Source organism: Nelumbo nucifera, chromosome 4 (genome assembly GCF_055504915.1).
Source record: "Nelumbo nucifera cultivar China Antique chromosome 4, China Antique-T2T, whole genome shotgun sequence".
NCBI lineage: Eukaryota > Viridiplantae > Streptophyta > Magnoliopsida > Proteales > Nelumbonaceae > Nelumbo > Nelumbo nucifera.
Window position 1 is genome coordinate 45,632,610 of NC_142652.1, and position 72,089 is coordinate 45,704,698.

The 72,089-nt window shown below is 39.8% G+C and overlaps 1 protein-coding gene across 1 annotated transcript; it reads left to right on the top strand.

Moving 5' to 3' along the window:
* The first annotated feature begins 10,775 nt into the window (after positions 1 to 10,775).
* LOC104607030 (glutamate receptor 2.8-like) lies at positions 10,776 to 34,832 on the top strand. The gene is made up of 5 exons (XM_010272519.2): positions 10,776 to 11,043; positions 22,515 to 23,845; positions 23,969 to 24,281; positions 33,831 to 34,234; positions 34,324 to 34,832. Exons 1-5 carry the CDS (start codon positions 10,776 to 10,778, stop codon positions 34,807 to 34,809), a joined length of 2,802 nt encoding a protein of 933 aa, XP_010270821.1. The 3' UTR covers positions 34,810 to 34,832.
* Positions 34,833 to 72,089: the final 37,257 nt, after the last annotated feature.

Sequence of the window (72,089 nt, forward strand, 5' to 3'; positions counted from 1 at the left end):
CTTATCTTCAAGAATGAATTTCTAATGATGATTTTTAGGGTGTAGTTTCTTCTAAAAAGTGAGAATTTTGAATAACAAAGACCTTTTGTTCTTTCAGTTCATAGAAGAGATACCCAATAGAGCCCTTAGGGTAGCCTAAAAATAGGTAATGATTGGTTTTGGATTCCAATTTGTCTACACTTATTGTTTTAACGTGTGTTGGACAACCCCATACCTTAAAGTGTCTGACACTTAGTTTCTTGCTAATTCATATCTCATATAGAATCTTAGGAATTGACTTTGTTGAAACCCAATTGAGCACATAGATCAAAAGGATATGGGTAATTTTGAGTGGACGAAGAGTGACGGGACCATATCTAATAAAGTCCAATTTCTTCTCTTTGATATGTTGTTTAATTGTGGTGTAGCAAGAGGAAATAGTTGTGATATAATCCCATTATCCTTTAAGTAATTCCTAAATTCATTAGAGAGATATCCACCTCAATCTGATTGAAGGGTTTTGATTTGTCTCTCTATTTGTTTCTTAACCTCTGAATTCTTTAAATTTTTCAAAGGAATTTTGACTTATATCTCGTTAGGTACACGTAGCCACACCGAGAATAATCATCAGTAAAATTTATAAAAATAAGAATATTGGTTATGTATCCTAACATTTAGAGGATTACACACATTGGTATGTATAAGGTCAAGTGTGCATGTACTTCTTTCAAGCTTAGATGTAAATGGCCTTCTTGTAATCTTATCTTGAAGGCAAAGTTTACAAGTTGATAGATCTTTTACCATGAGAAAATCTAGAGGACCTTCATTCACTAATCTTGTCATTCATTCTATATTTATGTGGCCAAGTTGGTAATGCCATATGCGTGTGGGATTAATAGTTTCTTGCAATGTTTTCAACTCGTCGTTGACCCAGTTGGTCAAATTGTTAAAACCATCACTTGTTCAGGATTCTGGGTCCGATTCAGTTAAGACCTGCTAGACGGTCAAGAATTGTTCAACTTGGTTGGTTAGACTGTTTACCCATTCAATCGAGTGATCAGGTCGTGAGTTGCACACTCAATGCATGCAAAATTTTGGAGGCCATAACTTTGCACTTTGGTGTCCTATTGGGGTGATATTTTTTATTTTGGGTAACTTTTCAAGGTCTATGGATCCAAGTTCCTTGTCTCGCTATTTTTATGAAAAAACCCCATTTTTGGCCTGAAATTGCAATTTTTAATATTTCAATAAATAAAAATATTAATAATTGAATAAAAAAATATAATATAAATATAAAACAATGCATATAACATATCTAAAACATATTTATACACCCCATATATATGTGTGTGTGTGTATGCGTGTGTGTGTACATACATACATATATGCATTGATGCAGCACACCTGAAGCGTTCCATTTGACCAGTCGAATCAGTGACTCGCGATCCAGAGGCAAAAATAGTTTAGCCTTCGAGTCTGTTTTTAAAGCATTGGTTTTCATGTTCTTTTCATAGGGATGTGTTCCGAGGTTGTTTTAGTCACATTTGTTTCTAAAGAAAGGTGGATTATATAAAGCAAGGAATTTGTTATTCAGCTTAATTATAATCATATTACTGAATGAAATAGAATAACTATCCTTGCATAACTTAAAAATTGAAACCAAATTTCTTCTGAGCTACAAAGCATAAAGACAATCTTTTAAGGTAATTATTCATTCTCTAAAATCTAAACATATTGATCCTATAGCGGTAGCTGCAACAGTTATAGATGTACTAATGTAGAGCATGATCCCATCATCACTCAGCCTTCTGCTTTCCTTAAACCAATGCAAAATATTACATGCATGAATAGAAGCCCCATAGTCAATACACTAGCAAATAGAAGTGACCAACATGTTGGATCCTTTTGACATGAGTTTCAAAATTACTTTCTTTCTTTTTAAGGGATTCCAAATATTGAGAAAATTCCTCTTCATGTGCCCAATCTGCTTGTAGAAATGATTTCTCTCTTCTACTTCTTTGATTTTCCACCATTCTTTTGAGGCCTCTTCTTGCCCTTATGTTTATTCTTGCCAAATTTTCCTCCTTCAACAAGCATGGCTATTGGCTTGTCCTTTTTTATTAGTTCATAGACCCTTTGCAACATATTGCCAAGTTCTTACAAGCTAGCTTTTAGCTTATTCATATTGTAGTTGAGGATAAATTGATTGAAGAATGTTGATAGAGAGCTCAATATGGCATCAATTTTTGTATCATCATCTAATTTAGAGTTAAGAGCCTCTACTTCATTTATGAGCCCTATCATCTTTATGACATAGTCATGAACCAGTTGGTTCTAAGATATCCTAGTGGTCATCAACAATTTGAGGACCTTCTATCTTGTAGAGTGATTATACTCCTCATACATGTCTTTCAGGTTATTTATAATTTCTTTATAAGATTTTATTTTATTAAACTGTCTCTAGATAGAATTGTCTGGTGAGGCAATGATGTAATAATGGGCAAGAAAATTCTTATCTTTCCATTCCTAATATTCATTCTTTCTTGCCTCCAAATGCTCTTTCACCAAGACATTATGGTGCCTTGTCATTGGCAATTTTGTGCAAATTTTCAGATGTGAGCACTAGGTTAAGGTTATAGATCTAGTTTGTGTAATTAGGTCATTTGAGTTTGTTATCATCTGATAGTTTAATGAATGGTTTGTATGGCATTTTTGACAAATGGAATGAGTAATTAATCCACAACCTAATTATTGTTTCATGTTATATACTATAGAATGAACTTTTATCTATATTCCATTCCATTTGTTCATCTTTAAGACTTCGCTCTATCTCAAGGATGGAGACTCTATTCATGTCTCTAGAAATGTGAAAAATCACATAGGTGCATGGGGCCAACTATTTCAGTTGTATAATCTCATTACTTTCTGTAGAGGATTATTAATTCACCCATGTCTCATGAGCTTTCCCTTTGGTCTCCATTAGACAAAGTTCATAGCCATTTTAGGTTAAACATTTCTAATCAGTAAGTGCTAACTTATCATATCAGAAATCCCAAGTTATACTAAAAGAGTCTTCCATTTTAGGATAAGTCCCTCCAACTAGTCTATGACACTCTTATCATCGAATGAAACAATTCAACTAACTGCCTTAGTGAAACTGATAACCTAATTTTTTGGTGCATCTCTTCTCACCAATTTAATCCATTTTCATGCTAATGATAGAAGGCCTTTAGAGATGTCATTTTATGATACTCCCTATCATATAGCACTTATATCATTGATGAGGGAACAATTATATGAGTCCCTACGTCAGTTTTAGGGCATTACCATAGTGGCTCCCACTGACTTTTATAAAGTCAGATTTAAGTGGGCCCTAAATGGGCTAGGGTTCTTGGTGGATTCCTTTTTTGGAAAGAAAACAATAGAAGGGTCTGCGGCTACCCAACCCAAAGGGGAATGGAATGAAGTATGGAGTCGTCACCTAAATTTTTTGGGAATTGGTAATTTAGAAAAATCTAGGATTTTTCAAGAAAAATAAATGTTTTCTTGGTGACACATTAGAACTAATGGGATAGAGATTCTTAGAATCCGGGGACTAAAGTATGGTATGGGAAGGTGTTAGGCACTTCACATGCGATTGGTTAAACCGACCTCTACTTTGCCAAAATTCCAAGGATAATTTTTCATAATTATTGGGCTTAAAAAAGTAACACAAACACAAAATAAATTCTATGAAGTAAAAATTTTAACTACTAAAAAGTAAATTAACCATAAGCAAAAAAAAAGCAATTAAGTGACTATAGAACTAACTAAGCTATCTAGTCTAACATGATGAAAGTTTAGTAGAAAACAAAAATTAATCTACAACAATGACAAATTATGATGAAAGAAACCAAGAGCTAAAAAAATTAATACATGTAAAACCTAAAAATAACAAGAAAACAATTTAACCCAATCTAATAAGTGTGATGTTAAATAATGATTATGCAACTTTTCAAGAGATCACCTAAATGAATATAATGCTTTATACAAAAATCACCCAACCCAAGATGGAGGACATAATGTTAAGTAGGTAGTTTGACCAAAAGGTTAATGGCTTGCTTGGAATGATGAGTCAGGTGTAGTGAAGGGTGAAAGGGACTATGAAACTTAACTAAAAAAAGAACTTAATAAGGCCAAAAAAAGGATAAAAATTACATAAAGAAGAAATGATGGGCTTGATCAATTTTGAAATTATAATCTCCTGGGCCCCACCGGGCCCCACTTGAAATCTTAACCACAAGGCTGAAATGCAATTTAGAATTCTAATAAATTAAAGGACTAATGTAGTGGATTAGACCTAATCTAGACAAGAGGAAAAATTTATTTTTGATGCAAAGCATCAAGTAATCAACGCAAAAGATTTTAACTAGCGTGAATGAAAAAAAAGAAAAGAAAAAAGAGGTAGAATAAGTGATGTCAAGAGACGTAGCAAGACTTTGTAAACCGATTGCTAAGTAAATAAATAAAACAATAATACTGATTATATCTCTAAGCAAGACAGCATTTCATCCGATGGCTGATGGTCCGATCTTACTAAAGTACTTAAAAGAAATCAGAAAATAAAAAAAAAAGGAAATGAAACTTAAATAAAAAGATGAACTAAATTGGATGAACGGTGAATAAAGAAAAGAACTATCATACCTCATGAATGATTTCAGCAACTTTCAAAATTTTGAATCAACGACTTTAACCGTGGTTGCTTCCCCAAATTCACACTATATATTGATCATCTCTTGCACCATGAAGAATATATTGAATTCAACATCATTTTATGAGGCTAAAGATATAAAGTATGTGGCCCAAATCATTTTCTTTTTAAATAAAGTTGTGACCCAAGAGTGTCCCTAGGCTTCAAACTGATATAGGGACTCTAGGGACGTTGGAAAGTGAATGGGGAGGCTTTTGGACATGAGTGGATGAAGGCAGGACCTGCTTGCGACATGAAGGGGGTATTGCCTAAGCTAATTGGAGTAAAATTTTCTCCCTCGACTTTAATGTGCCCTTGTGTGTGAAGAAGAGGGTATTTATAGATTTTTGGAGAGGATTTTAGAAGGAAATGGAGGGCTGAGATTTGAGAATAGGGAGATCAATGGTTGAAGTTTAAAGGGTTTTTAAAGGGAGATTGACTGAAGGAAGGAGTAATCAAGATAGTTTTGGGAGATATCCTCTCAGTAATCAAGGTAATAAATGGAAAATTTCACCAATTTACCAAAATTGAACATTCCAAATTTAGGTGATTGGCCTAATTGATTGGAGGTTCCTAAGCTGGTTAAATTTTAAATTTTAAGTTGGTTTTAGAGGCTCAGAGAAAGATCTAGTCATGTGGGTCCCAAGGTTCAAAGTTATTGATGTGGTGCGATCCGGACACTCCTAGCTGGCGGATGCCTGGCTCTTAGCTGGCGACGGACGGTACCTGAGAAGAGGAAGGTGAAGGATTCCCGGGGAGCTCGCTCGGTGGGAATACACCGATGCTTAAGTTAAAACACTTGAGAGAGCTATAAAGGGTGCAAAGAAAGCTAAGAGTGCAGATAGCGCTAGATCAGTTCAAGTTCAGTTACCCCTGCCCCTTCGACCCTGAGGCCTTTAAATACAGATGTTCTTGTCAAATCGGGCGTAACCGCCACTGGCTCTCTGCCACAGTCATTATTTGCTAGGGCTGTGTAGGTAACTATTGCAGAGTACTGCCCAATCAGATGAGAGACACGACCCAGAAAGGACAGACATGCCACCACTTGTCGAGAGACGTGGGTGCAATCTACTGGGTTGATAGGGACTGCGCCATCAGTCAGGAGATGTGGTGCAGTCTGATGGGTACGGTCTCGTCAGATAAGAAGCTTCCTAAAAACGCTGTGTCGCTCAATAGCGAGCTGCCTTGTAGTGAGCTATCCCATAGCGAGCTGCCTTGTAGCGAGCTCCTGAAGGTATCCCGAGGTGATTCCACCTTAGGTCGCCTTTGGGACAGTCTTCTTGCCTAAGTATTGGAGTGAGCTGATTCTCTCTGCTTGCGAGGTGAGATAGACTTGGCTTGGAGTATTCCCTTTCATCATACTAGGGTTCTTGAGCTTGCGTTGTAGCGAGCTCGTTCCGTGGCGAGCTGTAATGTACCGAGCTGACCTGCGAAGACCTTAACGAGCTCGTTACTTAGTTGTAGCCAGACTGTCATGCTGAGCTATTGCTTATGTTGAGTCACGTCCACGTGTCGCCTTCTTATGAGGTCGGGTCAAATCACCCTCTATCAATTGCCCCCCACTCCTTGGGCTAAGGATTCTACCCTAGCGCGAGAAGTTCATGGAGTGTGACGGGTGGATTTGACCTGAAATTCAAGCTTGATTGACCAATCACATTAAATACGCATGCGGATGTCAGGCAATTTCTTGACTTTTCAGGCGCCAAAAAGCACGCCAAAATGGCTCTCAGTTTCGGAAGACGTGGATCCGGCATTACCTTAATCATGGAAGACGTGCAGCCAGTCATATTTCAGTTTTAGAAGACGTGCGGTTAGCTTGATTACGAACCGTCAGATTTGCCTTAATTTGAGCCGTCGATTTGTGGGCATAGTGGCTATAAATAGGAGGGCCCCAGGCCTCATTTCCTTTATGCCAACTTGCCTTGCTTTCGGATTTGAGGGCGCGCCTTTACCTAGCTACTCGAGCTCTTCTCTTGTTCACACCGTCCTTTCGGTTAAGCTTTTTTCCTGGTGAGTCCTCTTGCTTTGTTAGCAATGTCTGGGTACTCGTACAATGTCTTTCCTCGGGGCGGTAACCAAGATGATGCCCCTTCGAGCTCAGGGGGAGCTTGGGGGTAGGCTCCGGAGGCTCGGGAGGCCTCCGGCGAAATGGCTTCCACTTCTCGGGGTAGGGAGCCGGACAACTTTGGTCCTTCCTCCATGTCGATGGAGAGACTTAGGACCTTGGTCCTCCAATTCAACCTTCCTAGAAACCTCATCTACAATCTCCCATCCGATAACTATCCTTGGGAACACGGTCATGATGAGATCGTGATCTTCAAGGAACAACTCATTGCTGGCCTTCATCTTCCTCTGCATCCTTTGATAGTGGAGGTTTTAAACCATTTTAACATTACCATAGACCAGCTTCACCCCAACTCAATCCAAAATGTAGTTAGGACAATTTCTTTGTTTTATGAATATTGTCTTCCACTTGACCTCGACATCTTCTCCACCATCCTTTCTATCAAGAATGCTTTTTGGTTTTCTTGCTGCAGAGATTTTGAATTCTGGGAAGATGGAGGTTGTCCCACAATTATGGCAGTTGGTGGACCATATATATTTTTATTAATTTTTTGGTGAACTTCAAATATATTTATAGGCTTAGGAACAGGTTGGCCCATAAAAGGGTGAAGAGGGCCCAAACTTTGAATAGAGAGGTTAATTTTTTGGTTCACCTCCATGAGCTTCACTCAAATATTTTGGAGTTTAAATCAGCCCCCCACAAGATTGCCTCCCACAATATCCCACAATACATCCCTAGGGTGTACTGGGAACATCTCCTGACCAGAAATGATAATGTTATCGGGAGATGTTTCTAATACATGGCAAGAACATCAGGAGATGTTCCCAATACATGGCAGAGATGTGTTAGGAGGCTGATTTGATCTCAATATTTTGGTTGAATGGTAATTTTAGGATTTATCCAGAAAATATATAAATAAATAAATAAAACTTATCCTAATCAAAATTTTCAAACCTGTCATTTCGAAATCAATTGCCTAACCCTTTTATTTTCAGGTGAGTGAAGAAAACGTTAAAAGCTTCAAACCCAAAATTCTAAGATGACTTTCAAATTGAACGAGACCGGAATTCGCAAGTCCTCACCAACATTAATTTATTACTTTTGATAGGGGATTGAACATTTCCCATCAGAAAGAGGTAGGAGTCTTGAATACAAATCACTATTCATTGATCTCATAAAAGATTTTTACACTTGTAAATCAAAATTCATCCTATTTGTTTTACATGAACTTGTAAAACAAATATCCATTTATTATAATTATTTACAAATTCCATTTATTATAATTACGATCAGTGTCTATATTAAAGAGGATATAGATGTGTGTTTCTGTCAATGAGTCGGGTAGATCTGATAAACCCGAATGGAAATAACGTCTTGCTTTACATTATATGTTTCGATTATAAATGGGTAGGGTAAATCGACTCCGGGACTCCTGCCCATGTTTATCAACATAACACTACTTTTGTGAATTGGGAACATTTCTCCATATATATAATAATATGTAAGAGGATGAAATGTTCTCCATATGTAATTGCGGTGTTATATGGGTAGACGTAGGCAGAGTTTGTGTAGAGGAGATCTGGACTCTTGTTCTAATAAAACATGGGTAAAAATATTAAGAAATGATTCAAGTGACAATAATTTAATCATAAATATGGCAATTTTTTTATTACTACAAAAAAAAAAAGAATTTAACAATAAATACAGCATTAAACAGATGGAAATAACAGATATATGGAATGATTATTATTAACAGTTCAACTGCCTCAGTCGAATGACAATTTTAAACCATGACAGGTCGAACCGTTCAATCACCTGGGTCAACAGTGGTTTTTGAACCATGCCACATAATAGATAGGTTTGCAAGTCGGGCCGGATTAGGCCGACTAGAGGCCAACCCTAACTTTTAAACCCCCAACCCTAACCCTAATCCTAATTAAATTTCTTCAATCCTAACCCAACCCAATCCAACTTGAAGTCAACTTTGGGTTAGGCTGGGCCCAACCCAACCTTCTTCCCATCCCTTAAAATCTCATAGAACTACTCAGTTTTACTATAGAGTCGGGTTCAAGTTGAGTTAGGCTGCACTATACATACTTAAAATCAATGCATGATGTATTATATATATGACATTTACTATAGAATCGGATTCGAGTTGGGTCGGGTTGCCTAATAGGAGTCAACACTAACCCAACCCGAAGTAAAGTCAAGTTCATAGATTTCAACCCTAACCCAAGCATCAACCCAAAGCAACACAATCCGACTTTTTTGAGTTGGGTTAGGGTTGGCTTTGGGCCAACTCGGCCCAAGTTGTAGCCTTAATAATAGACCCTATATTCGAGATTTTATCTACATATTTTCGGATCGAGTCCACACTTTCTCAAACCTAGGAATGGCAATAGATAGGGTACCCATGCAAATTGTCCTACCCATTCCCGATCTAGCCTAGGTGCCCTTGATCCTAAACCTATCCCAAACCCATTTAATTTTTCCTCCCAATTTTCCAAACCTGTCCCTTTTAAACCCATTAAAACCATCTCAACCTGTCTTACCTGATTACCAAATAATCAAGTTAAACTTTTTTCCAAATTCAATATCAACCAACAACATTCAACAAGAACCAACATTACATAGAATGTTTTCATATAAAAGAACAAAATAAAATAGTATAAATAAAAAATAAATAAAATTAAGTGACATGGGAGAATTGCTCTTTCAAGAAATCTTCTTGCCTTGTAATCCTCCACTAGAACATCATCCTCAACTGAACAAATGTACACTGAATTATCTATAAAAGAAGAGCCTATATATATAGATATTTTATTGAGTTTGAATTTGAATTTTGACAAATAGATACCATTTGCAATCTTAATTACAACAATAAATTTTAAAAATAACTACAAATATTTAAAATTCATTAACAAGTATGTCACCTAAAAATAATGCTTGGATTGGACTTGGATTTACTCAGACCAATTGAGTCTCAATCTAAATTCAGACAAATAGATAGCATTTGCAATCCCAAGACTTAATAACATTAATTTAAAGTCCAGTTAAATTTAGAAATACTTACATCAATAAATTTTTAAAATTAATTGGTAAAAAATTAAAATTCATAGACAAATATTTCACCTAGAAATATTGTTTGAATTGGACTTAAATTAACCTAAACCAATTGATTCTTAATTTGAATTTAGACAAAAAGATACCATTTGTATTTTACAATCTTAAATCTTAATTATATTAATTTAAAATTCATTTAAATTTAATAAAAATTGTGTTAATAGAATTTTAAAATTAACAAATAAAACTTTAAACTTTATAAACAAGCAATTCACCTAACCAAATACACCAAACTTGCAAATTAACCAATTAGGAACGTCAGGCCATAGATTTTCTCTTTCTCTTAAGATATTATATATTATAAATTATATTACATTATATTACACTCTATCACATATTTTGTTTCTTATAATTATAATCGGGTTTATTATTGGGTATTGGAATGGGTACGAGCATAAAATAAAACCGAATATCAAATATCAGATATCGTTAAAGTCAAAATCCAAATCCGTTCCTACCTGATCAAAACCCATTCGTCCCATGAGGGAGGTAGGGTAGAAATTGCCGATTAACATTCGTGTCCATTCTTGTAAATTGCATATAACATTCGTGTCCATTCTCATGTTGCCCCTAAAATACGTACGTCATGGAAGTTCAACTCGCCCCGAAGGTCCAACGCGTTGTACATGGTCAAATTAATAGACCCTGTCAAATACGTCTCATAACAAACTCAGGTCTACGACCAATACAACACTAATTCTGCACAATAACCATTCCATTGGAATGTTTCACCGAGACTGCTTAGTTGATTTATTATGTTCCTATTGGCTTGAAGAAAACTCCAGATTCCTGGAAAGTGCAACTGCATGCTAAGACATTGGACAGTTTATTAGATGTTAAATATCAGTGAACCTTTTGATGAGTCCGAGAGACACTGAAATGGTGAGCATGAGACATCTTCTTCTCTTTGGTTTCTTCTCTTTGTCACTCTGCTTTGCCACGGGTGCTCACAATAGAAGCTTCAGTGCAAATGTCTCGGTTCATGTTGGAGTGGTTCTTGATTTGAATTCACAAGTTGGAAAGATGGCGCAGAGCTGCATTTCCATGGCAGTCTCTGATTTTTATGCCAAGAATTCTCATTATAAAACAAGGATGGTCCTTCACACCAGAGATTCGAAGAACGACGTTATAACTGCCGCATCTTCTGGTATGTCTGCTTTTTTATTTCGTTCTTCATTCCTTCAATAACTTGTACATGGAAATATCATATTACAGTTGTCAGATGTTTTAATGCCGAGGAGCAACAGCTACATTTTAGATTGGTGCACACTCCATTAATTTCTCAGACCCTTGATAGGAGCTATTTACTACCTTGAATTGCAACTGGGTTTGTGAATTCTCCAACGTTTGTTGTTACTGATAATTGCTCTCAGTTCTTTAATTCTGGGGGATGAAAACAGAACTTTCCTTTCCTTCTCACATAACTCAGTCACTGTTAAGCAGGTCCTCTTTGCATTTGTTCACTGTTTCACAAAGTGGGATCTACTATCTGCCTTTTTTATGATCTTTTTACTCCATTGTTTTTGGCATTATCTAACAATCTTCTCTTTGGTTAAGGCTACCGATTGGGGGCATTGATTTTGAGAGGGGGAAAGTTGGTTAAGAAGCCCATGTTCTATTTCCATTGGGACCAGGGAAATTTATTTTCCTGGTACCATCAGGTGGGTAAATAAATTTCCCACATGAGAAATTTGCCAACACTTGGATGGGATGAAAATGCCTTTTTAGTAACGGATTTTTATGGTTAAAACCATCATTGTCTTATTCACCTGAGAAATAAAAGAACATGGGTAAATGTGATATGGGTAAATAACTCTGCCTTGATATATATCTCCTCTTGGAAGATATTTCCTTCTCTGTATTTTAAGATGTGCTATAGCTAACAGGGGTGCAAGTGAAAGATTTCGATTCTAAGGAAGTAGGGTGTGATCGCCAAGTGATCGTTACAAGAGCAAAGTAAATTTAAGAGTGGTGTTTGAAACCAAGAAGATGATGGTAGTGGGGACAATCTGAAATAAAGATGAAGGCTAGAAGAAGAATACAGTAAAGAACAGGTTAAAAGATCAATGGGGTTTAGGATTGAAGAGCTGTATGTTGGACAAAGTTCAACATATAGAAACATGGATTCCATTTTTCCCAATGCTGCAGGAAAACATTACCTTAGTTCTCATCTCACTCGACGTTGTAAGTTCACACAAAAGTTTCATTGCCTTAATGAAGATGATGATGATGATGATCACCAAATAAAAAAAAAAAGAAAAGTTTCAATGCCTTATGCCAATTTTCTTCCCAATAGGCAGACCTAACCTCCTGTATTTCGAGCACCAAGTGGCTTCTCAGAGAATTGAACCCACATTGTCATGCCTGCTAACTGAGACTTTTAAGTTTAATTATTCTCTTTGTTATTTATCTACTTTTCTACTTATTTTTCCATTTACTTGCATGGCACAAGCCTTCCATTACTATACATAAGAGTTGAATGACCGAACTAGAACTTAATAGTAGGAGTCTGCAATATAATTATGCCATACTGAGGTTAGAAATTATAAACATTAGAGAACTACATTTTTAGATTGTGGGCTCGCATACATTTCTATGTTATGTGGTTTTAAAATCAATGGACAGTTCATTCTGTCCCTAGGTCTTTTACATGGTTAGCCCATTCCGAGGAAAAGAAAAGAATTCCATGCTAAGGTAAAGGTGTTGCCCAAGGACTCTTCCTTTTGTCAGTTCTAGGTAGAGCTGCGAATGGACGGGATTTAATCCAATTTGAAATTGAAACTGATTCATCTAGTTCAGGTTTACTTATCTGTTTGTTCATAATTGGATTGAATCGGATTTCAAAATATGATCTGTTTATTAACCGGATTGAATTCACAAACATGCATACACATTTACAAATTTACTGATTCTAATCAGATATCCAGATATGTTAATGAAAAGGTCTCGTTACATTTCTGTCCAATACTTATTTAAATTTATGCATCTCAGATTCTTCTTGGATCAGCTTTGGATATACTCCAATTCAAATTGGATCCAGTCTACTTGCATCCCCAGTTCTAGGAGTTCAGTACTAGGGTTATTCTCAAGTGGTTATCAGCTTGCTTATAGATGGTTGTGACAGTCCATGGTGATTTGGACATTTTGTAGAAAAGGCTAGAATGTGGCTTCTAATATAAACATCCGGTTCACTGTTCAGGCTGATACAGAGAAAGGATAAATCCTTAGCAGATGGTCTAGCTAGCTTAAGGGTGGGGAGTACAGAGGGGAGAATCCTTTCTTGGATGAATGCTTGTTCTATCATATATAATCTCTACATATTGGTTTGGACTTTCCCTTAGGATAGGTCTCTTTATCTAGCTTTTGTGGGGCATCATAGGTAATTTTCTCTCATTCATCTTTTCATTAAATCTTTTGGCAAGATGAAAGTTTTCCCCCATTTCTTTCTTGCAAAGTGCACATTTGAAAGGGCTTCTCTTTTGGCACATTTCATGGGCCCGTTGACTCAATTTGCCAAACAGCATGGGAGATAGCAGGTTCTACTTTTTTCAATTGTCACCTAGGATGCCTTTGAAGGGATGAGAGATCCATCATATGGATGAACGAACTTTGTAGGAAGGTTGGGCGAAATTTCAAAAATTTCTCTCTCCTATGCGGGAATCACATTCCCTACTTTAGAAAACTGCATTTTCAAGGATCAATCTTGAAACCAAACTAGACTAGATATGAAACCAGAAGGTAGGAGAGGGATATACCTGATACAGAGTAACAATAACTCCCAACGAAGGTGTTCACGCCCAAAGAGAAAACCAAAGACTGCTCTCACTGAAGATGACACAGTGTAAGGTGGAGCAGAATCAACAAGATGGCTCTTCAACAAGAACCAAATTCTTCAACAAGAATGTGATGGAGGGTTGGTGAGTATGACTTCAAATTACCTTTTATGACAAAAGGTAATATCAAGAACCTTTCTTGATCACTCCCACAGGTGGAGATCAAATTGACAGGGGCGGCAAGAGCAAGAAAGACTAGAAGATAGGAGCAGTCAAACAGTAGATTCTTCTCTCTTTGTAATCTACGAACTGAGTATTGTATCTTGGAGGTTTGCCCTGTTCCTCTATTTATAGCCTTTAAAGAGAGCATTTCCTAATCCTATTAGGAGTTTCCTCATCCAAATCTTGTATTTGGATCTGAACTCTCTTTAAGAGATAAAAATAATCCCTTATCTTATCTGCAGATAAAGATCAGCCTTCTTAATCTAATTAGGAGTTTCCCGATCAAAATATTTATTTGGATTTGGACTCTTTGAGTGGATAGGGATAATCCCTTATCCTATATGCTTATCTAAATCCCAGAACACCCTCTTTTAATTAAGCTTATTAAACCAGTTCAAATCAGGCTTTAGGCCCATTAAGTCTTATGTGCTCACTTAACCTCTTAACTGCTGCCTAGTTGGCTATCCTTGTATGGCATGGGACCCAAACATTGATCTACACATCAGTCACATGGGTTCAGCCCAGCCTCTATTACAAGGCCTAGCCGAACTCACTATAGGAAATAGTGAACCCCTGAGTCCACCATGGGCTCTTAATGGGCCCAACATTTACACTAAATGGTCCTTGGGTCAAGCCACCTTATAAAAACCCAAGGATTGTGAGCAGATGCAAGATTAGCCCATCAGGTATTACCCTCAATGGTCTTACACTTAACCTCTCAGCCCATAATGATCAAACATTGCCCAACAAGAGAGGACCTCTCCCTCGGCTGCAAGGTACAGTGCTGCACTCTCTACTCACATGGATCCCGGGAATTAAAACCTTTTGCAAACATTTTGAAACCATAATATATATATCTATATAAATATATTTTGCAAAACAAATTTCCACGATTGAAATCAATTACCAGCCATTTAGGTTTCCACCAGAGAAAGTGCTTCCTTGATCATTCACTTTGTTTGACAAAGGGGCTGATCCTATCACTATGATCACCCACTCAGATGAATTCTCGGACTGTCCCAACATACCTAGTTCATAATCGAGTCTAGGGGTCAGGTGTAACATTCCAGTTTTGCCCATCTATCTCCAAGGTCTAGGGCAATACTGGAATTCTGGTTTGGTTCAGGGTTTCAAGAAAACCCACATTGCATGTACCTCAAGTCTCACCCTGGCAGCTGAGACAAGCCACCCAACCAACTTGGTAACACATTAGTTTCAGCCTTGGCAGGATAAATCTCCCCAGATCTATCTAACGATTGTGAAGATTCTAAACTAACACGAGTCTCATATGTGTCCAGTTTAAGGGTATTACACAGAAACACACTATAATAACATGAATCAAATATGTACTTTATTTATTTACATTAAATATCATAATGTACATCATTCTGATTGAAGCTAAGGGCATACACTGTCTTATAGCTCCCACTTGCACTTAGGTCAAATCGAGTACAAGTCGGAGTCCCATGCTTTTCACGTGTTTCTCAAACACTTTTTGTGTTAGTGGCTTAGTCAATGGGTCTGCTACATTTTCCTCTAATGCTACCTTCTGAATTAGGACGTCCCCTTTTCCAATTATCTCCCGCAATACAAGGTACTTCCTTTCGAGGTACTTCGACATCAAATAGGCTCGTGGCTCCTTAGCCTGAGCAATGGCTCCAGTATTGTCACACAACAATGGAATGGGTGATGTGCTGGATTGAACTACTCCCAATTCCTGAATGAACTCCTTCATCCATACGGCTTCTTTGGCGGCTCCACTTGTGATAATGTATTCGGCTTCAGTTGTGGAATCCATTGTGGACTCCTATTTGCTGCTTTTCCAATAAATAGCACACGATCCTATTGTGAAGATATAGACAGATGTAAACTTTCTATCATCTAGATCTGACTGGAAATCGGTATCAGTATACCCCTAGATCTTTAGTGAATTACCATTGAATACCAATAAAAACTCTTTTGTTCTTCGAAGGTACTTTAGTATGTTTTTCACAACAGTCCAATGTTCCTACCCTGGGTTAGATTGGTATCTGCTTACCATACTCACTGCCTGAGAAATGTTAGGACAAATGCACAGCAAGGCATACATGATGCTCCCTACGGCTGAGGCATAGGGAAATTCTTTCATGCCCTCAATCTCTTCGGGAGTCTTGGGAGACATGCCCCTGGAGAAAGTGACTCCATGCCTAAAAGGAACATTTCCTTTCTTGGAGTTCTCAATGTTGTATCTCTTGACTATTTTGCCAATGTAAGTAGAGTCGGATAATCCTATTATCCTCTTCGATTTATATCTATAGAGTCGAAGACCCAGTATGTAGGAGGCTTCTCAAGATATTTCATGGAGAAGTATTTTATGGAGAACTGCTGTGAAAGCCACACTTTCACCATAGTCAACATTCCTAAATCATTCCCAATGAGTAGAATGTCATCTACGTACAGAACCAATAACGTAACCTTATCACCACTGGTTTTCTTGTAGACACAGGGCTCATCCGGATTTTGCTCAAAGTCAAAATGTTTGATGGTAGAGTCAAACCGGATGTTCCAACTCCTAGAATCTTGCTTAAGTCCATATATGGATTGGTTTAGTTTACATACCATGTGTTCCTGACCCACAGTTATGAAACCTTGCAATTGCTGCATATATATATCTTCAGTAAAATTTTCATTCAAGAAGCAGTTTTGACATCCATTTGCCAAGTCTCATAATCATGGTACACTGCTACAGCTAGCAAGATCCTAATGGATTTAAGCATGGCCACGAGCGAAAATGTTTCCTCATAATCGATTCCTTCTTTCTGAGTGTATCCTCCTCACTGGTCGTAACTTCCACCAAGTAACTTTCTTGGTCATAGCCGAAACAAACTAGAGGCTTGGAAACCCGGATAGATCTCCTAGGTTGGTTATTTTCTGGAGATGGTGAGACATCTCTCACTACCCATGGGCTTTCCTTGTCAAGAACAACTTCCTGATGATGATTATCCATGATGTACTCTTCTTCTAAGAAGTGGGCATTTCGACTACAAAACACCTTTTTCTCTTCTGGATCATAGAATAAGTAACCCACATATCCTTTGAGGTAGTCTATGAATAGACAACGACTGGTCTTTGATTCCAATTTGTCAGCACCTGTTCTTTTAACATGTGCCGGATAACCTCAAATCTTCAAGTGTCTCACACTTGATTTCTTATCGGTCCCAAGCTCAAAGGGAGTCTTCAGAACGGATTTGGTTAGAACTCAGTTCAACACGTATATCACAGTCTCTAATGTGTAACCCCAAAAGGATGTGGGTAGCTCTGAGTGTACGAGAAGTGATAAGACCATATCCAATAAAGTCTGGTTCCTCCTTTCTGATACACCGTTTAACTGTGGTGTAACAGGAGGAGCTAGTTGTGATACTATTCCACTGTCCTTTAAGTAGTTCCTGAATTTGTCAAAGAGATACACGTCACCTCGATCTGATCGGAATGTCTTAATTTCTCTCCCTAACTGTTTCTTGACCTCTTATTTGAATTCTTTGAACTTTTAAAAGATTTAGACTTATGTTTCATTAGGAACACGTAACCATACCATGAGTAATCATTGGTAAAGGTTATGAAATAAACATGTTGTTTACGTGTCCTAACATTCAAGGGACCACATACATCAGTATGTATAAGGTCAAGTGTGTCTGTGCATCTTTTAGTCTTATCATTAAATGGTTGTTTCATCATCTTACTTTGAAGGCAAGGTTCGGAAGTTGGAAGATCTTCTATAGTTAGAAAATCCAAAGGACCATCATTTACCAACCTTGTGATACAATCTATATTAATGTGGCCAAGTTAGTAATGCCATAGGCACATGGGATTCACTATATCATAGGTCCTCTTCTTGGGGATTATTTCCAGCGCAGTTTCGGTAAGGTTCGTTTCCAGAGAAGGATGGAGAACATAGAGACCATTCTCAAGTTCTCCGTATTTGTTATTTTTTTAATAGTAATAACATTACTGAATAAGATAGAATAACCATCCATGCACAATTTTGAGACAGAAATCAAATTTCTTCTTAAATTTGGTACGAAAAGACAATCTTTTAGTACAATAATTCTTTCTCTGAAAACTAATTCTATAGTTCCTATGGTTGTAGCTACAACTGTTGCAGAAGTTCCCAAATAGAGCATCACTTTTCTGTCACTCAATCTTCTGCCTATCTTGAACCCCTACAATGAGTTACACGCATGAGTTGAAGCCCCGAAATCAATACACCAGGAAGCAGAAGTGACCAATAAATTGGTCTCTATGATAAAAGATTTGAAATTACCATTCTTTTTAGTCTCTAGAAATTGAGGACAGTTCCTCTTCCAATGGCCAGCCTATTTGTAGAAGTGATAGGCATCCGATGCCTTATCCTTCTTCTACTTCTTAACTTTGCTATTTTTCTTCTGAGCCTTCCCTTTAGCTTTCCGCTTTCTCTTGCCCGATTTGCCACCTTCAACAAGCAAGGCTATCGGCTTATCTTTCATAATCAGTTCTTCAGCCCTCTACAATATATTGTTGAGTTCCTAAAGGCTAACATTTAGCTTATTCATATTATAGTTCATGGTAAACTAATTGAAGAAGGGAGGCAGGGAATTGATGATAGCATCAATTTTAGTGTCATGGTCTAGCCCTGATCCGAGAGCCTCCACTTCATTAATATAACCCATCATCTTTAAACAATGGTCATGAACTTATTGGTTCTCAGTCATTTGTGCGGTCATAAGCAACTTTAAGACCTTCTGACGAGTAGAATGGTTCTTATCCTCATACATAGTCTTTAGACTATCCAATATGTCCTTGGACACTTCGATCTTATTGAATTGTCGCTATATCGAATTATCTAAAGAGGCTATTATATAACACCAGACAAGAGAATTTTTCTCTTTCCATTCTTGATACTCTCTTTGTTTAGCCTCAGAAGCGCTATCACCCGGTCGATCCGGAGCAGGGTTTTTAGCAATTTTGTCCAATTTCTCAGACATTAAGACTAACATAAGGTTGTTGTCATCCAACAGTTTAGCGAATTAACCGTTTGCCATTTCTGATAAAGGGCAAAGCAAATATTAGTCTACAACCTTATTTGATTCGTGTTATCAACATAGATTTGACTTTTAATTTATGTTTCACTTCCATTTATTCATCTCTAAGATTTCCCTCATATCTCAATGATGGAGACTACGAATTATGTCTCTAGAAATGTGGGAAATCACATAGGGTGCATGGATCCAACTGTTTCAGTTGCATAACCCCACCACCTTTTTGTGAAGGATTATATCCACTCATCTTATGAGCTTTCCCTTTGGCCTCTTTCAGACAATGTTCATTTCCATTTTAGGTAAACCTTTCTGTCTAGTGAGTGCTCACCCATCTTATTCGTGAACACCAAGGTACCGTGAGAGAGTCTTCTACTTTAGGATAGGCCCCTCCCACATCGGTCTATGACATCCCTGTCATCTTATGAAACAATCCAACAGATCCAGTAGCAAATGGATAGCCCAATTTTATGGTGCATTTCCTCATTACTGAAGGACCAATTTTCATGTTAATGATAGAAGGCCTTTAGAGAGTTCATCATATGAATCGCTCCATCACATGCGCTCATATTTTAGAGGAAGGAACGAAAAATTATGCCCTAGTTTTATTTAGGTCAAACCAAAGTGGTTCCAACTGTCTTTCATAAAGCCAAATTTAGATGGGCCCTAGACGGCTAGGGTTCTGCATGGTTCCTCTTGGGGAGGAAGCTAGAGTGGGGCCCACCATAAAGGGAGATCATCCAATGATCTTAAGGACACCATGGTAATGATGTGCATTCAGCCATGGTGTGCGCAAGAGCCATTATCAAATCAGCATGGGCCAAGTACTTATGGCCCATGAACGTTGCACATCACACATCCATACATCACATGCATGAAAAACATAATTGTTCCAATCAATTAGATAACTGTAAAACCCATAATTAAATCTCATAAATTTTCATAATACTACAGATTAATATTATCTAGGTATATGGGCTGAATTGCAAAGAGCAGTTCGGCCCATATAGCTTTTATGCTTAAATGGGCAAAAGCAGTTTTAACTTATTAAAACTGGGTTTTACAGATGTGGGATGAATTACATCTTGCAATTAACCATCAACTCCTGGACCCATGAGTGAAAAATTAGGGTTGAGAACAGCCCCCATTGAACCATAGATTCGGTCCAACCAATTTGGTCTAATCTAGTTCGAATGGGTCTAGGGTTTGATTCTTAATTCAAGATTTAATTCAAGAAAAAATGATTTGAAATTAAATAACTAAAACAAGACAATCAAAAATCAGTAGGAGGGCTATTTGTAGGACTACTACCCAGCAAAACAAAAGTTAGATCGTAGTATGTAGTTTCCAAACTACAAATCGCAGATGGCCGAACCCATATCTGCAAAAAACTCTCCTCTGCGCAATCTGCTTCAACTTCGAATGGAATAAAAAAAAAGGACCTGTTTTCTATTAATATTACATCAGAATTGAATTCCTATACATTCCGTCTAAAATTAAAAAAGATTAATTACAGACCAAGAATGAAAAGAGCAGCAGGTGCATAGATATCTTGCATTATTAAAGAATTCGATCTCTACCGTACGAACAACCAAAAATCAAGAAAAATATGTAGAAAAATTCTAAATATAAATCAGATTTATAAATATTTAATTTCATATCAATCTCCCAAAAACTGGGAACCAATTTCCCAGAAAATGCTAATCTGCGTAAATCGGGTAGAACGCCTTTTGCCCGTTTGCACAGATCTAGATCTAGTTAATTTTGGTTCAAGATTTGAACCTGGCTCTAATACCACTGAAGGGATGAGAGATCCATCATATGGATGGCCAAACCCTGTAGGAAGGTTGGGCAAATTTTCAAAAATTTCTCTCTTCCAAATCTTTATTTAGATCTGGACTCTTTGAGTGGATAGGGATAATCCCTTATCCTATCCGCTGATCTAAATCCCAAAACCACCCTCTTTTAATTAATCTTATTAAGCTAGTTCGAATTGGGCTTTAGGCCCATTAAGTCTTATGTGCTCACTTAACCTCCTCACTGCTGCCCAGTTGGCTATCCTTGTATGATGTGGGACCCAAAATTGATCTACATATCAACCACATGGGTTCAACCCAACCTCTGTTATAAGGCCTAGCCGAATTCACTATAAAAAACAATGAACCCCTGAGTCCATCACCATGGGCTCTTAATGGGCCCAACATTTACACTAAATGGTCATTGGGTCAAACCACCTTATAAAAACCCAAAGACTGTGGGCAGATGCAAGATTAACCCATCAGGTATTACCCTCAATGGTCTTACACTTAACCTCTCAGCCTATAATGATTAAACACTGCTCGACAAGAGAGGACCTCTCCCTCGGTTGCAAGGTACAGTGCTGCACTCTCTACTCACATGGATCCCAGGAATTAAAACCTTTTGCAAACATTTTGAAACCATAATATATATGTATATCTCTATATAAATATATTTTGCAAAACAAATTTCAACGGTTGAAATTAACTGCTGGTAGTTTAGGTTTCCATCAGAGAAAGTGCATCCCCGATCATTCACTTTGTCCGACAAAGGGGCTGATCCTGTCACTATGATCACCCACTCAAATGAATTCTCGGACTGTCCCAACATACCTAGGTTTTGACCCCCTCTAAGGATCTCACTGATTGGCATATCAAAGGCAGCCCAATCCGACACCTAGTGCAGTATCATAATCGAGTCTATGGGTCAGGTGTAACATTCTAGTTTTGCCCATCTATCTCCAAGGTCCATGGCAATACTGGAATTTTGGTCCAGTTCAGGGTTTCAAGAAAACCCACACTGCATGTACCTTAGGTCTCATCATGGCAGCTGAGACAAGCCACCCCAACCAACTTGGCAGCACATAAGTGTCTGCCTTTGCAGGATAAATTTCCCCAGATCTATCCAATGGCTGTGAAGATTCTAAACTAACACGAGTCTCAATTGTGTCCAGTTTAAGGGTATTACACAGAAACACACAATAATAACATGAATCAAATATGTAGTTTATTCATTTACATTAAATGTCATATTGTACATCATTCTAATTGGAGCTAAGGGCATACACTGTCTAACAGTTTTAGACTGCATTTGACATTGCTTATTTTAAAGACTTATCTCCTTTTTACATTTAAAAAATCAGTGTTCATAAAGGCATTTTAATTGCAAAAATGAGATAAGTCCTTAAAATAAGGAATGCCGAATGCAGCCTTAGACATTTATGCCTTAGAAAAGAGAAAAGGAATAGAAAAGAGTAGCTGGTGTTCATATTGGAGGCCTGGAAGATTACTATTCTCCTTCAACATATATGCCTTAGAAAAGAGAAAGGAAAGGAAAGAATATCTGGTGTCCAGTGTGTATATGTCCATTATGCCCTATTGTCTAGCTGAGCGCTAGGATTGAATCATGTAAGATGAATTAACTCTTTGATTCTTCAAATTTTTATGAGTTAGATCAGTATATATAAAATGATTTCATGCATTTTTATTCAATACCAGGAGTATAATTCCCATTATTGATATCCTCTATATTTTCTTCCTTGCTTTATGAAATAGTCCTGGACTTGAAGAAAGATGTAGAAGTACAAGCAATTATTGGACCTCAAACATCATCTCAAGCAAAGTTTGTTGCATACTTCGGTCAGAGATTTCAATTGCCCATTGTTTCTTTCTCCGCGACAAGCCCTTCTATCTCTCCAGAAAAAACTGCTTATTTTATACGTACAGCCCAAGATGACTCTGTCCAGGTTAAAGCCATATCAGCTATTATCCAAGCCTGTGGATGGAAGGCAGTGGTCCTCATTTATGAAGATACTGAATATGGGAGTGGGATCATCCCTTATTTTGTTGATGCCTTCCAGGAGATTGATACTAAAATTTCATATAGGAGTGTCATTTCTTCATGTGGCAATGACAGTCAAATTCTCATGGAGCTCAGTAAATTAATGAACATGCCAACTAGGGTATTTATAGTGCATATGAGAGCTTCATTAGGATCCCTCTTCTTTACCTGGGCCAAAGAAGTAGGAATGATAAATGAAGGTTATGCATGGATTGTCACAGATGGATTATCCAGCTTATTGGATCCAATAGATTCAGATGCCATTGATTCAATGGAAGGTGTGTTGGGTGTAAGACCTTATGTACCCATATCAAAAGAGCTCAAAGATTTCAAGTTTAGATGGAAAAGTAAATTGAATATAGAGAACCCAAGTAATCAAATAACAGAGCTTAGCCTTTTTGGGATATGGGCCTATGATACTGTTCAGGCACTAGCTATGGCAATAGAGAGAGTGGGGGCTATGCATCCTTGGTACTTCAAGCATTATGAAAACCTTACTGAACTTGCAAAATTTGATGCAACTGTAATGGGTCCAAAACTTCTCAAAATGATTCAAGCTACTGGATTTAGAGGTTTGAGTGGTGAATTCAATCTAGTGAATGGACAATTGCGGGCTTCAGTCTTTGAAATATTCAATGTGATAGGCAAAGGAGAGAGATTGGTTGGATACTGGAATCCAGCTAGTGGAATTTCACGTGAACTAAATGTAACTAGTAAAAGAATGTATTCAAATTCCATGGATGCTTTGCGAACAATCATTTGGCCAGGTGACTCCGCAACAATTCCAAGAGGTTGGGTAATTCCAACAAATGGAAACAAACTGAGGGTTGGAGTTCCAATGACAAGCGGTTTTACTGAATTTGTCAAAGTAGACCTTGACCCTTCTACCAATAGGACAACTGTCTCAGGGTTTTCCATAGATGTGTTTATTGCTGTTATGGAGGCATTACCATTTGCAGTCCCTTATGTTTTTATTCCATTCATGAAGACTAATGGAAAAAGTGCAGGGAGTTACGATGAACTCCTCTATCAAATCCGTCTGCAGGTTAGTTTTAAAAATTTCACGTCATTTGAGTCAATCTTTGCAACCATGCTGAGAGCCAGGAATGTTTTATCTTTTGTTGCATTTATTTCTTATGCGTTATTTTTTCAAGTTTGGAATGAACAGGAATTTGATGCTGTGGTGGGAGATGTAACAATCATAGCGAATCGATCATTGTATGTGGATTTTACATTGCCTTATACTGAATCAGGAGTAGCTGTGGTAGTACCAATCAAAGATGATCATAGGAAGAATGCTTGGATATTTTTCAAGCCTTTGACTTGGGATCTGTGGCTGACGATTTGGCTAGCCTTCATCTTTACTGGCATTGTAGTTTGGGTACTTGAACACCGAATAAACACAGAGTTCAGGGGCCCACCTGGACAGCAACTTGGAATGATATTCTGGTTCTCCTTCTCAACACTCGTCTTTGCTCATAGTAAGTTCTCTCTCTCGCTCTCTCTCTCTCTATCTATCTATCTATCTACATACACGAAATAAGATGTAAATTAACTATAAGGTCTCAAGATTCTGGGGGGGGGGGGTCTAATAGACTAAGAATTAAGATCTAAAAATAACCATGTATTGGAAATTTCCCATCAAAGATGCAAATTAATCATAAAATCTCATGATTCTTTGGGGGGTGGGGGAATACACTAAAGAAATAAGATCTAAAAGTACCAGGTAAATACTTGCCTTTGTTCTCTTCTTTATTCATTGTTTTCTCTATACTATGGAGGCTTACAAAAGTTTTAGGGAATTTGCATATGGTACCATTACTCCATGACTAGCAAGTAGGGAGGTGAACCTGTGAGCCAAGTTACCATGTCAAAGATTCTTTGGTGGATTGGATGCCTTTTTGAGAAAACTCATTATGTTGACTTGGTTTACTTGTTCTAAAAATGTTGCATGGTAATGTTCTTCTTTTTGAAGTTTAGTCATTTTCTTTTAGGATGCTTCTATGGATATGTTACAATTGTGAACAATGTTTTAAAACACGGAGGCGTGATGTGAGGCATTCCACTACCTAGAGGAATGAGGCGTAATTCTGAACGCAAGAGGAATAAGCCTCCTGAACACAAGGAGGCATAAGCCTCCTTGAGAGGAGGATGAAGAGTAAGGGGGATCTCATTTTTTCTTTATTTTTAATAAAAATCTTTTATATTAAGAAGAATAAAGATGCATAAGATTAGTTGAAAGGGGGGGTCTTGTCGAAGCGGAGGCGAGCATTCCCGGCCCACCAAGTGAAACCGGTGGTTTCTTGGTCACGACCTGTGTCGGTTTCGGGTACAGGTACCCTTTTGTTGAAGGTCATTCGAGCTTTTCCTGGGAGTATGGCATGGGTTACTTCAGCACCATAGCGCCCAGTACTCAGACATTGGCTCAAGGAACACTGGCTATGAAGTATGACAACCATGAAGTCAGGCCTAATAAATTATAAGGTTTGATGGTTCTATAGCCTCAATTTTCTTTTGGAATTAAAATTTAAGGGAAAATTCTTGATTAGTACCCTGTACTTTGGGGGTTGTGTCAAGTCAGTCCCCGAACTTCAAAACGTGTCTCTGTAGTACCTGAACTTTCAAATTATATCTAATAGGTCCTTGTCGTTAGTTGACCATCAGTCAACACCATCATGTGACATTAGGTGTGCATTAAATAATTTCAAAATGGCAAAATTACCCTTTATGGTATTTTTTTGACCATTTTACCCATTTTGTCTAAGTGTTAAAAGAAGGAAAGGGGATATGGAACAAGACACTAATCAATTGTTGAAGCTTCTGGTCTCATATGTGCAAAAGAAGACTACAGGAACTCAACATTAACGAATATTGCCAATAGACCCAGAGTAGAATACATAATTCTGGGGATGAAGAATGGATGATTCGACCCTACTCTAAGGGTCCTTTATATAGAAAATGAAAGTAAAAATATTATAGAGAGGCCCTTGTAGGGCGACAAAATTTAGAGAATTTACAGAGAGTCCCTTGCAAGGATGAAGTGAAAATAATAATAAATAAGAAAAACAATACAATAAGGATTACAATAAAATGGTACATTAGGGAGCCTCTTCACACTCCCCCTCAAACTGAAGCAGAGGCATGGGCATTAGTTTGCTTACTAGAAATAAGTGTCTGGACCTCGTCATGGCCTTTGTGAAGATGTTAGCAACTTGCATATTAGAGGCAACATGAGGGAGAGAAATAGTGTTTGCAAGAAATAGGTTGTGGATAAAGTGGTAGTCCACCTCAATATGCTTTTTCCTTTCATGAAAGACATGATTAGAGGCAACCTTAATAGCACTAGTGTTGTCTGCATACAGAGGAATGGGTGTAGGAGAGGAATGACCCAACTCCTGAAATAAAGATTGAAGCCAAACAACTTCACTACAAATAGATGACATTGCCATGCACTCTACTTCCATAGAGGACTTGGAAACAGTATGTTATTTCTTGCATTTCCATGATATTAGAGAGTCACCCATGAAGACACACACCCGGTAGTGGAGCGGCGTGTGTTGGGGCATCCAGCCCAATCTGCATTAGCATAGGCCTTCAATTGGAGAGAAGAAGATGAAGAGAAGAAAAGACCCTGTGTTAAAGAGCCTCGAATAATATAGCAGATGACTCAATGCACCGCAATCAAATTAGGTTGACGAGGTGCAGAGACAAACTGACTAACAACTTGAACTGCATGTGAGATGTGAGGATGAGTCATGGTCAAATAGATGAGAGACCCTTCAAGTTGTCGATAGAGGGAAGCATCAGGATGTAGGGAGCCTTTTGATTTGGATAATTTGACATTTAGCTCCAAGGGAGTATCAACCCGTTTAACATCAGTGAGGTTGGCCAACTTAACAAGATCAAAGGCACACTTGTGTTAGCAGACAAAATAACCACGGGAGCTCCGTTGAACTTCAAGTCCCAAGAAATAGTTAAGAGGGCCGAGATCTTTCATGTGAAAGGAACTGTGGAGAAGAGACTTGAGGTCCTGAGTTCCTTCTATATCATATCTAGTCAAAAATATGTCATCCACATATAGTAAGAGAATTGTAAGGCCCTGGGGTCTTTTCTGGACAAAGAGAGAATGGTCCGATGCACTTTGGCTATATTCAGCTTGCACTACAACATCTCTGAAATTTTCAAACCAAGCTCAAGGGGATTGCTTGAGCCCATAGGACTTCTTTAGCCAATAGGCGAGGGAGGGATCACTACAATACCCAGGAGGAGGTTTCATATATACAATTTCCTTTAGATTCCCAAGTAAAAAGGCATTTTTCACATATAGTTGAAAGATAGTCCAAGAGTAAGCAGTAGAGAAGGCTAAAAGAACATGAACTATAGTAATCTTGGTCATTGGAGCAAATGTCTCTTCATAGTCAATACCATACTCTTGCATATATCCCTACACTACAAGCCTAGCTTTGTAACGGTCCAAAGACCCATAAGATTTCAGCTTGATGGAATAGACCAATTTGCTCCCAATAATAGAGTCATTTGAAGGTGTTGGGACAAGGTCCAAGGTGTCATTCTCATGCAAAGCTTGAATTTCTGCATCCATGGCTTCTTGCCACTAAGGGTTGCTATTAGCCTATTGGTAAGAACGAGGAATATCTGTAGAGGTCAAAACAACAGAGAAGGAGTTATGGTTTGAAGGAAAACCATAGTGGTCAGGTGGTCTAGAAATACGAACAAAATGATGTAAAGTTATCGGAGGAATAATTGAGGAATTTGAAACTGGGGCATCACACGGACCCGCTTGCAAGAGAAAACGAGAAGATCCTTCTCAGTAATAGATGATAGAGTATCCTATGATTCAAAATCATGCAAAATTGAAACAGAGGGTGCAAATAACTTGGCAATTCTTGAGAAAAGTGAGATATGCTCAAGAAAAATCACATTTTGAGAAATATGTATATGATGTGTTGAGGGATCGTTATAAAGGAATCCCTTGTGGTTAGGGCTATATCCCACAAAAGTGCACATGACAGATTGAACTGAAAGCTTTGGACGTTCACTAGGAGGAAGATGAACAAAGCATAGACACCCAAAGGCATGAAGATGGGAAAGATCTGGGGTGGATCCAAACATCTTTTGATGATGAGATGTGTTTGCAAGCACAAAAATGGGATACAATTGATTAGATTACTACAGTGCTAGCAGCCTCAATCCAGAATGTGGGAGGCGCATGTGATTCTTGTAGAATAGTCCTTACAACACTGAGAATGTGACCATTCTTTCTTTTTGCCACACCATTTTGCTGAGGAGTGTCTGGGTAGCATCGTTGGACTTGTATGCCATGATGTTTCAGGTAAGCCAAAAATTCTCCGTCACTATATTCTCCCCTTGAGTTTGAGCATGAGGTTTGCACATTCGCTTGAAAACGAACTCGAACCATGTTATGAAACAACCGAAAGTTTAGAAAAACTCCTAATTTGAGATTGAGAAAGTAGATCCAAGTGTACCTGGTACAGTCATCAATGAATAGCACAAAATACTTGTATCCCATCTAAAAAACAACAGATGAAGTTCAAACATCACTATGAATAATTTCAAAAGGCAAAGTACATTGTTCATCTCGGTGAGTGAATGGTAAAATATGACTCTTACTCAAACAAAAAGAAACACAAGATGTATCAAAGGATTTCATAGAAGGAATTTTAGTTTTAATAAAGCCAAACTCAAATAAGTATTTAATTATTTCAGAATTTGGGTAACCCAAGCGTTTATGACACAAATCCCAAACATAGTTTCTTTGACTCAAAACAGGACTCAATGTAGAAGAGCTCTAATAAGCAGAGGATGATGCTGATTGAGATTTCTCAAACTCCAATGCAAAAAGGCAACCCATCCTATGTGACTTCCCTTTCAACTTCCCAATGCACTGGTCCTGAATCAAGCAACCATCAGAGGAAAATGTTAGAATGTGACCATCAACTAGTTGACCAACTAAAATAAGGTTGGCAATAAGTTTAGGAACAAGGAAAGTTTTAGCAAGGGACAAGGAGTTTGAGGGGGAAAGTTTGATACACAAGTCATCACTCCCAATGATGTCAAGTTTTTCACCATTAGTAGTGACAATATGTCTATGGTTGGTCTTAGATAGTCTGTTTAAGGGTTTAGGATAGGTCTTAGTCACATGATTTGTAGCATCAGGATCAATTATCCAAACATGAGAGGGAGAAGAGAAATAACCGGAGAACTCACCAGATAGGCCGATAGAAGAAAAGGTAGATGAGATGGTAGAGGATGCCAGTTCTTGTATCTCTTCCTTATTCATGGAAGCAGAGGATTCTCCCTTAGCAATAGGAATATTAGACACTTGCCCCTCAAACGCCTGATAAGCTCGTGGTTGATTCATCTTCATGGGTCCCTTGGGTGGACGAATTGGGCAATCTGGAATGATATGTCCATGTTGTTTGCAATATGTGTAGACATTCTTCTTTTTGCAATGAGAGGCTATATGTGCATATCCTTTACATTCATAGCATTGAGTTTTAGAAGGGTCTTTTCCACCAGATTTCTTATTCCCTCATGCAAGAAAAACAGTATCAATCCCTAAATCAAGATGTTTCCTTTCTATATTTGTAGCAATTTGGAGTCTAGTTTCTTCCCTCAACAACTCTCCCATCACAGATTCTAAGTCTGGAAGAGTTCCTCTACTCAAACATCAAAATATTTGACCTGTTTATTTCATACTCAAGTCTCAACCTCATGAGAAACTGGTTAATTTTCCTATTTTCAAAATGTTTCTATAAATACTTGACACATTCAATGGGATCAGAAGGTTCAATATGAACTAGTTCATATTCAACCTAGAGATCAATTAAGCCTGAATAGTATTCTTATATTTTTTTGTCCCCTTGGCAATAGGCAAAGATTTCACATTCAATCTAGTATTGCCATGACATATTGAACTGATGATAAACCTTTCTCAAATAGACATACATCTCACTTTAGTCTTCTCATGGGAACACTAATGTGAGAGGCAATGGAGATCAAAATCTAGGAGACTAACTTTCCGTTGTCTAGCTTCCATTGTGTATAGGCTTTACTATTAGCTTCAGCCTCATCATGTTTGCATATAGTCTTATTCAAGTAACCTTCAAGTCCCTTTCCCTCAACATTGAAATCGAAATAGAACTTCCACATATTGCTGTTAGTTCCATCAAAATTTATAGGGAGAAAGTCAATCTTTCAGCCATCATAAATGAGCAAAAATCAACCCAGAATAGCACTGATGTTGGTAATGCACTCAAATCAGCAATTGACAAGGCAGTGAATTACTTCAGCCGAACACATTATTCCTCAAAAAAGTAAAATCAAGGCTGAAGCATGAAATGCAGACAAATTCTAGGCAACTTCAGTAAGAAACTTTATAGAGGAATCAAAATCCTCCAATAAACAACACAGAATTAGGGCAGCACAAACTAGGGTTCTAAGGACTGATAACCAAGAGAAGAAAATACCCTAGGGCAGCACAAAACTAGGGTTTCAAGGACTGATAACAGTCGATTATGACAATAAGGAGATGCACCAACCTGAAATGAGAAGTTTTTCAAATCAGCTTGAAGAGAGGACCTGATGTCTGTTGAAGTTCCTCAGTTTGATGCACATGAGAAAACCAAAGAAAATAGGCTCAAAACTATTGTTGAGGGAGGAAGAGGCCAGACTATTGAAATTCCTTAATCTGTGGCTGTTCAAAACTGAACCATAAGGAGCAAAGCTGCTGCCACCCTGGAGAAATCAGTATGCATAAGGATGAAAAAAATGAAAATTTGCTGCCGCCCAAGAGAGAAGACTAGAACTCCTCCAAGACTTGTCAGTTCCCATTGATTTTCTGAGTGAAAAAGAAGGATCTGGGCGACACAACCAGTCAGAAATCCTTCCAAATAGAAGCTATCAACAGGAACTAGGGTTAGGATTGAAGAGAACAGCCCTAACACTAGCCAAAACACCCTAAGAACAAAAGCCCTAATATGCCCAACGAATGAGCAAGAAAAGGGTAGAGATTATAAAGCAGCCTGCTCTGATACCATACCTAGAGCAGAATAATGAATTCTGGAGATGAAGAATGGATGATTCGACCCTACCCCAAGGGTCCTTTATATAGAAAATGAAATTAAAGATATTACAGAGAGGCCCTTGTAGGGCAACAGAATTTAGAGAATTTACAGAGAGGTCCTTGCACGGCTGAAGTAAAAATAATAATAAATAAGAGAAACAATACAATAAGGACTACAATAAAATGGCACATCAGGGAGTTTCTTCACAAACACGATGATTCTCCACCGCCACTGTTACCGCATCTGAAGCGCTACCATTTCAAGTTGCTCAGCTATTGAATTGGTTTATGTGGAAGCGGCAGATAAAGAAAATTAGATGACACCTGATGGGTATTTCTTTTATTTCACTTATCCATTAACGTCTGTTAATGGATAAGGACCTATTAGACACATTTGAAAGTTTAAGGTACTGCAGAGACACGTTTTGAAGTTTGGGGACTGACTTGACACAACCCCTAAAGTACAAGGTAGTGTGATAAGGAATTCTCCGAAAATTTAACAAGGCAATGGATCATTGATATAGATTTAGGGGACAGTATAAATATCAAGTTACAATAAAATATAGAGTAAGGATGGAATGTGGAAAGTCAGAGTGCTTGTCCTGGTCCATCTTAGTTAGGAGTAGGATCGGGATTTTGGTCTAGTAAATAGGGATAATCCTGGACTTGGAAGGATTTTTCCCAACTCAGGTGGAAATTGTTTCTTGTGACTGCTTAGGTGGAAAGTCCTTTCTCCACCCTATGACCATGGAGTAAAGTTTCAGCCCAAGACCTTTCCACATGCAAAATTAAAGCTGGCCACCCTAGTTTCTATGCAATTTTTGTAGATGCGACTTTTGAATCTTCAATTATAGCAGTAGTTAATTTCAAATTATCCATTAAACCTTAAGATGTAAGAGCCTAAGGGCTACTACCCAATGAGGCTCTTGTCTATTAGGGGCATTGTGAGGACTAGAATTGTTCCCCTTTGTCTTTTTAAATTTTATTTCTTTTTTATTTACAGAAAGTGACTGCTCTGTTCTAAGACTTGAATTTCATTCTTGTGCTTGCCAACACTATCATTCAACAAGAAATGCCCCCCTCAAGTTGTATGGGGTCTAGTATACTGCAACAATAAGATCTAAAAATAAAAGGGAAATACTAGTCATGCCTTTCACCTTTTCTTTGGTCATTGTTTCTCTCTGCATCATTGAAGCTTACAAAAGTTCTTGCCATGGTAGATAGAAGGCATGGTCAATGGGTAGCCTTGCCTCAAAATCCAATAACTTCTGCACTAAATCTAGGAGAAAATCCAGATAGTAGTTGTTGGTTTGCTTCTAGTAACAGAGAACTATTAGAAAATAACAGAGAATAGAAGAAATCATGTCTTTCTTCAACATTAATTTCAAGGACAAGTGTAGAGGAAAACAAAATCTATCTCGTTCAATTCTCTTACTCTTGACAAATTTACATGTGTACGTAGACTCCTCAAATTTTATAAATTTAGAAATTACTAAAACTGCAGTTGACTCCAAATGAAAAATTCAGTAGATACACAGCAAAATAATAGTTGACTAATAATTTCCTAAACAAGAAAATGGAAACCACTAAGGTTGCAATTGGCATTCCTTATTTTAAGGACTTATCTCCTTTTTGCAGTAAAAACAAAGTGTTCATCCGGCCATTTTAACTGCAAAAAGGAAATAAGTCCTTAAATAAGGAATGCCAAATGCAGCCTAATTGCAGATCTTATCAAAAAAAATAAAAGCTATAAATTTAGAAACTTTTGTCATCTCAGTTCCTCCTCTCATATGTTTATTAAGTTTAGGATTCTCAGATATTTCCAATAGCTGATATGCTGTATTTCCTACTGATGTAGATGTTTGTACTGCGTCGTTATCCCAAGTAAGCCTTATTCCAATTATATGGGGTTGGCCACATGAATCTAGTTTCACCATTCCATTCTGTTTAATGCCATATCCATTGTTAAATTATGAGTGCTAAATCATTTCTTACTTACTACTTCGACCTATGTTCTTTCTGGTCTTCCCGTCTCATCTAGTCCCTTTGAATTTTAATAGACTGCTTCTTCTTACAAGTGCTATAGACGATCCTCTATATATGCACGTGACCAAACCATCTTAGTCTACTTCCTCTCATTTTATCACTTACTAGATCTACTTCTAGGTTCTATCAAATGACTTCATTTCTGTCTCCTATCATTTCTAGTTTTTCCACTCATCCATTTCAGTGTACGCGTTTCTGTCAAACTCATTCTTTTGACACGTTTTCTATTTACTTCCCAACAATCTGCTCCATACAGCATATCTGGATTTACAACTATTGTGTGCATTATATATTGTTGTTGTCATCCAGTTTAGGTGGAGGAACAGGTTAGAGTTCAATTAAAACAGGGACAAGCCTAGACTTGAAAGCACCTAGCGTAGCTCAACCATCCATACCAAGGTTCTTCCTATTATTTTATTAGTATAATATTACAGGAGAGAAGTTTACTTATTGAATTGTATGGAAAAATGCACTAGGTAGTAGGAATCCAATGATCTTGCTTGTGAGAACTTAAGTGGCAGTTGTCTCCATATGTTCCCTTTTCTATTAATTGTTCAAGAGGTGAGTTTTAGACTCACACCTTTCTACATGACAAACCCTATTGTCTATTCAAATTTTAAGCTAAAATTTTGAATCTTCAATGGTTAGCAACACTTGCAAAAATTGCAATACATGGTGAATTTAGCAGATGACATCAACTGGGTTAGTAAAGAAATGGACAATAAAGAGCTTCCTTGTTATGATGGAGATTTGGGTTGGCCACATCATTATTCCATGTGGATAAAGCAGGAAAAGTTTTTCAGAAAAGAAACTTGAGTTTTCATTGTCTCTAACAGTATTAAATACAGGAACTAAAATTGGTTTTCTTTGATGGTTCTAGGGGAGAAGGTGGTAAACAACTTGTCAAGGTTCGTGTTGATTGTATGGGTGTTTGTGGTGTTCATTCTGATGCAAAGTTACACTGCAAGCTTAACATCTATGCTAACTGTGCAGCAGTTGCAACCGAAAATTACTGATGTAAAGGAGTTGATTAAGAATGGATATTATGTGGGGTACCAGAAAAATTCTTTTGTATTAGGGCTCCTAAAGAGGATGAACTTGGATGAGTCCAAGCTCAGGCCCTATACATCAAGTGAATATGATGAGGCCTTGTCCAAAGGAAGTCAAAATGGTGGTGTTGCTGCTATTGTGGATGAAATTCCTTATATCAAACTCTTCCTTGCAAAGTATTGTTCTAAGTACACCATTGTTGGACCCACATACAAGACTGATGGGTTTGGCTTTGTGAGTCTCTCTCTCTCTCTCTCTCTCTCTCACACACACCCCTCTGTTTTGTGTGTTTCTTATCTTAATACCTTGTCCTCACCTCACAGGCTTTCCCAGTGGGCTCCCCTTTAGTTTCCTATGTATCCAGAGCAATCTTGAATCTAACAGAAGGAAACAACATGGATATGGTTGAGCAGAAGTGGTTTCAAACCACCTGTGATGACCAAAGTACAACAGTCTCTTCAAACAGTCTTAGCCTCAGTAGCTTTTGGGGCCTCTTTCTCATCACAGGTGTTTCTTCGGCATCGTCACTCTTCATATTCTTAATTTCCTTCATTTACAAGCATCGAAATATTTCATCAAATATAGGTTCAGGAAATTCCTTTTGGCGAAGATTGGTCACCTTGGCAAAATACTTTGATCAGAAAGATCTCTCACAGATCACAGGATCCATGGATCAACAGAAAATGGAAATTAGAATCGTTGAAGATTTATCAAATTTTGATGGTTCACAGATGCCTTCAAGCATTTCAATCCAGACTTCTCAAGACAGTGTTCTAGAAGGAGAGGTAGAAGGAGACCTCTCTGCATAGTACTGATTGAATTTTACATTTTAGTATCGTTTTACAGCATGTACCTGTTGACGCTTGTAGGACATCTATATGCTAATTTGAGTAAGATCAACATCCTAATTTTTCAAACCTGTTGACCGGTTTTCTGAAATCAGCAATAATGTGAAAATTAACCATGCTGCTGAATACCCTTTTAAATTGGTTAATTGGCGAATTGTAGATAGGTTCACTAGATGGTTTTTCTCATATTATAGACCTTACAATCTCCAAGGCTGTCACTTTTGGTTATCCAATGGTAAAGGTAGGGAAGTTTTACTTTTTGTTTTTTAAAAGATATGATATGGAAAGAATTTTGACCAATCAAAATCCATCCATGAATTTTGATAAATAACACCTGATTCACTATCACGTTTATGATTCCAGTTTATTGGTCAATTATTTTTCCGATATTATATCTTTTCTATATCATAGTCGAATCCCTTGGTAATATAATTGTAAAATTAGCAATATGGGTCCCACAATGATATTATATTTAAAAGATATGCCCCATAAATCCATAATGGTGTATTCAATGCATGTAATAATTCAACTAATTTGGTAAGTCAAAGGGACCTATTTTAAAATTCTAATTCCTTTGCATGGGATTCACAGTTAAAATGTCAATCGATTCTGATGATAAATAATAACACCAGCAATGGCAGATATATGGTAGACATGTCAGGCCAAAGCAAAATTGATCGAAGTTGCCCCGAGATTGATTAATACAAAATAGGGAATGTATGCCCATGTTGGCCATTTGATGCGTCCGATACTTATATTACGTTATAAATCTATGTTAATTTGATGCAATAACAATAATCTTGAACAAATTGAAAATAGTAATAGCAAATAAAAGCTTAGAAACAAACCATTTTATAGAAACCAAGCAACACATGCATTGTATTTGGATTGAATCGATTGATGCATGTAAATAAACTAAATCTTATTCCAACTATAGCATCAACATTAATCTTCATCTTTCCAGTAGGAGGTTTACACCAATGTGGATGGTCTTACACCAATGTGGATGGTCAGGAAGAGGAGTGAGTGATAATGCAGGAGGCGAAGGTAGGGCATTTGAGGCCATGTTTGGTTTAAATCTCATTATTTCTCATTCTTACTTAAGATGAAATTTTAAAATGGAAAAGAATAGGTAAAAATAGGTAGAATGAGAAAATATTGCTATGAACCAAATGCTTTTTTCTTAAAATGAATTCTTTTCAGACTGATAAGTGCTTTATGTAAAAGTACTAAATTACTTTTGTAAAAGTATTATAAAAATGTTTTCACACAATTACTTTTGTAAAAGTTCTTTCATAAAAGTACTTTTATAAAAGTGTTTTCATGTAAAAGTACTTACATAAAAGTGCTTTTGTAAAAGTGTTTTTGTTAAAATTCTTTCACAAAGTGCTTTCGTGTATAAGTAGTTTTATAAAAGTGCTTTCATAAAAGTACTTCCACGGTAGTCCGGTAGTAAACATCTATTGCAACAGTTTTCTAGGCTGAATTTCCTCAAAGAATGAAAATGAGCAAGATGAGGCATGATTATTTTTCATGTTGCAGGCTACCTCAACTTTTCATCCTAAAAAGAATGTGGCCCATGGAAAAATTTTTGTAACCTAACACACTAATGTTATTCATTCTTGCTCATTCTTGCCCACAATGACCAAGAATTAAAAGAGTGGCTAAGGTAAGAAAGCATCATTACACTTAGGAAAGCTTTTTGTATGCTCAAATCAACACTTGTTACGCCCTTTCAAAATGTGCCAGATGGTGGAACAAGTAGGAATGGTCATCATGTTCTATCCTGATGAACCACCAATCTATCCTAAGAGATAAATTCCATTGATCATGGGCTAAAGTCCCATGATATTATATTATATTATATAGCCATTAAGTTCCATGTCAGCAATCCTTTTCTTCTTCTATTCCCTCTTCTTTCATTTTTCTTTAAGTCTCTCTCCTTTCTCCCTTACCCCTTCCTAGTTCTCACATTCACTCTCTTTCCTCCCCTTCCCCAATCCAAGCCTCCTATTTTGCCACATCATCATGCCTTTCCTTTCCCATTCCTCTCCAATCAATTCATAATACTTGCCCAAATCATAATGGATAAGATAGTTGCTTCAACTCTTGATTATTAGTTTCTTCATGTATTTATCTGTATCTATCCATATATATAGCAAGACGATCCATGTCACCTTGCTTCTCCTTGCTCCATTACCTTAACCTTGCATTCTCCTTGACTCTCTCTCCTCTACCCCACAACTCCCAATTTGCCATCTTAGCACCCTCCATCATTCTTCTCCCTTCCCATTGGGTTCTCTCTCTCCCCCCTCGCCCCCACAACTCATGTCTCTCACTTTCTATAACAACCTAACTTATCTCCTTAATTAGCTCAATATATGTTTTATCCTCTCCTTCACTTATATCTCCAATTCCCCACTATTCTCACCACTTTCAGATAAAAATAGAGATATAATTTATTAAGATTTGGTTTTCCAAATCAAACAATATTTATGATTTCAAGCAAAGAATGGGGAATAAGGGGAAATTGATGGTTCCTATATATTCATGGCATCTTCCATTATTGTTAAATAATCTATTCTTAAATAATAATCTATTGTTAATTAATCCATTAGTTATGAAAATTATTTAAAATTTTTGAAAACTATTCTACCAAAAATTATGAAATAATTATTCCAGAAATAATCCATGATTTAAAAATATTAAATAATTTAATAATCAACGAAAAAACAATAAACATTCCATTATTTAATAATTTTTGGTTATTAATAAATGTTCAAAATTTCAACGTTTAGCGTAATTTACATTAATCATTGTAATTTAATAAATTTTCATTAAAATTTTACAATAATAATTTATTGATAAAAGGTATTACTAATTAATGTAATTTAACTAATTTCTATAAAACCAATAATTATAGTTAACAATTATCAAATAATTTAGGGAAACTCTTTAACTAATAATCCATAATTATTTTTCAATAAGTAATTAAATTTTAAGAAATTAATCTATGAAAAGATATTCTCCAAAACTATTTAAATAATAATCCATTATTGTAATTCAATTAAATAATTATTAAAAAATTTAGAAAAATTAAATTAGGAAATTAATCTATTAGAAATTGTTTCATAATTATTTAAATAAAAATCCATTATTATTATTTCAATAAATAATTATTAAATAATTTAGGAAAATTAGTAAGTCTATCAACACCGATCTAGAGCACTTGGTTGACTATTCATACCTGGTTTTACATTAATTAACAACAAATGGTTTTTAAAAATAATATAATTAACCAAAATTACATTAATTTATTATAATTACATTTAATTTTATTAATAGTAAATAATTTAGGCTGAAAAAGTAAAATTAGTTATAGAAATTTGGCCAGATTGCTTTTGTTGTTCAGGCTGCTTCAAATTGGCTAGCTATAGCTTCTGAAATTCCTCAAATTAACAAATTAATATAATAGCATCTTAATATGAGTTTACCCTGGAATGTCAATCTTTAAAAGCCTTCCTTTTAGGTTTTAACATTCAATGTTCAAAGCTCTAATGCTCTTGTTTGACTTAACTCCTATAGGAACTGTTTTATAAGTCTCAAATATTGAATCATATGATATTTATAAGTCTTCCGTATCTAGGATTGTAATAGAGGTAAAATATTTTGTCATTATACCCATGTGGCAAACCCCTCATATAAATGATTCCATCATTCTATTATTATAAGATCTTCAAAACCATTGGTTTGCTAGCTTATGAGCCACTAGAACAATAACCTGAAATGAAGAAAATTAACATTATGAGACATTCAATGAGGTATTTGGCTGGTTGTAGAAAATTAACATTGTCTACAATCTTGCCAAATGATTTGGATGGTTACAGTCTTCTAGAAATAAAAGAAGATAGATATGGAAGGAGAAAATCTAGGTGAAAATTGCCTACAACCTTGCTAAAGTTAACTTGGCTAGTTGTTGTCCTTTACATATTTGAGAGATAAAATAATGAAAGAGAGGAAAGATGGTTTTGGGTCAGCTTAATAAAGATGGTTTCTTTCACAACTTCTTTTTATATTTATAAATTTTCTAATTAATGAAATCATTTCAGAGTTGTTGATCAAAAAACTAAAAAAAAAGCTATATATAGCCTGGTTGGTTGCAGGATTCAAAATTTCAATTTTAAAATGCAGTTCATGAGGGATAATAGCAGCCCCCTTAATTCTAAAACAGGAAGTTAAGGTCACCTATACCCTTAGTTATTGAAATTAGATGATGTTAATTATAGGAATTTCAAGAAGAGATTACCTACAACCCAAATAATTGAATTGGTCTGATTGCAGAAATTAGAGTCTTCCTCTCCCATGTATCAAAGTTTTAGATATGCCTAGAGCCACATTAAGTAATAGAACTGATTATCATATTTAAGAATAGGTGCATTGTATTAATTTACTAGAATTCCTGTTTCCCCTTCATCCTTGAAAAATTTGAGAGATATTCAATGAAGGATTAAAACTCAAGGACATTTGAAGATTAGAAAATCCCCATTTCATAAAAAAATTCTTAGAAGGAAAATGGATACTCAGAGCTCAAAATAATTAGAAAGTTTTCTAAGCCCATCATTCTAAGGTTTGGGACTTTTAGTTTTAATTCCTACTAATATACACATGGTTCAAATTATAGATGTACTCTAACTAAGAAATTGGCGGAAGTGTCTCCTTCAAGAATGGAGACTTTTGAGTTTTTTGCTTGTATTATACCCAAATCTCATTTCACTTTCTATAGCTTCATGGCTCCTAGAAAAATATCTTCTTCCATATGGGACCTTTATAAGCAATTAACAGGTATTAAGATGAAAAAATCGAGACTATAAAAGGGAACCACACAATAAATTATAAATGCAAAGAAGAGAAAGGATTGGTCTCTTTTCCCTTGTCCTACACTAATATGTATGAGATAATGAAGATATATAACACACTAGCTCTAGTTTTGATGGTGATATACAACCATTAAAAAACTGACTACAAAAAACAAATCTAACTTAAAGAAAATTATATTTTGTTATAATTCAATAGTTTCAGATCTAGGGTCATCTGTGAAAACATCCCCTATAGTTTCAATGTAGGTTGCAGAAAATTTTGATGCAAGTCTAGTTCTTCACCAGTGTTCTGAGACGGTTTTCTAATTCAGATCAAATATTGCTGGATCTAGAACCTTTTGAGTGAATACCAGAATATACTAGCTGATAGAATCAGAATACCAGTTGGTAGAATTAGTCATGGAAAGCATATGGAAGGCATGAGAAAGAGAAAGTCCTACATGGATCTTATGTGCTTTAACATTGTAGTAAAAATCTGGGAAACTAGAGATTAAGAAAATGTAGAGATTACCTGCCTCCGAATAGGATCCAAAACAACAGAAGAAGTATTAGCATTCAATGATTGGACCTTCAAGATCACCACATGTGAGTATGAATCCAAAGAGAACAACATTCACAAAGTTAGTTTCATTAGGTACCTAGACATGAAAAGTAATACCCATCCTTGTAATCATGACAAGCCACTGTTGATTAAATTAAAGGAATGAGTTGATCAATATTTGCATTCAAGTTACCACACTACCCTTATTATACAGGGTATGACAGGCCAGATTTCAATGGGCCATTTCTTGGTCTGGTTATTAAGTTAGTGCTTATATTTTTTAAGTACTCTTCTATTCTGGATGTAATTTCACATGTATCACTTCGAAAAATTAGCAAAAGTATTAAGAAATTAAAAATAAATATGACATTTTAGAATCTTTTTGAATATGTGTTTCTTTTATTGTTCATCCCGAAGATAAGATATTGAAAGCATTTTAGGAAAGTAAAAAATTAAAGTTTTATTCCAAGAGTAGTAACATTTGTTATTTTTTATCACAACATAAATGAAAGAAAAGTGTCTATAAGATTAAAGTATATCAATAGAAAACCTACATAGTGAGGCACAACAGCTCTGCAAGTCTCTTCAATGTGAGCCTAGAGTAGTATTTTGATACGACCAATATGTTCTAAAAGTACACATTACCCAAATAGTTGAAGATCTAAAATTTTAAGGGGAAAGCATTAGATAATGCAACTTTGATATGAAAGAAACAATTACATGATCAATATTCCCAATGAAGAGCATCCAAGCATATTCTTCTCATTCTCAAACTCTACCCTAAATGTCTTCCATAGAGTTGTCCATGGGGTCACCCCTATTGTGACCAGTTGTTTCAAGAGAAACCTGAGATGGTAAGCAGGACACTAGTCAGGCATAAGAAAGACCATAGATGGCACAAAACTAAATCATTTAGTATCTTGATTTTGGATATTTACATTAGCTTTTTCTTTGTAACTAGTGCAAATTAGCTTTCATGTTTAATATGTAAACATGCTTATTCTTAGATATTTTCATTGAAATTCTAGTAGTTTATATCCTTGCATGTTTACTCTTCTTTCTTAAAATTGACATAGAGTAAATAATCCTCAGACATGGCTCAGAACTATTTGGACATTTCCTAAGGAACTTGAAAAGTCTCCCATGTTTTCAATCTTCAAGCATGGTGGAAGACACCTTAAGGCTCAACCTATGGATCATGTCTCAAAATTTGAAACATATATGAGAAGCACCACTGCGGGAGCTTATTGCAATGGTCGTCAAAATTTTGATTTTAATCTTTTCAAAGGGTAGGATATGGTTATTTAAGGGGCAGGTGTCAAAAAAATTGTTGAGTGCTCTGCATTTTTAGTGCTTGTTCTGCATCTCTTGTTACTAGACTGGAGTGTAACCTTGTCCAAAGAAGTGGAAAAAGCAACACAGAAGTCCAAATGCATCTCTTGATTGTTAAATAGGATATAAATCTAGAAACCATTGTTATCTTTGTCTCTGTGTTAATGGCCTTGAAAGATTTACTAACCCCAAAATACAGAAAAAAGTTCCTAACTGATGTTCTTGATAAGATTCTCATAGTGTTTCTGGGTCACTTCACTTCTACTCTTCTAGAATAGAAGCATAGGACTGGACATGGCTAAAGCCATCAATTTGAAGTGCCTAAGAAACAAACTTCTAATACCAAGCCATATTAATTGGGCTGGAACAAGTAAAACCAATCTTGGCCCAAATAATAATCTATACTCAATTGTAGAATAACCTGGAGCATTAACAGCCCTATGCATCAATGATCAATTGAATGCTAACTTAAAATGCAACACCAAATGTGAATGCTTAAAGAAATTTCAATGTCTAATATAAAAACAATGGATCAGATCCATTGATCAAATTGTTTGGATCCACATTTTCATCTTTTTTACCTATTATTTATGTCATACAGTAGGGGACATAAGGATCCCATATGCATACTAGGTCCCACTAAGACATACATTGAACATTTAAAGTCCAAACCCAGAAGTGATCGGATTCAATAGAACCAAGCTTCTATCCAATCCAAATTTCTATAAACTGGTAGATACCCAATAAAGTCAATTATGGATCAGATTGCCTCTTAAATTTAAATTACTCCTTATCGTGCTCTAGTTCTATGAACATATGAAGATTTCTAATTTCTTTGTATAAACAAAAAGAGTCACTCACCCTTTATCTAGGGGAAGGTTGTATTATGAAAATAAGACATGAAATCTTCATAAGGGAAAAGATGAAATATCCATTATACATGGTATTCTATTTTTTGTTGTTCAGCCATTTTTGTAAGGTTGCTTATTTGCTGTTCAGCCATTTTTGCTCCCTGTTAAATGTCAGGTGGTGCTGTCCCAAATCTCTAGCTGACCTGCTCCTCTCTTGGAAGTTGACGGGCTTAAGCAAAAGGGGTAAAGTGCTGTAGAGTATGATCCCTCATGTGGTGTGGGGCCCTGCGGAAAGAAAGAAATAGTAGGATTTTTGAAGGTCAAAGGTGCTCCTTAGATGAGTTGGTGGTTCAGGCAATAGCTACTATACATTCCTGGCTGTCAGCCAAGGACACTTTTAAGCATGTCCCCCACCATCAATATTTTGATCTGGGTCTTTTGTTTACTTGATTTAGTTGGGGTCTCTTGTATGTATTCCAGAGAGACCTGTTTTTTTGTTGGCTTTTTGTATTGTTTTCGGCTGTACATAGAGTTTTTGTGGACTGAGAACTGTTATATTTACAGTTATACTCATTAATACAATTACCTTACTTTTTCTCAAAAAAAAAAAAAAAAAAGCATGGTGGTGATAAGGAGAGAGAGGTAAGGAAGGTATGGAGAGACTGGGCCAAATGGGTCCTAATATTTCTTTTATGTTTAAGTAATGGTATATCTGTTTTATGTGTTAATGACCTGCTAACCTCTTTTTAAGTTCTTTTAAATTACTATTTCGTTGGCCGCCCACTTGAAGGGTAGACTTGTAATTAGCATGATTAATTAAGGTTAATAAAAGATTAGTGAAGGGAGAGAGAACCATCGAACTCTCTTCTGTTTCTCTTCTTCTTTCTCGATCTTCTTCTATTCTTTTATAACCTTTCTTTCTATTAAGCCCAGAAGAGAAGCCAACCCAAATGGCACAACTCGGGCCTAGCAGGCCCAAGCCTCAGCCCAGAACACTACACGCATCACGCCTATGGCACCACCCGTTAAATTTGTATATACCCAATGTCCACATCACAGTTGGTTACAAGTTGTTAGCTGGCCATGCATTATATAGGCCTATCAGCGAATACGTAAAAGTAATGAAGAATTCCACTAACATTCCTTTCTCTCTCTCTCTCTCTCTCTCTTCGTCTGTCTTCTTCAACCTCTCATCCATTTCAGGAGGGCGAGCTCCCTCAAACAGCTCACCGGAAGTAGAACACAAGTGAGGACCTATCAACTGGTATCAGAGCCCAGCTGCGATGCCAACCACCAGGCATCGGTGGTTGGCCACCCGGGTTCATAGTTGGCAGAGGCCGCTCTGGTGGGATGTTTTATAGGAGGCTTAAGGGAAGACATCATAATTGAAGTAAATACCATGCAACCGACCACTTTGATGGCAGCAATGGGACTGGGTAAGGTCCACGAGGAGAGGCTGGACCAGCTTAAGAAGCTGGGGAGGCCTATTGGGCCTCAAGTGGGCCTAACTAAGAAAGGACCCTATCCCAAGACTGAGTCAAAACCTAGTCCTCTTCTTCCAACTCCAACCACGACTACCATCAAACCGGTTCCTTTACCTGTTCCACCTAACAAGAGAGCTGGAGCACTGACCCTCCATTACCAGAAATAATCCTGGACAGAAATGCAGGCCCGTAGGGAGAAAGGCCTTTGCTATAATTGCGACGAAAAATTCGTCCTGAGTCACAAATGCAAGGCCCAACATGTATATCTCCTACAAGTAGAAGGGGAGGATGATTTTGAAACACAAACTGGCGACCCGAGGGTTCAGCAGATGGAGGTGGTTGGAGGTAGAATATTGTGTTATTTCCCTTCAGACCCTGGCTGGTTACTAGGCCCCAAGAACCATGCGGGTCCAGGGGAAGATATCGGGGAAGAGAGTGGCTATCTTGATTGACAGTGGGAGCTCTCTGAATTTCATTACTCCAAGATTGGTCAAACAACTCGGGTTAATGGTAGAGGCCACTTCTCCATTTGCAATCAATGTGGCCAATGGCCACCAAATCACCTGGAAGGAAGGTGTAAATCGATTGAATTAAAGATTCAAGGTAGAGTGGACCTACATCCGCTAGAATTCACGGGAGTAGACGTTGTCTTGGGCATAAAATGGCTACAGTTACTGGGCCCTGTGGTTTGTAATTGGGCCGACTTGACTATGCAATTCACCATGAGGGGAGCTCCTACACTTTAAAAGGGATTAAGACCCAACCCATAACCGCTGATGGCTTGGAGGTTATACTTAAGAGTTGCCAACATGACTCTATTCCTTTAATGATGCGCTTGGGCTCGATGCCTATTGGGCCCATTGTCACTCCACCCTCAGGAGACACCAGCCCTTCCCCAAGCCAAACCCAACAGCTCCAACTACTGCTTCAAACCTACTCTGATATTTTCCAAGAACCCACTTCATTGCCACCCCCTCGAGCCCATGACCACTAGATTCCTATCCAACCCGGAGCCCTACCTGCCAATGTTAGACCCTACCGCTACCCCCATTATCAGAGAGAAGAAGTGGAGCGTATGGTGACTGAACTATTAGACAAAGGATTTATTTGGCCTAGCAGCAATCCATTTTCGTCCCCAGTAATTTTGGTGAGAAAGAAAGATGGTAGTTGGAGATTCTATGTTGACTACAGAGCCTTGAACCACATCACGGTTAAGGACAGATATCCAATACCCCTGATTGAAGAATTATTTGATGGATTGGGACAAGCTAAATACTTCTCCAAGATGGACCTACGGTCATGATACCATCAGATCTGGGTCCACCCGGAGGATGTTCACAAAATTGCGTTCAGAACCTTGGACGGGCATTTTGAATTCCTAGTGATGCCCTTTGGGTTAATCAATGCACCCTCCTCATTCTAGAGACTCATGAATGGAATTTTCAAACCTTACCTGCACCTATTTGTGCTTGTTTCTTTGATGATATACTTGTCTACAACCCAAGTTTGGCCTCCCATTTGGAACGTTTGTAGTGTGTACATATTGGGCCTACTACGCCAGCACCAATTGTTTGCAAAACCCTCAAAGTGCACATTTTGGCAGATCCAAATCAGTTACTTGGGGCACATCATCTCTGGCGGACAGGTATATACAGACCTAGAAAAGATAGATTGCATGATCACCTGGGCCCGGCCCATCTCTCCACGGGCCCTCAGGGGGTTTCTTGGGCTAACAGGTTATTACCACCGGTTCATAAAAGGGTACGGGGTCCTTGCCACTCCTCTCACGCGGTTACTGAAGAAGCACTCCTTCAAGTAGGATCAAGAAGCTAAACAATTGGCCCTCCTTGATTTCAATTTGAAGTTTATAGTGGAGGATGACTCCTCAGGTAAAGGTATAGGTGCAGTTCTAATGCAGTAGGGCCGACCCTTGGCCTACTTCAGCAAGGCTCTCTCTCCTCAGGCTCAGGCTAAGTCTACTTACAAGAAGGAGCTTATGGAAATCACTCTAGTGGTTTAGAAATGAAGAGCAAATCTCCTGGGCCGAAGGTTTACTATCAGGACAGACCACCACAGCATCAAACACTTACTAGAACAACAAGTTTTGGGCCCTGACCAGCATAAGTGGGCCTACAAGTTAATGGGGTTCGACTTTACTATTGAATACAAGCCTGGACCCTCTAATGCTGCGGGATGCACTCTCTAGAGTTGATAACTTTCACATAATGGGTTTGTCATGACTGAATTACCTCTATCTGACCAACTGAAGCAGGAAGCCCACGATGATCTACATTTTGTTGAAGATTAGTCAGTCTTGTGTTGTTTTAAGAGTAGATGTTTTATGCTAGTTGTTAGATAGGAAGTGGGGACCACAACAGTTAGGTGAGTCCAAAGTTTATTATTTATTTGATTTTTTTATATGTTGTTTTATGTTTTTTCCACCTTATAAGGGCATAGTAGTCTTTGTACTCCTCTTATATTTTTTAATATAAGTGAAGGGGGAAGCCAGATTATTGTTCTATTTCTTTTCAAGATCTCTTTCCTTCTCTTTTCAACAAACTACTTTTTCCTTCCATATTTTTGAATCCAGCAGATTTCTACTTGGTATCAAAGCTTTGGCTAGGGTTCTTGAAGCATTCTCATGCAGCCCTAGATTGGCCGATTGCATAAAGTAATTGATGATGCACAATTCGGCCACTCCTAGTTGGAAGTGACTGTGCTTCTAGCTGGCAACGGGCAAGGGATACCTACGTAAAGAGACATGAAGGAACCCGGGGTTGCTCACCCGGCGGAAACACTCCAACACTTATGTTAGTACTCAGTTGCGAGTTGGAAGAGAATGATTTTGCAAGAAGATAAGAGAGCTAGAGAGTGGTGAACATGCAATACCTTGGCCCCTAGGGGATCGGAGTGCTTATATACTAGCTTCCTAACAGGTTTGGTGGAATTGATCCCAAATCTCTGTTGCGGCGATCTGTTGTCAGGTGGTGTCTCGGAGTGGCTGGCCGTTATTGTCAGGACTGAGAGCAGGTGGGCTAAAGTGATCGTTGTAGGGTACGGTCCCGCCAAGCAGGAGACAACCTCCGGGGTTGGCAGGCATGATGCCGTAAGGCGAGTGACATGAGTGCAGTCCTCTGAGTTGGCAGGTGCTACGCCGCTAGACGAGGGACATGGGCACAGTCCTCAAGGTTGGCAGGTACGGTCCTATCAGGCAGGAAGCTTCTCGTGAGATGTCGAGCTACCCTGTAGCGAGTTGCTGGTGGCGAGCCGAGGTGCTTCTGAGGCAAGTCTATGAGGTGGCCCACTTACTGGACTGGAGCGAACTCATTTTAGTTTGAGAACCGTGATGAGCTTAACCCGAAGTATTTTCAGCTCGGGATGTTAGTATACTCGAGCTCATTCCGTGACGAGCTGATGCTGAGTTGTCTCCCGTGTTGTCCACGTGATGATATGCTCATGCCAAGTTTTCATCTACGTCGAGTCACGTACACATGTCACCCTGTTATGAGGTCGAGCCAAATCATCCCTCATCAATTGCCCCCCACTCCCTGAGCTAGGGGTACTGACCTGGTGCGGGGAGTTCATGATGTGACAAGTGGATTTGGCTCGGAGTTCAGGCTGCCCCGTCAGATCGCGTGCGGTCTACGAGCGGACATCACAGGAACTATAAGTCCCATGGACACCAAAAAACGCACTAAACTGTCTTCGGTCTCAAGGGTCGTGCAGCCGGTTTTCCTGCGAGCCGTTAGATTGCTTTGATCAGGACCGTTGCTTCTTCGGTACAGTGGCTATAACTAGGGGGTTCTGAGACTCATTTTTCACACCAAGAACTGACTTGCCTTCGACTTTGAGGTCGTGCTCTTGCTTTGGTAGCTTGGATTTTCCCAGTTCGCGTCGTTTCTTTAGTCTAGTCATCCTTCTTTGGTGAGTCTTCCCTTGCTTTCCATTTTTTAGTTCGGTTTCAATTATGTCTAGTTTTGATAACCTTTTGGATGAGGCTGAGGTGGGCACCTCGACCCAGGTCGGTAGCCGGGACGAAGCTACCTCGGGCTCAGGGGTGGCCCGTGGTCTTCCTGAGGGGAAATCTCCCCCGGAGGTTCGAGAGGCCTCTGGTAATCTGGCATCCACTTCTCATCGAGGTCGGGTGCCAGACAACTTCGGTCCCTCCTCTATGACCCCAGACAGGCTTCGGGCTCTAGTACTTCAGTACAACCTCCCGAGGGGGCTTTCCTACAGTCTCCCTTCAGGTAACTTCCCTTGGAAGCATGATCATAATGAGATCGTGATCTTTGAAGAATAGCTCGTGGCTGGTCTTTGTCTTCCTTTGCACGCTTTAATTGTAGAGGTTCTTAGGCTTTTTAATGTTACCGTGGACCAATTGCACCCGAACTCTATCCGAAACGTGGTGGAGACTATCTCCCTTTTCCACGAGTATTGTCTCCCTCTCACCCTTGAAATTTTTTCTTAAATCTTGTCCATAAAAACACTTCTCGTGGAGCTCCCGAGCACGGGCAGTCTTACTATCTTTCCCCCCGCCCGGGCTACAAGCTCCATCACAAGCTACCCAATAGGATCTCAGCTTGGAAGCAGAACTACTTCGTGGTCTATAACCCCGAGGGGTGGCCTTTTCCAACCCATTGGAGGGCCGCCATTCAGGACTCTAGTATTAGGCTAGACCTGAAGACAAGGGAGACGCTTTAGTCCTGGGCAGAGCTCGGTCTCATCTGCGCGAACTACCTGGCCGAAGATAAGCTCGTGCAGGCCGGCTTAAGTCTTGGTAGGTTGCCTTGGGTTTTCTCTTGCCTTTTTGGTTTTTTGATAGTTCGTGCTAACATTGCCTTTGCTCCTTGCAGTTACAATGCCAGAGGTTGACACACGAAGCCTCTTGATGAGCTCCCGGAAGGGGAAGAAGAGGGTGACGAAGAGGCTACATCTGGACGAGGCCTCATCATCTAGGGCACCCGAGGCCGAGGTCACGGAGCCCATTTCTTCTGAGCCTCTGAGGGAGGAGGTTCGTCCAGCAGACCCCAAGGTGGTCATTATGGAGGGAAGTGAGGAGAAGGAGGTCCACCCACAGGAGTCCGAGGCATCAACGCCAGCTCCAGAGGAACCCACTGTCGAGTTGGGGGTTGCTCCTGCTACCGCGACGGAGAGCATCACCAACCACGTGTTCGCGGTGCGAAGGAGCCAGTACGCTATCTGACCTGACGAGGTCGCGCGGTGGGCTGATATGGTCCCAAGGAGGCTTCTGGGGATGGCTGCCACTCACTGCATGATCGTAAGTACTTCGTTCTTTCCTTCCTTCTTTCTTTCTTTTTTTTGTCCTCAATTTTCTTTGGCAGGTGAACTCTTTTCTTCACGCGCTGGCATGTCGGTTCGCAATCCAGTCTAAACAGGCCCGGGATGCCAAGGTGGAGGCACAAAAGCTCCACCGTGAACTGGACTCGGCTCGGGGAGATGCGCTACGGGCAAAGAAGGGGAGCGAGGCCCAGGGACTGTTGATCCAGGACCAAGAGAGGCGAATCTCCTCGCTGACCGAGGAGAACGCCAGGCTCAGGGAGCAGGTCTCCGCTATGGCCGCGAGGGTGGAGGAGCAATCCGTGAAGTTGGCCAAAGAGAGGGCACAACTTCAACAGGAGATCCAAAGTTTTGAGGCCATGATCCAGGAGCGAGCTCGGTCCTTCGACGCTACTATTGAGGAGGCACGGCCAGAGGAGAGGGCCAGGGCTGTTGACTACTTCAAGGAGTCTCCGGAATTCCATGATCTCCAAGTTGAATGCAACACGATCTCCTACCGTTCTGGGTTCAAACATTGCAGACACCTGGTTCGGCAGAAGTTCCCTGACCTTGACCTTGGGGCTATCACGATGAAGGGCCTGGCTCCAGAGGTGGTGGATGCAACGAATGAGGAGCCCGACTCATTTGAAGAGGAGAGTGACGACGAGGTAGAAGTGGTGGACCCCTCCGCATGATGGCTTCCTGTTCTCTTCTTTTTTTTTTGGACCATGGATGTACTTTCCCGAGTCGTTGAGCCCGGTTTCTATAAAAATCATGAACTTTGTTAATGAAATGTTTTTGCTCAGAATGATTCTTTTTCGATCCGACTAACACATGCATAGGTTACCCGAGCTGTCGAGCTACCGAGCTGGAAACAAGTGAGGGCAACCAAAGTAGAGATCGTCGTTACAAATAGCACAAGTTACCCCAAACTGTCAGGCTACCGTGCTTGGTAACGAGTAAGGGTAACCTCAGCGAGCCCTTTCTAAGTTTTTTATCTCGAGCTCTTTATTTGAACATTGGCTCCCTGACGGGCCCGACCTATGATTGTTGTCAAGGTGGTATAGACATCGTAGGGCTCGTGCCCGAGCTGTCTACACTTTCGATTCTGGTAGCAAGGCAACGAGGTCGTGTGGTGTTGGAGTTTCCGTTAGTTTGACATTTTAGCCCTTAGGCTCTGGGAGCGACTTGGGGTCCACTCCTAAACTTTGTCCGTGCCGAAGAGGCAACTAGGACCTATGTGGTGCTGAGGTCTTTGCTAGTTTGGCACTTTGGTCCTCAGGTTTTGGGAGCGACTTGGAGTCAACTCCTAAGTTTTGCCCATGCCGAAGAGGCAGCTAGGGCCTATGTGGTGCCGAGGTCTTAAGCAGTATTGTAGCCCGTAGGCTTTGGTAGCAACTCGTAGTCCTCTCTTCTTGACTCTGCCCATGCCAAAGAGGTGACTGGGTCTTAAGCAGTATTGTAGCCCATAGGCTTTGGGAGCGACTCGTAGTCCACTCTTCTTGATTTTGCCCATGCCGAAGAGGCGACTAGGGCTTATGTGGTGATGAGTTTGTCAATTCTTAGGCCTTAGGAGCAACTCGTAGTCCACTCCTAGGCTTTCTAGGAGTTAGTTTGCTCCCCTGGTTTAATGGTTACAGGTAGTACTGCCTTAGATTGCTGATGTTCCAAGCTCGAGGTACTTGCTTTCCTTCTAACGTTTTGATCTCGTATGTACCTTCCCCAAGTACCTGCTTTACCTGGTAGGGACCTTCCCAGTTCTGTTTGAGCTTACCTACACCAGGCTCAAGCACCATTACTTTCCGAAGGACTAGGTCGCCAACACGGAAGTGCCACTTCCTAACTCAGTTGTTATAGTACCAAGCTACTTTTTGCTGGAAGGCTACGGTCCAGATATACGCGAGGTCCCGTACCTCTTCTATCAGGTCGAGATTGGTGCGGAGCTCATCATCGTTGGCCTCTCTGTCATATGCTTCTAAACGTAACGTAGGTACCTCGATTTCGATTGGAATTACTGCCTCTGTGTCATAGGTGAGGTTAAAGGGGGTCTCACCCATGGCGGTCTTGGTGGTAGTCTGGTAGGCCCTTAGTATGCTAGGTAGTTCGTCTACCCATAACCCTTTAGCTCAGGCTAAGCGGGCTTTCAGTCCATGGAGTATAGCTCTGTTCGTGACTTTTGCTTATCCATTTGCCTGAGGGTGTGCCACCGAGGTAAAGTTCTGCTTTATCCCCATCTCGGCGCACCAGTCTTGAAATCTGATATCTTCGAACTGCTTGCCATTGTTGGAGATGAGCACTCAAGGTAGTCCGAAGCAGCATACTACGTTCTTCTAGAAAAAGTTTTGTACCATTCGAGCTGTGGTTGTTGCTAGGGGTTCCGCCTCTATCCATTTTGTGAAGTAATCTACTGCTACCACCAAGAATTTCCTCTATCTTGTTGCTGGTGGGAATGGTCCAAGAATGTCAATTCCCCACTGCGCTAAGGGCCATGGGCTGGTGAGGTACTTTAGGTCGGCAGCGGGTTGATGATGGATATTGGCATGCCTCTCGCAATTATCACATTTCTTGACGAGGTCGTGCATCTGCTTTCATCGTTGGCTAGTAATAACCTTGTCGTAACGCTTTCTAAGCGAGGGTCCTACCCCCCAGGTGTCTGCCACACAAGCCCTTCATGAGAATCGCGGAGAATGAGCTCAGCCTCTGAAAGTCGTAAGCAATGCAAGTAGGGGAGCTTGTAGGATCTTCGATAGCCGTTTGTCTATAATGATGTTCTTGGCTGCCTGTTGCTCTACCCTTCTAGCTGTGTTGCAATCTACAGGGAGGGTCCCGTGAAGCAACTAGCTTGCGAGTGGGTCAATCCAGCTTGGCTCTACTTGCACAACAGGAGCTACCTCCTCTGCCCCCCAGAGAATGCTAGGTCGAGGAAGGTTCTCTATAAACACTGTCCTCATGGAGTTGCTGCTTGTGCTGGCTAACTGGGATAATGCGTCGGCCTCAACGTTCTTGGATCTTGGAATTTTGCTTGATGAAGTACGATTGGAAGCCGTGTAAAAGTTCCCTAGCCTTGGCTAGATAGGTGGCCATGGTAGTGTCGCGATCTTCGTAATCGCCGGTTACCTGGTTGACTACGAGCTGAGAGTCACTGCAAATGACGAGGTGCTTTGCTTGTACTTCGTTTGCTATCATGAGTCCTGCTATCAGTGCTTTGTATTCTGCCTCATTGTTGGATGCCGTGAACTCGAAGTGGAGTGCGTACTCCAGTTTCTTTCCGCCCGGTCCGTATAGGATGACTCCAGCTCCACTTCCTTGTTGGTTCGATGAACCATCTATTGAAGGATCCAGGGCTCCTCGTTCCAAGTTGACTTCATCCTAATTGGGATTGGTTCCACGCTGGTTGATGCTTCCTTCGCGTGCTTGATCTCCATCAGTTCGGGTGCTGTAGTGCTGAAAGTGCATTCTGCCACAAAGTCGGTCAAGGCTTGGGCCTTAATTGCCATTCGGGGCTCATATCAAATGTCGTACTTGCTGAGCTCTATAGCCCACTTCGTCAGCCTCCCAGATAACTCGGGCTTGAGTAGGACTTGCCTCAAGGGTTGGTTGGTAAGAACGATGACTGTGTGGGCTTGAAAGTATGGCCGAAGCTTCCGATCTATTGTGATCAGCGCGTACACCAGCTTCTCAATCTCTAGGTATCTAGTTGGACCCGATCTACTTCCTTTATTAGTACCAAGCTGACTACCTCATCGCTCGCAGAGAGGTACAACATTAAAACATCGCCCTCCTTGGGTCAGGTCAAAACCGGGATGCTGGTCTGGTATTTCTTCAGTTCGTAAAAGGCGAACTGGCATTCCTCAGTCCATTCAAAGTCCTTGCTTTTCTTAATTGCTTTGAAAAAGGGCAGGCAACGGTCTGCCGACTTGGACATGAAGTGACTCAGGGCTGCCATACGGCCATTCAACCTTTGAACCTCTTTCAACTTGCGAGGGGGCTTCATGTCCAAGATGGCCTTTATCTTTTTAGGGTTAGCTTTGATGCCACGTTAGCTAACTATGTAACTTAGGAATTTTCCCGATGTGACACCAAAGAAACTTGTTCAGATTTAGTTTTATATTATACTTGTGCAAGATTTCAAATACACATTGCAAGTACTTATTAAATAGTTCGAAAGTCAGGTTTTGACGACCATGTCGTCTACATAACATTCAACTTTGTCACCGATTAGTGGCTCAAAAATTTGATTCACAAGTCTCTGGTAGGTCACCCCGGCATTTTTCAGCCTGAAGGGCATGACCTTATAACAGTACAGGCCCAATTCGGTAATGAAAGTCGTTTTTTCTTCATCGGCGGGGTTCATCTTGATCTGGTTGTAGCCTGAGTACGCGTCCAGGAAACTCAACAACTCGTGCCCTGAGGTCGCGTCTACTAGACGGTCGATTTTGGGGAGCGAAAATTAGTCATTTGGGCAAGCACGATTCAGGTCGGTATAGTCGACGCACATGCGCCATTTACCATTAGCCTTCTTTACTAGAACGGGGTTAGCTACCCAGCTCGAGTAATGGACATCCCTGATGAAATCAGCTGCGAAAAGTTTCCCGACCTCCTCGTCGACTATCTTCCAACGCTCTGGGGCGAGGTTGTGTTTCTTTCTAATAGGCCTGACTAAGGGATCCGTGTTTAGCTTATGAGTTATTATTTTCGAGTCTATGCCGGACATTTCTGCCGTAGAGTTCGAAGGGGTTATCCTATTGTTGCTCCGATCTGGAGGATCCTAGCCGGGTCTTCTTCTGAAGTTGGGATGGGGACCGTCCCCTCGGTTGGTGTGGCTCGCTCTTCAAGGTACTCTACGGACCGCTTGAGCTCAACTCCTTCTACTAGCTTGGCTTTCCCCTTGAGGGCCGCAATGTAACACTTCCGGGACTCAAGCTGGTCGCCCCGGGCTACCCCTATCCCAAAGTCCGTTGGGAACTTCATTGTCAAGTAGTAGGTGGACACCACCGCGCGAAGCGCGTGGGTGATGGGCCACCCTATAATGGCATTGTATGGGGAAGGCATTGCAACCACTAGGAAGGCGTGCTCAAACCTTGCAATACTGGGTCGCGTTCTGATCTCCATAGGCAACGAGATCCGGCCAAGGGGCCTAACTTCTTCTCCACTGAAGCCCACTAGAGGGGTACTTGCGGGCTGGAGGTTGCTCTCCTGGAGCTGCAGCTTGTTGAAGGTGCTCCTAAACAGGATGTCAGCCGAACTTCATGAATCCACCAAGACACGTCTAACTTCGAAGTCGTTGATCTTCATCCTTATGACCAGCGCGTCATCGTGGGGATACTGGACTCCTTGTGCATCATCTTCGATAAAGGATATGGGGTCCATGAGCCGTGGGTTCTTTGGCGGGTTCTGTCCTTCATGCTCCAGTTCGCGGACCGAGGTCCTTCTTGCTGTCGAGGTGCAGCCCGCAATGATGGACCCGTCAGTAATCGTGTTGATCACTCCGCGGATTGGTCTTTCTTCGGGCGGTCACCCCTACTCGGTCTGTCTATTACTGGACTCGGGAGCATCTCTCCTCTACTCCCCTTGTCGATTTGCCTGACTTTTATTACTTTTTTGTACAAAATTTTTCAAGTATCCGTGACAGATGAGTTCGTCAATCTCGTCACGGAGGCTTTTACAATCCTCGGTATTGTGACCGTGATCCTTATGGAAATGACAATATACACTTATTCCTAGTGGTGGGGTCCCCCTTCATCCGAGGTGGCCACCTTACAAACGGAGCATCTTTAATCATCATTAGGATTTCCCCCTGCCTCACATTGAGAGGGGTGTAGCTCGTCCTTTCAACTAGAGGAGTTCGGGGGTGCCAACCTGACTTACTGTCTCCCCTGGTCGGGGACTTGCCCTTCTTCCTCTTACCGCTTTCGCGATGCGTCTTGTCATTGTCCCTCCTCCTCTTCTCCGCTGGAGCTCCAGCCTTTTGGTTCATTTCCTCCTCAGTCTCGATGAATTGGTTGGCGAGCTTGAGGAAAGTGGTGATATCCTTGGGCTTGTTCGCCACTACGTGCCACTTGAACTCCCGATGAGTGACTCCTCGTTTGGCTACGGCGAGTCTCACCGCGGGGTCCAAGTTCAGGATCAAGAGGCAGGTGTCGTTGAAGTGCTTGATGTAGCTCCGAATGAACTCTCCCTCTTTCTGGACTATGCTAAGAAGGTTTTCCTGCGACCTCGGACACTTCTTGCTAGTAACGAAGTGTGAGGTGAACTTGCACGAACTGCGCTCAGCTCTGGATTGCTCTGGATGGGAGATTTCTATACCACGTGTGCGCTACTCCTCTGAAGGTCGTGGAGAAGGTGACGCACGTGTAGGCTTCACTGGCTCCGTCGAGGTGCATCTGGGACTGGAAGGAGTCCACATGGTCATTAGGGTCAAATGACCCGTCGTACTTGTCTAGAGGGGGTACCTTAAAGTCATTTCGCATGGGAGCCGCTAAGAGGTCAGGAGAGAGGAGAGATGATACCGAGAGGAGAGGCGCGGTCTTTGTGACTCCCGAGCTTGCTCTCATCCTACCTTTGGGTTGCTCGGGTTGGTCGAGCTCCGCGAGCTGTTCAAGGATTATCACACGACGCGCCTTGGGACGCCTTCTTTGCTGCTTCTTGGTGGAGTCCGTGTTGGTGCTGGTTGCCTCGGTACTGTTAGGTCGGGCCTTGGCCTGGTGAGAATCCGGCTGATACTAGCTTTCACGAACCGAAGGGTCTTGCTCTGAGTTTGCAGCCAGGACTTCGAATCGATTGCCCGTCAGTGAGGCTTCCGGTTGTGCACGCTGGGACGGACCAGCCTTGGGGTGAGTGCTTTCTGATCCACCTTGTTGCCGCGAGGCGGTGGGAGCTATTGGCTCTCTCTTACTACGGGATGAGGCTTGGGAGGTTTCTCCTCTGTAGGGAGGACGGCTACTTCAGCGACGATTGAGCGGCTGCTGGTTCTGCAGCGTTATCGGGCACCACGGCTGGGCTAGCTGCCGGCTTTGCTGTAGCATTGGGAACTACTGCTGATAGAAATGACACAAGACTTGCTGTTGGTAGTGCTAAAGCTGTTGGACTTGCTGCATTTGGGCTTGAATGGCTTGTACACACTGTACTAGGTCACCCAGCTGGTTTTTCCCCACTGCGGGGGGAACCACGACAAGTTCAGCGAAGGTGGTGTTCGCCACAGAAGGGAGTGGGGCATTCACCGCTTCGGCGACCTGGGGTAGGTCCAGCGATGGGACTCCGAAGGAGTTGAGAGGTACAGTAAACTGACCGATATGCACAGTGGGAGCTTGGAGGTGCCCCCCAGAGGTGTTTATTCCATTGTTCTTCCCAGCGTTGCTAGAAGACGCCATTAATGCTGGTGAAAGTTTGGTAGAGAAAGCTTTCCGAAACATTTTCCCATAGATGGCACCAATTGATGGTGCACAATCCGGCCACTCCTAGCTAGAAGTGACTGTGCTTCTAGCTGGCGGCGGGCAAGGGATACTTGCATAAAGAGAGATAAAGGAACCCGGGGTTGCTCACCCAGCAGGAACACTCCAACGCTTAAGTTAGTACTCAGTTATGAGCTGGAAGAGAATGATTTTGCAAGAAGATAAGAGAGCTATAGAGTGGTGAATATGCGATACCTTGGCCCCTAGAGGATCGAAGTGCTTATATACTGGTGTCATGACAAGTTTGGTGGCACTGATCCCAAATCTCTATTGCGGCGATCTATTGTCAGGTGGCGTCTCGGAGTGGCTAGCTGTTATTGTCAGGACTGAGAACAGGTGGGCTAAAGTGACCATTGTAGGGTAAGGTCCCGCCAGGCAGGAGACAACCTCCGAGGTTGGCAGGCACAACGCTGTCAAGTGAGTAACATGAGTGCAGTCCTCTGAGTTGGCAGATGCTGCGCCGCTAGACGAGGGACGTGGGCGCAGTCCTCAGGGTTGGCAGGTACGGTCCTGTCAAGCAGGAAGCTTCTCGCAAGATGCTGAGCTATCCTGTAGAGAGCTGCTGGTGGCGAGCCAAGGTGCTTCTGAGGCAAGTCTGTGAGGTGGCCGCTTACTGGACCGGAGCGAACTCGTTTTAGTTCGAGAATCGTGATGAGCTTAACCCGAAGTACTTTCAGCTCGGGATGTCAGTATACTCGAGCTCGTTCCATCACATAATTTTGAGTGAGAACTAAGGCCTTCAAATCAGATAATGCCAGAGCGTATTTTGAGAAGTATTTGACCACATATTTTTCGGAACATAGTATAATTCATTAGAGCATTTGTGCATATACACCGCAACAGAATGGAGTAGCAGAGAGAAAAAATAGACACATTGTGAAGGTGAATATTTGTGTATTTATTATTAATTGTTTGAACCCAAAGGTTTAAGTGATTAATGGTTAAGTACATGCATGTGTAGTTTGCTTTTGTGTGATTAAATTCACTTGGTTGATATGGAATCACTCATGTACCCAAAGGAGATAGGGTTAGACATATACAACTTGATCATTTGACTATCATGCTTAGTAACTTAGATGCATGATTTAAAATTTGTTTATTTTGCTCCCATATATGTAAATTAAAATTGGTATTTATATTTGTATGGCAGCCTTGAACACTTAATTTTTTTTGCCCAATTTCAATCATTCTCCATTCAACTTTTGACTAGAACAAGGATGATGAGCAACTCTGTTGGTTAATTAGGTTAACAATGTGATTATTAATTAACATTATCTGTTCTTAAGCATAAGGGCATTCTAGTTGCTTTTAATGCTTGTGAGTTTCAATGATTTATCAATAGATTGTTCGGAGCGACCAAGTTGTGCACAATCAATTGGCGCTATCTGTGCGAACCGCAACAAAAAGTTGAGTTCGCCTTCTAGTTTTCACTTTCGCCAACTCAATGGAATCTTCAAACAACACCAACATCAACAACAAAGAAGTACCAGCCATTGGGGGGGCAAGAGCAGCCTGTGATGAACCCTAAGATCCTCTCTATGACAATCGAGCAATTTACTATGCCCCTACAAGAGATGAAGAAGTCAGATTGATACAATCCTAGGGGCTTGTGGATATGACATTTGCATCACACAACCTAATCCTCTATAACCTCTAACAAATGTAGGTAGTCAAGCCCACACTAGATATAACATTTGGCAACTAGCCAACAAAATGGCTCTTCTTATCGTTCAAAGTAGGATTTTTAATCCTTTGAAGCTTGGTATTCCAATATGTGACACTGCTAAGGAAACCCTTGATACCATTAAAAGTCAGTTTATAGGATCCATAAAGGCTATGATTGTGAGTTTACTTTCCTAGCTTTTTGTTGCAAAGTTTGAACAACTTAGGAGTATTAGAAAATTTATTAGTGAGGTGTCAAGGAGAAAACAATTTAAGAATGGGAAAAAGAAAAACCAAAAGTATAAGGAGCAAATTTCTACTACGTTTGAGCAAAAGAAGGCAAAAGGTATTACCTATAATTATTGTAAGAAACCAAGGCACCACAAGTCTAATTGTTGCAAGTTAAAGAAAAAGAAAAACAAGCAATGTAACCATTTAGCCATAGTGCACTCATAATTGAATAGTGTGGGTATATCTTTAAATACATGGCTGATTGATTCTAGGTGTACTTTTCACAATTCCAATACCTTACAAGGGTTCCTAATCATAAGGAAGGTTGATTTGGAGAGCATCTACATCTATATGGGGAATGCAGAGTGTGTTAGAGTCTTAGGAGTTGGCACTTATAAGCTTGTCCTAGAATCTAGAGTTACATTAGATTTTCTTGACACTTATTATGTGCCTTCCACTAGAAACTTAGTTTTAGTTTCCAAAGGGAAGTTTGTGGGTATTCACTTTATTTTTATGGTGGAACTCTTACTATTAGTTATGGTTTGAATAATATTGGATTTGCAACTTGTTTAATTGGACTTTTTAAATTGAATCTTGATCAATCATATGCAAAATCTTTGTTACATGTGAATGTTGAATCCCATCTCATTGATAACTTGCCACTTAAAAGAAAGGAGATGGAATCTCCATCCATGTTTCGGTTTCAAAGATTAGGGCACATACCCAAAGACCATCTTGGTGATTGTATTAATTGCATTAAGGGTAAAATGACTAGAAAACCATTTCCCAAGGTGCTAGAAGTATTGATCTTCTGCAAATTATTCACACTAACATTTATGGTCCTTTTAAAGTTATTGCCTGAACTCGACATAGATACTCCATTACATTCATTGATGATTATTGGAGTTACCATGTTCTTAACATTTACTAGACTATTAAAGGAAACGAAGCTAGTTGAAACATTTAGAGGCATCAAAGTATTTGATGGTTGGACCTTTTGATTGCCTCAAGAACACCTATAAATAGAGACGGTCTTGATGAAGTTGCCATTTCAATCATCTCTTCCCATCTTCTTGGGTGCTTGGAGTTGAGTGAAGAGTCATCTAAGACTAAGAAGGTATGAGTTAGGGTTTTCAAGCTCAAAGTAGCTAAATGGAAGGTATGGTTCTATTTTAAATATATATTTTCATTTATTTTGTTTAAAAATGTTTTTTAAGCCAATTTCCAGCGAAAATACTTCATTCCCAAGTTGATACAACGAAATTGTAAAAGAGACTTGCTCTCCCATAAATGTTGAAGGTGCCTCAAGTAACTAATAGGAGGGCTAAAACTAGAAGTGGTATAGTCCATTCTTAATCGGCCCTTGAGAAATTATTTTCTTCATTTGCTTGTCCCTAACACAAACCCTAGTAGAGTCAAACTCAAAGATTGCATTATTGTCTTTACAAAATTGAGAAACTAAGAGCAGTTTGTGTTATTTGTGGAACATGAAAATGCCTTTATGTAATTAAGAACCATGTGGAGAGGCAAGGCTAGAGGAACCAATGTGAGAAATTCTTAAGCCTTCACCATTACCAGCTTGAATCTAATCAATACCAATATAACCATCATGGATATGGAGATTTCCTACTTTAGTTGTCATGTGGTTGGTTGCTCCAATGTCTAGATACCAAATCGAATCAACAAATAGTTGGTGGTGGAAGTAGTCAGTGCAAATTCATCAGTATTTTGAGGAGTATATGCTAAGAGAATAAGAAGTCACTTGCAATTTCTGGCTATGTGACCAATGTTGTTGTAGAACTGACATATAACTAAGTTGATAGAGCTAGGTCGGGATCCATTTGTAGGGTGACCATTATTGTTGTTATTATCCTTCCCATTTGAGTGATTTATATTGGAGTTTCCGTTTGATTGTTACTAGGATTACTTTGGAAGTTGTTGACGACATTGGTGGAGATAGGAGTCAATTAGAGTTGACACCATTCCATCCTCTTGTCATAACTGAATAACATATTTTGGGCATCGACTGCAGATAGATCATCTAGCCGAGTTGTTATAGCCATGACAAAGGCATCATAGTTAGGTCTCATGCCTCCCAATAGGTAATAAATCAGATATTCTTCACTTACACAATAGTTCACAACTGCCAATGCATCAAATAATCCGTTAATCTTCTAAATGTAGTTGATCATGGATAATGATCCTTTTTATAAGTGTGCAAGCTTTAATCATAGATTATGAATATGATACATATTTGAGGATGAGTAGATTCTCATGAAGGTCTTCCAAAGTGACTTGGGAGTCATGCACCCAATGTCCTGTGCAAGTATAAGTTCAATTGTTAGACAGTGTATGCCCTTAGCTCCAATTAGATTAATGCATGTATACTAATAAATTTAGTTCACTAATGTTTTATGTTCAAATTGGTATACTTCTGTGAATTACTCCTTAAATTAGACACATATGAGACTTATGCTAGTTTAAAATGTTCTCAGCCTTGGATAAACTTGGAAAGTTTATCATGTTAGACAGTTTTGTATGCCCTTAGCTTCAATCAGAATGATGTACTTTATGAGTTTATTGTAAATGAATAAAGATGCATATTTGATTCATGTTCCCTAGGTATGTTTCTGTGTAATACCCTTAAACTGGACACTTAATGAGACTCGTGTTAGTTTAGAATGTTCACAGCCAGTGGGTCGGTCTGGGGAGACCTATCCTGACAAGGCTGACACTGTGGTGCCACCAAGTCGGTTGGGGTGGCATGTCTCAACTGCCAGGGTGAGACCCTAAGCACATACAGTGTAGGATTACTTGAATCTTTGAACTGGACCAGATTTCCAGTATTGCCCTGGACCTTGGAGATTGATGGGCAAAACTGGAAGGTTACACCCAACCTCTAGACTCGATTATGATACTGCACTAGGTGTCGGATTGGACTGTCTTTGATACGCCAATTAGTGAGATCCTTAGCGGGGGTCAAAACCTGGGTATGTTGGGACAGTCCGAGAATTCATCTGAGTGGGTGATCATAGTGACAGGATCAGCCCCTTTGTCAGACAAAGGTAATGATCGGGGATTCACTCTCACTGATGGAAACCAAGACTGCCGGCAGCCGATTTCAACCATTGAGATTTGTTTTTGCAAAGTATATTTTATATGAGATATAAAAGTATATATATTATGGTTTCTAAAATGTTTGCAAAAGGTTTTAATTCCCGGGATCCATAGAAGTGGAGAGTGCAACACTGTTCCTTGTAGCCGAGGGAGAGGTCCCCTCTTGTCGGGCAGTGTATGATCATTATGGGCTGAGAGGTTGAGTGTAAGACCATTGAGGATAATACCTGATGGGCTAATCTTGCATCTGCCCACAGTCCCTGGGTGTTACAAGGTGGCTTGGCCCAGGGACCACTTAGGGTAAGTGTTGGGCCCATAGAGCCCATTCGATGGGTTTCAGGGGGTGCACTGTCTTTAACAGTGTATTCGGCCAGGCCTTGTAACAAAGGCTGGGCCGAACCCATGTGGCTGATGTGTAGATCAATGCTTGCGTCCCACGCCATACAAGGAAGGCGTTCTACCCGATTTGCGCAGATATGGGTTTTGGGAAATTTGTTCCCAAATTTAATGGGTGAATAATCTGAAATTAATTTTACATAAATTTGATTATTATTTAGAATTGTTCTTTATGATTTTCTTGATTTATGGGCTATTCGTACAAGAGGAGATTGAATTCTTGGTTTGCGCAGGAAACCTGCGATTTTGCAGTTCTTGAATTATTTTGGTCTGTAAATAATTTTTTTTATTTTCTAGACTCAATGTATAGGTATTCGATCTGATGTAATTATTAATAGAAATAGGATTTCTATTTATTTTATTTTGGATCGAAGATGGCGGCGCAGAAAAGGAGATTTCGCAGAGAAGGAGATTTCGCGGATGGGAGAATCGCTATCTGCGATTTGCAGTTTGTGAAACTGCACTCTGTGATCTAACCTCTGTTTTGCAGGATGGATTGTGCAAACAGCCCTGATTGACTGATTCTTGTTTTTTCATTTATCAGTATTTAATTTCAGATTATTTTCTTGAATTAAAGATCAAACCCTAGACCCATTCGAACCAAGATTGGTTCAAACAGTTTGAACCGAATCCAGGGTTTAATCAAGGCTGAAAGTCAACCCTAATTTTCCCACTAATGGGCCTAAGGATTGGTGTTTAATTAAATGGTTAATTCGGCCCAACCTGTAAAGGCCCAGTTTTAAAAGGTTAAAATTGCTAAAAGCCCACTTAACATTTAAAGCTATATGGACTGAACCATTCGACCCATATACCTAGATAATATTAATGGTTAATATTATGGATTTAAAATGGGCTTCAAATGGGCCTTACAGATGATTAATTGATTGGATCAATTTATCCCTGCATGTGATGTATGGATGTGTGATGTGTGCTACGTACATGGGCCATAAGTACCTGGCCCATTCTCAATCGATAGTGGCTCTTGCGCACACCATGGCTGAATGCACATCATTGCCATGGTGTCCCTTTTGGTCATTGGATGACTTCCCTCAGTGGTGGGCCCCACACCTCATCAAGAGGTTACGTGCAGAACCCTAGCCGATTTAGGCCCACCAAAAATCTGGCTTTATGAAAGTCAGTGGGAGCCACTTTGGTTTGACCTAAAATAAGAACTAGGGCGAAATTAACTGTTCCCTCCGGCTAATATGAATGCATGTGATAGGGAGATTCATATGATGAACTCTCTAAAGGCCTTCCATCATTAGCATGAGGATGGGCCCTTCAGTAATGAGGAAACGCACCAGAAAATGGGCTATCCATTTGTTGTAGGGCTTGTCTGAGTGTTTCATAAGATGATAGGGGCGTCATAGACCGATGTGGGAGGGGCTTCACCAGAAAATGGGAACTCTCTCACGGTACCTTGGCGTTCACGAATATGATGGGTAAGCACTCACTGGACAGAAAGGTTTACCTGAAAATGGCTCTGAACCATGTTTGACAGAGGCCAAAGGGAAAACTCATATGATGAGAGGATATGATCCTTCACAGAAAGGTGGTGGGGTTATGCAACTGAAACAGTTGGCTCCATGCACCCTATGTGATTTCCCACATTTCCAGGGACAACCCGTAGTCTCCGTCACTGAGAAAGGAGGGAAATCTCAGAGATGAATAAATGGAAATGGATCGTAGATTAAAATCCATATCTATGAAATGAACATGAATCAAATTAGGTTGTGGACTGATGTTTGCTCTTTTATCAGAAAATGGCAAACGAATCATTTGCAAAACTGCTTGATGACAACAAGTTGAAGGGCCCAAACTATGCTGACTGGTACAGGAACCTTATGCTGGTCCTAGCTTTTGAAAAACTGGATAAAGTGGCAAAGAGTCCTGCCCCGGAGCGTCCGAGTGATAGGGCCTCTGAGGCCCGAAGGAGAGACTATCAAGAATGGGAAGAGAAAAACTCCCCTGCCCGGTGTTACATCATTGCCTCCCTGGACAACCCGATACAGAGGCAATTCGATCAGATCGAAATTGCCAAGGACATATTGGACAGTCTCAGGACAATGTATGAAGAGCATAATCGTTCTACTCGACAAAAGGTCTTGAAACAGTTCATGACCGCACAAATATCCAAGGGTCAACAAGCTCACGACCATTGTCTTCGGATGATGGGATACATCAACGAACTGGAGGCTCTTGGATCCGGGCTGCACCTTGCAACCCAGATAGATGTTATCCTTAACTCTTTGCCTCCTTCCTTCAATCCGTTCATCATGAACTATAACATGAACAAGCTGAATGTCAGCTTGCAAGAGCTCAGCAATATGTTGCAAAGAGCTGAAGAACTGATTAGAAAGGATGAGCCTGTAGCCATGCTTGTTGAAGCTGGCAAGACAGGCAAGAGAAAGAGGAAGGGAAAGAAGCATCAGAAGAAAGCCACTAAGAGCAAGAAGTAGAAGAAAGACAAAGCATCGGATGTCTGTCACTTCTGCAAAAAGACCGGCCATTGGAAAAGGAATTGTCCTGCCTACCTGGAATCCAAGAAAGGTAAGTTCGAAACTTGTGTTATAGAAACCAATTTGTTGGTAGCTTCTACGTCCTGGTGTATTGACTCCAGGGCTTCAACTCATGCGTGTAACTCACTGCAGGGGTTCAAGGTAAGCAGAAGGCTGAATGAAGGAGAAGTCACACTCTACTTGGGGACTACTGCAACTGTTGTAGCCGCGGCCATAGGAACCGTGGAATTATTTTTCAGAGAAGGAATTATTGTACTAAAAGATTGTCTTTATGTACAAAATTTAAGGAGAAATTTGATTTCTGTCTCAAAACTGTGTGCAGATGGTTATTCTGTCTTCTTTAGTAATACGATTACTATTAAAAGAAACAACAGATTCATCGCATACGGGGAACTGGAGAACGGTCTCTATGTTCTACATCCTTCTCTAGAAACTAACATAACCGAAACTACGTCGGCTGAAATCCCCAAGAAGAGAGCCCGTGATACAGTTAATCCCACGTGTTAGTGGCATTACCGACTTGGCCACATTGGTGTTGACCGAATGACAAGATTGGTAAAGGATGGTCCTTTAGATTTTCTAACTGTAGAAGATCTTCCCACTTGTGAGCCTTGCCTATAAGGCAAGATGACGAAACGGCCATTTAATGGTAAGCCTGAAAGATGTACACGCACACTTGACCTAATACATACTGATGTATGTGGTTCCCTGAGTGTTAAGACACGAAATCAACACGTGTATTTCATCACCTTCACAAATGATTTTTCATGATATGGTTACGTGTACCTAATGAGACACAAGTCTGAATCTTTTGAAAAGTTCAAAGGGTTTAGACAAGAGGTTGAGAAACAGTTAGGGAGAGAAATTAAAGCCCTTCAATCAGATCGAGGTGGCGAGTATCTCTCTAACGAATTCAGGGACTACTTAAAGGACAGTGGGATAGTATCACAATTAGCTCCTCCTGCTACACCACAACTTAATGGTGTTTCGGAGAGGAGGAATAGGACCTTATTGGATATGGTCCGGTCGCTTCTCATACACTCAGAGTTACCCACATCCTTTTGGGGTTACGCATTAGAGATTGCGATTTATGTTCTGAATCGGGTTCCAACCAAATCGGTTCCGAATACTCCATATGAACTTTGGATCGGAAAGAAACCAAGTGTCAGACACTTGAAGATTTGGGGTTGTCCAGCACACGTTAAAAGAACGAGTGCAGACAATTTGGAATCCAAGACCAGTCGTTGCCTATTTGTAGGCTACCCAAAAGGCTCTGTAGGTTATCTATTCTATGACCCAAGTGAGCAGAAAGTGTTCTGCAGTCGAAATGCACAATTCTTGGAAACCGATTATATCCTAGACACCCATCGTCAGGAAGTTGTTCTTGATGAGGAGAGCTCAGGAGTAGTGGGAGATGTCCCACAAGTTCCAGGTAATGACCAACCTAGAAGATCCACTTGGGTATCCAGGCCACCAGTCCATTATGGTTATGACCAAGATAGTTACCTGGTGGAAACCTTGAGTAGTGAAGAAGATCCCGTGACTTACGCGGAAGCTATGTTGGACATAGATTCCTAGAAGTGGGTGGAGGCCATGAGAGCAGAGATGGACTCAATGGAGACCAATGGACTCTGGACTCTAGTAGATCCGCCCTCCGGGGTAAAAGCAATCGGTTGCAAATGGATTTACAAGAGGAAGAAGGGCCCCGATGGTAAGGTTGAGACCTTCAAGGCTCGTCTGGTGGTGAAAGGGTACACTCAGAAATAGGGCATCGATTATGAGGAAACCTTTTCGCCTGTGGCCATGCTTAAATCCATTAGGATCCAGATAGTTGTAGTAGCATACCATGATTATGAGATTTGGCAGATGGATGTCAAAACTGCATTCCTGAATGGAGATCTTACTGAAGATATCTATATGCAGCAGCCGCAAGGCTTCGTTCCAACGGGTCTGGAAAACATGGTATGTAAACTTAACAGATTCATTTATGGACTTAAGCAAGTTTCTAGAAGTTGGAACATCCGTTTTAACTCTACTGTCAAATCGTTTGACTTCGAGCAGAATCCAGATGAACCCTGTGTCTACAGGAAGTACAGTGGGGATAAAGTTACCTTCTTGGTTCTGTATGTAGATGACATTCTACTCATTGGGAATGATGTAGGAATGTTAACTACGGTGAAAGTATGGCTTTCACAGCAATTCTCCATGAAAGATCTTGGAGAAGCCTCCTATATACTGGGTCTTCGACTCTATAGAGATAGATCGAAGTGGATAATAGGATTATCCCAATCTGCTTACATTGATAAAATAGTCAAGAGATACAGCATGGAAAACTCCAAGAAAGGAAATGTTCCTTTCAGGCACGGAGTCACTCTCTCCAAGAAGATGTCTCCCAAGACTTCTGAGGAGATTGATGGCATGAAAGACGTTCCTTATGCCTCAGCTGTAGGGAGCATCATGTATGCCATGCTGTGCACTCGTCCTGACATAGCTCAGGCAGTGAGTGTAGTAAGCAGATTTCAGGCCAACCCAGAGCAGGAGCATTGGACTGCTGTGAAAAACATACTTAAGTACCTTCGAAGGACAAAAGAGTTTTGTCTGGTATTCGACAGTAGCTCACTACAGATCCAAGGGTATACAGATGTTGATTTCCAGTCAGACCCAGATGATAGAAAGTCTACATCTAGATATGTTTTCACGATAGGATCATGTGCTGTTTGCTGGAAAAGCAGCAAACAGGGGTCCACTGCAGACTCCACAACCGAGGCTGAGTACATTGCCGCAAGTGAGGCTGCCAAAGAAGCCGTGTGGATGAAGAAGTTCGTTCACGAGTTGGGAGTAGTTCCGTCTAGCACATCACCCATCCCATTGTTGTGTGACAACAATGGAGCCATTGCTCAGGCTAAGGAGCCACGAGCACACTCGAAGTCGAAGCACATCGAGAGGAAGTACCATGTACTGTGGGAGATTGTTGGTAGAGGGGACGTCCTGATTCAGAAGGTAGCGTCAGCGGAAAATGTAGCAGACCCATTGACAAAGCCACTATCACAGAAAGTGTTTGAGAAACACGTGGAAAGCATGGGACTCCGGCTAGTACCTGATTGGATCTAAGTGCAAGTGGGAGCTGTTAGACAGTTTTGTATGCCCTTAGCTTCAATCAAAATGATGTACTTTATGAGTTTATTGTAAATGAATAAAGATACATATTTGATTCATGTTCCCTTGGTATGTTTCTGTGTAATACCCTTAAACTTGACACTTAATGAGACTCGTGTTAGTTTAGAATGTTCACAGCCAGTGGGTTGGTCTAGGGAGACCTATCCTGACAAGGCTAACACTATGGTGCCACCAAGTCGGTTGGGGTGGCCTGTCTCAGCTGCCAGGGTGAGACCCTAGGCACATACAGTGTAGGATTACTTGAATCTTTGAACTGGACCAGATTTCCAGTATTGCCCTAGACCTTGGAGATTGATGGGCAAAACTGGAAAGTTACACCCGACCCCTAGACTCGATTATGATACTGCACTAGGTGTCAGATTGGGCTGTCTTTGATATGCCAATCAGTGAGATCCTTAGCGGGGGTCAAAACCTGGGTATGTTGGGACAGTCCGAGAATTCATCTGAGTGGGTGATCATAGTGACAGGATCAGCCCCTTTGTCGGACAAAGGTAATGATCGGGGATGCACTCTCACTGATGGAAACCAAGACTGCCAGCAGCCGATTTCAACCGTTGAGATTTGATTTTGCAAAGTATATTTTATATGAGATATAAAAGTATATATATTATGGTTTCTAAAATGTTTGCAAAAGGTTTTAATTCCCGGGATCCATAGAAGTGGAGAGTGCAACACTGTTCCTTGCAGCCGAGGGAGAGGTCCTCTCTTGTCGGGCAGTGTATGATCATTATGGGCTGAGAGGTTGAGTGTAAGGCCGTTGAGGATAATACCTGATGGGCTAATCTTGCATCTGCCCACAGTCCCTGGGTGTTACAAGGTGGCTTGGCCCAGGGACCACTTAGGGTAAGTGTTGGGCCCATAGAGCCCATTCGATAGGTTTCAGGGGGTAAACTGTCTTTAACAGTGTATTCGGCCAGGCCTTGTAACAAAGGCTGGGCCGAACCCATGTGGCTGATGTGTAGATCAATACTTGGGTCCCACGCCATACAAGGAAGCCCAACTGGGCAGCAGTTAGGAAGGTTAAGTGAGTTCATAAGCTTAATGGGCCAAAAGCCCACTTCGAACTGGGCTGTTTATTTAGTTAATAAAGGGGCGAATTCTGAAGTGGATCAGCTAATAGGATTGGGCTTAGACCCTATCCACTTTGAGAGTCCAAGATCTAAATGAGTTTTAGATCTGGAAACCTCCTAATTAGATTAGGAGATGGCTGATTTGATCTGCAGATAAGATAAGGATTATCCCTTATCACTTAAAGGGACTTATAACCCAAATATGATTTGGATTAGCAACTCCTAATCTGATTAGGAGCTGATCCCTTTAAGATTACAAAAGAAGAAGGGGGCGGCAGCTTTTAGATATACACAGACAACAGATTTTCTCTAGTACCAAAAATCAAGAAGAGAATTCTGCTCCCTGCGAATACCCTTTTGCCGCCTCCCTATTCTTGCTGCCCTGTTTGCCTGTTCGATCTCCAGTTGTGGGAGAAGTCAAGATTGGATCTTGACATCATTTCTTTGAGAAAGGATTGAAAGGATATTGTGTTCACGTACCATCTTGCTGATCCTTGCGAAGGACAGAGTTCTTGGAGAAGAACACTGTTGATTCTGCTCCACCTGCACTGCGCCATTTTCAGTGGGAGCAGGCTTTGGTTCCTTCCTCGGGCGTGAACACCTTCGTTGGGAGATACTACTTCTTCGTATCAGGTATAATTCTCTCATGCTCCTTTTGGTTCAGATCTGATTCAGTTGAAGGTTCAAGAATGATCCTTGAAAATATGATTTTCTAAATAGGGAATATGATTCCCAGTTGAAGGAAGAAAAAAAAATTTTGAAATTCGCCCCTTATTCCGCAATCTTTGGGCGTCCATGGGATGGATCTCTCATCCCTTCATATCATGACAATGGCACTAATGTACTACTGAAGTGGTGGAGTAGTTTGTCTTACTTGTTGGGGTTAGATCCTAAGTACAATTAGTGGGTGTTTGTAAGAAACATTGAACATTAACCAAATTTTCAGCTATGCCCTATACTTTGGAGACAGATGGACAAAACTAGAGAGTAAGGGTGAGCATTCAGTTTATTCGGTTAAAAACTAAATCGAATAAACCAAAATAACTGAACCAAAATTTTCGGTTAAAAACTGAACTTAGTTAATATATAATATTATATATTATAAACTATATATTATATAATATATATAATATATAATATTATATATTAAATGTTATATATTATTATATATTACATATTATATAATAAATTTTACTTAATTCGGTTTTTTGGTTAACCGAATTAACCGAACCAAATTACCCAAAAACCAAAAAAAATGGAATCGAAATTTTCAGTTCGGTATTTCGGTTTTAACCGAATAATGCTCACCCTTACTAGAGAGTTGTACTTAACCTTATAATTGATAATGATATTGCACTAGGTCTTGACCAAGCTACTTTTGATATGCTAACTAGTGATTTCCTCTTAGGGTCAAATACCTGGGTATGTTGGAACAGTGTCAAATATTACTTGAGTGGTTGATCATTGTGATAGGATCAACCCCTTCATTAGACAAAGAGAATATCAGGATTAACAACCCCTCTAATGGAAACCTAAAACTACTAGAAGTGAATTTCAATTGTTTCTAAAATTTCTTTGTAAAATTCTTTATATTTATGATATATTATATTATAAAAAGGTTTCTATAAGGTTTTAATCTTGGGATCCATCTGAATAGAGGGTGTGACACTGGATTTAAAAATTATAGGGAAGAGGTCATTCCCTATGAGTAGAGGTGTAAATGGATCAAATTCAAATTGAATCAAGCAATATCTGAATTCGAATTTGATTATAAAACTTGATATCCAAATTTGATTTGATATCCAATAGATATTGAAAATCAATGTTCGATTTCGAATTTGAATATTTGATTTGATTCAAATTCGACTGATTAATTATTTTAGGTGAGTAATAAATATATAAAATAAAATTTTTATTTATATAAAGTATATAAATATATAATTATTTATTTAATGTAAATATTATATATAAATTATATAAAATGTTTAAATATTTTATGTATATATAGAAGAGTTAAATAATCAGTGAAATTCATATATTTATCGAATCAAATTAGGTCATATTTGAATTCGATTTGATTACTTAAACGATAATAGGATATCCGAATTCGACCAATTATGATATTCAAAATATTCAAATTTGATTCTATTATGTTGAATCTTAAATTCAAAATTGGATTTTCGAATACCATTGACACCCATACCTATGAGTAGTATTTGATCATTTTGGGTTGAGAGAGGTTGAAAGATAAAAGGCCATTATAGGCTGAAACCTAATAGCCTTTATCTCATGTCGACCCATTGTCTTTGAGCTTCATAGGATGGCTGAAACTAAACGTCATTTAGACTTAAGTGTTGGATCCATACTCTACCCTATTCGATTGGCTCAGTTGTTACTGCCTTGGACAATGAATTTGGCCCATGTGTTTCCTAGCATGGGCTGAACTCATATGGACTGATATAAGACCTTTGTGGGTCCTACACCATATATTATTCAAGCCAATAAGACTTGCAATAGTTATGTTATTGAACTACTTAAGTAATTGGCCTTAGCCCATTAACTAGTAAGACGAGTTATACTAGTCAATTGGTCGAATATGGCTATAGATCTCCATATTATCTAATTTAATTTGAGACGTAACCAAATCAAATTTGGATAGTCCTAATTATAATAGGATTGGAGTCTATATATAGGATACAAGAGGGAGAGATCAACTATCACTCGTCTTACATGTTTTTGCACTCTTTCTCTTTTCTCTTGCTACCCATAAACCTTCTTTTGGACCAGCTTTGAATGTCATTGCTTTTTCGTTAGTTTTGCTGTTTTATCCATTGTAATACATCAGAAGTTGAAGTGGTTTCACAACTACAAAATTCCAAGCTTGTTGGAGATGGTGTATTTCACTAAAACTTGTTGCAGGATCGACCTTTATTATCAACTGTTCTATCTTGAGTTGGGAGTCTGGGTTTGAACCTTAGGCATGAACCACTACACTGTGGGAATTACAACTTGTGGTCTCCGTATTAGGTATGTTCAAATTTAATTTGGTTCGATATATCCAATGCTAAATCGATCATAGGAGAATCTGGTTCTCCAAATCTAGAGAATGAAAATTTTTGAAATTCAGTCAATAAACCCTAACTGGTTCGGCCAACACATTAATGTTTACAGTTTGTACATCATCAGTGAGAGAGGAGAGCAATGAGCAATCAGCGAAAGATAAGCCGGTCTTGCTCAACGTAGGTCAAGTATTCAA

Coding starts and splice junctions, on each gene's coding strand:
- LOC104607030 (XM_010272519.2), top strand. CDS start 10,776: ATGGTGAGCATGAGACATCTTCTTCTCTTTGGTTTCTTCTCTTTGTCA. Junction 11,044..22,514: donor TATAACTGCCGCATCTTCTG/GTATGTCTGCTT, acceptor TTTATGAAATAG/TCCTGGACTTGAAGAAAGAT. Junction 24,282..33,830: donor AACACTCGTCTTTGCTCATA/GTAAGTTCTCTC, acceptor TGATGGTTCTAG/GGGAGAAGGTGGTAAACAAC.